Here is a 72,089-nt window from a genome sequence, read left to right as displayed (position 1 = left end):
GAGCTTAATATGAGTCTCCTGAAATAGATTGGCTTGGTAGGGTGGTTCTTGGATTCCCCAAGCCACGGGCGTACATAAACTCTCCTTGGTAGGGTGGTTCTTGGATCCAATTCGAATCACGGCCTTCCCACTGAAAAGCTTTTGGACCACCAAAAGTTGGTTTTCTTTCAAGCATCGACTAAGTGAGGGTACTGTTGTCTCACTTACCCAATCTCAATCCACTTTGCACTGCTCGGCTTCAAACCTTTGAGTCCAATTCTGAGGTACTCAACATCTCCCTTGTGTGTCGTCCTCACCTTCCTGTCCAAGACTGTGTCTTCCTGTAATTCATTAAGATATTTAAGTAGCAGTTCATCAATTGAAGGCAATTGACTTTGCTCTTCAAAATCCTAAATTAGAGAAGGTTCAAACAATCTCAAACAATCTGCATTTATGACTGAGTAGATGTGCATGTAAGCTGGTAGATCAAGGTAAAAAGAATTTTCACCAATCTTCTCAAGTATTTTGAAGGGTCCATACCTGATAGGCTTTAGATTTTTACCTTCACCTTGCATCCTGTCCTTGCTGATATACAGCCAGACCTGGTCACCAACTTGAAAACTATGCTCCATCTGATGCTTGTCATGCCTAGCCTTGTATCTGGCTTGGCTCTTTTCCAGTTTTTCTTGTACTGCCTGGTGGATCTCTTGGATCTGTTCAATGAACCTAGTTGCCTTTTCCACATCACTGTGTCCATCAACTATGGTATCTTTACCAAAGACAAAATCCAAAGGAGACCTTGCTATGAAACCAAAACAGGTTTCAAAAGGAGATCTATGTGTAGAAGAGTATTTTGCTCTATTGTAAGCATGTTGCACATAACACAAATGTTCATCCCAAAGCTTAGGATGTTTGCTGCAATATCCTCTAAGTAACTGGATCATTGTCCTGTTAACTACTTTTGTCTGGCCATCGGTTTGTGGATGAAAAGTTGTGCTTTTCTTCAATTGGGTGTACATCAGCTCCCACAGGCTTGACCAAAACTTCCCCACAAATTGGGTGTCTCGATCAGATACAATAGAAGTGGGTAATCCAAAATGAGCCCATACATGTTCAAAGAATAGTTTTGCAGTTTGTTCAGTTGTAATCTGTTTATTAGAAGGTATCAAAATACACATTTTGTTGAACCTATCCACAACCACATATAGATAATCATGACCTTTTCTAGACTTAGGCATCCCTCCAACAAAATCCATGGAAACACTTTCCCAAGGGTGAGAAGGAACTGGTAAATGAGTGTACAAGCCTAGTTTTCTATTGTTGGGCTTGCTTTTGCACACATAGTACACCCTCTTACATATCTAGAAACTGTCTCATTCATTTTTTTCCAATAACAAAATCTTTGCAGCTGTGCAACTGTTTTACTTACCCTAAAGTGACCTGATACCAGAGAAGTGTGTGCCTCTCTAATGATCTTTACTCTCTCTGTTTGTGGAATGCACAGTTTCCCACAATGATGTAAGAGTCAATCCTTTACATGATAATCCAATTCTTCTACTCTCTTGCCTCGACTCAAAGTTGCATATACATCTTTAAAGTCTATATCTTGAGCATATTGTTCAATGTAGCTTTCATGTAGTACATAATTATGCTTAAGTATAGTAGATGCATTTATAATGGGTCTAGATAACATGTTTGCAACTTTGTTATGTATGCCCTTTTTGTATCTGATGACTAAATGAAACTATTGTAGAAAACCCATCCATCTCTAGTGTCTTTATTGTTGCAACTTAGTCTCGGAGTGTAGATATTGAAGTGGTTGATGATCAATATGTATTACTGTCTTTTTGCCCATTAAGTAATGTTTCCACTTTTTCACACTCTGAACTAATGCATACAATTATTTATCATATGTAGGATAGTTAACTACTACAGGATTAAAAGTCTCAGAATGATAACATATGAGTTTACCGTGCTGTGTCAACACTACTCCCATGGCATAGTCACTAGCATCTGTTTGGATCTCAAACGGTCTTTGTAGATCAGGCAGTGCTAGTACAGGTGTTGTACTAATCTTTTCTTTCAAGGTGTCAAAGGCTTTCTAATGTTTGCCTCCCCGCTGAAACACCTTGTTCAATCCTGTCAAAGCATGTAAGGGAGGTGCAATTGAGGAAAAATTAGAAATGAACTACCTCCAATGTTGTGCTACTCCTAAGAAGCTTCTCACTTCTGTAGCAGACTTGGGTTTAGGCCAGTTTACTATGACTACCACTTTAGAGGGATCTATTTTTAATTCACCACTCCCTACTATATGACCGAAATAATTTAGAGATGTTTCGCCAAATTCACATTTTGAGAGTTTAACATAAAGTTTTTCTTTTTTCAAAACATCTAATGTCTGCTTAACTTGCTTTAAATGTTCTTCCCATGTTTTACTAAAAATCAGAATGTCATCCAGATACACAATAACTAAATCATCAAGAAAAGGCCTGAGTACATCATTCATTAATCTCATGAAAGTAGCAAGGGCATTGGTTAAGCCAAAAGGCATAACCAGCCACTCATACAATCCCTGCTTTGTTTTGAAAGCAGTCTTCCATGCATCTTGCTCTGCAACTCTGACCTGATGGTATCCACTGTGCAAATCTAGCTTGGTGAAATAAAAAACTTCCTTCAATTGATCTAAAAGATCATCTATGCGAGGAAGGGGGTAATGATTCTTTATTGTTATCTTATTCAATGCTCGGTAGTCAATGCACATTCTCCATGAGCCATATTTCTTTCTCACCAAAACGATTGGTGACCCACATGGTGATGTGCTAGGCTTGATGAACCCCTTCTCGAGAAACTCTTGCACATGCTTCTTGATTTCAGCATTCTCTAAAGCAGACAACCTGTACATTCCAATGTTAGGCAATGGAACATCCTGCTGCAAAATAATATCATGTACTATTTCTTTCTTGGGTGGCAGACCTTTAGGTTCCTGAAACAGGACATCATACTCTGAAACAATCTTTTCTATATCAGCTTGCTGCTTAGCATTACAGTGCTCAAATACATTAGTTTTATCAGGTTTCTTTTCCTTTAGAACCATTAGTAAGAATTGTTTGCATGAATTTATCATTCTTTTCATCTGCCCTGAATTTATGAGAATATAATTATTCCTGAGCTTGTGAGCTCTTACAAAGTATTCGATTCCATCTTTAACAAGTAGATACTTGTTCTCAGCTCTATAAAAAATAGCTTTTCTCTCATACAAGTAAGGACTTCTAAAACAATTCCACATATATCCAAAGGAATTATGTCTAACTCAACCTCATCTACAAATGCTGACCCAAAAGAAAACTTGAATTTGCATTGTCTAGTCACTTGTAGTTGTGCTTTATCATTCAACCATCCTAATGGGTATGGTTTGTTGTGAGGTGTAGTTGTTAATCCCAGTTTCTTTACAATTGCTTCAGAAATTAAATTTACTTGTGAGCCACTATCAAACAAAGTATCAATATTTTGATGTTTGGAAATAACTCGAATATGGAAAAGCTCATGTCTTTTTCTCTCATATTCTTCATCAATAACAGATTGAGAAAAATTACTAATATATGTTTCAGAATTCTTACCTTTTATACCTGTGGCTGTAATGATTGTGTCATCTCCTGAGTTTGACCCCAAGTCTTTCTGAATAGCTGTAGCAGTCTTCTTCTTCTTGCCCTCGGACTTCTTAGGTCTCAGCTCTGGATGCAGAATCCAACAGTGCTCATCATCATGCCTCTCCTTTTTACAGTGAGTGCATGAAGATTTGCTTTTCTGTGCAGTGTTAGCCTTCCTTGCTTTCCACTTCTGCTTTCTTTTCTCCTTGCTCTTGCTTGCAATGGATTGGGATGGTCCCCCAACTTCTGGATTTCCATTCTTTCCTCTAGATTCTAAATGAGTATCTTGTATAGATACCTCATCTATACTAGTGGGATTAAACATGAGGATGGTATGCCTCATGTAGTTATGTAGACCACCAATTTACTTCAAAAGAGTCTCTGGTGAGTCTAATGAGATCCCTAGAATCAATGCTCTCTTTCTAGATTCTTGAGTGTACCCTTGCACACTTTGCCCTTTTAACTACCGAAGAGTTTGCCAACTCATCATGGTTTGTTGCATGTAGGCCAATGGATAGAACTGCTTCTTGATTGCAGAAGCAAAGTCACTCTAGATAGAGATAGTCTTACCATGTCTTTTCATGTCAACTTGGGTTCTGCCTTCCCACCAAACCAAGGCAGTGCCTCCTAGGCATAGGCTCGCCAGTGAAATTTTGCTCTTGTCTGAGCAATGTTTTGCACTCCGCAATACACATCAATTTATCTAATCCAATTGTTCAACTTTTCAGCATTTAGCTCTCCATCATATATAGGCAAGTCAAATTTAACATCTAGCTCGATCAGATATGCTTTCTTATTATGTACAGGGCTATTAGGAGGTGTGAGAAATCTTTCCTCTTTCCCTTTTCCTTTTGAGTGGTCATGGGAATGAGACTCATCTTCTTCTTTATCATTTTTAGAACCTGATGAATCTTCATCCTTGTGCTTTCTAAAGTCCCTATATATTTCTTCTACCATAGACTTTATAGCTAGGAAACTCTGTATAAATTGAGGGTCTGGCCCCATAGAACCTTCCTCTGACATTGTCTTCCGAGGATAGACTCTCCCAATTTCAGGATTAGTTTCGACCAACTCTCCTTCTCCTAATTTGAGCTTTGACCTAGTGAGCATTCAACAGCTAAACCAACACAAGCTTGTCTAACCTTACAGTCTAGAGCTCTAATACCACTTGATCTGATAATCACCCTATGAGTGACCTTAGTTAAAGATTTATTAAATGAAGGTATTACAGACACATATGTTGGTGTGTGTGTGTGTGTCTATGTTATTTAAGCAACGAATCGATCAGATTGCAAACACACAGACACTTGAAATGGAAAACAATAGAGAAACACAGTAAGAAAATATAAGAACACAAGAATTTAATAAGGAGTTCACCCTATCCTCCAGGGCTACATCTCCAATCCATCTTTCAATGGTGGCCTTCTTTTATTGTGTCTTGAAGCAGAGAATTACAATGAAGGAGCTCAATATGAGTCTCCTAAAACAAATTTGCTTGGCAGGGTGGTTCTTGGATTCCCCAAGCCACTTGAGTACACAAACTCTCTTCCTTGCCAGCTCGTTGACCTCTCTGATCTGACAAATCCTCTCAGGGATGGCTTGAATCTCTCAAGATCTCTAGTGCTTGACGCTGCCTTTGGTCAGCTCAGACCTCTGTCTTCTTTCTGCTTTTTTCTTCACTGGTTCTTCTCTTTCCTGTCTTCTGTCTTCGATGTTCCATCTTTCTATTCCTGCTCTCTCTGTGTGTCTCTTCTATTCTCTTTTCATGGCTTAAAACCATTCGAACTCATGGCGGTTCATTTCTTCTTCCGCCTTCATCGATTCGCCTGCTTGCAGCTATGCTTGGAGTTCCATGTTCTCAGCATCATCATCAAACTCACGGGGAGTGGCCATTTGTCCTCCTGCGAACTGCACCAGCTTGCCTCGTCGGTTCATTTCTTTAGTTACGTTATGGAATGATTCATTTGCCACCGTGGCGGTCAATTCGGACTTCAAATCCTTCTAAATAGTGGCTTCTTCCCCCGTCAATTCCGTCTTCACCATCGGGCATGATCTCAATCGTTAGATCTGAAGCCCCCACATACAACGTCGTTCGCTCATCCCGCACGGTTGACTAGCTCGACCGTTAGCACATGATGAGCGGCAGTTTCCTCTCTCCTCCACTACCACGCATCAGGCGCTGAGTGGAATCGCTCCTTTTCCTTCAAAACTACTTACTTTCCATGGACGCCCCCGATTAATACTGTCCTTTTTGGAGTGGGTCCCGCCTTTATCTCTTAGCCTTTATCCCACAGTTTTCCTGGCTCTCATGCAACCGAGTGCTCGGGGCTTCTCCATTTTGAGTTTTTTCGCCCAGCGATGCGCTACTCACGCATCAAAAACTACCTCTATTTCCCGATCTGAGTCTCCCAGGGGCTAATTTTGCCTCCCACGCAGTCTCCATGGGCCTCGATCAGTGTGCTTTGACCGAGGTCCTCGTCGTTCCATGCTGGCTGCCCTTACCATTGGTTTAGAGGTGTTCTTGATCGTTATTTTAAATCCTTTGAAGTCTGTCCTGACCTGGTATAGCCATGGCTCTATTAATTTTTCTTTATGGATCCAATTTGGATCACATATCAAGATCATTGGGGAAGTCGACATCACATGGGCCCATGCAAAAAACGGTATATACTCTCCAAAGGAAGGATACCTCTATATCGGTGTCATCCATCGACCACCCACTATTGAACATTGGTGGAAACATCTGTGGAAACTTAAGGCGGCCCTAGAACGATATTGTTTATGTGGACAATTCTCAAAAACAAGGCCCCTACGGGGGAAAACTTGAACAAGAGAGCTCAACATGGTCCATCCTGGTGCTACATTTGCAAGAACAGCATAGAAACTATCGACCATTTCCTCCTTACCTGCCCGGTCACTGTGGACCTATGGAACACCACCCTTCAGGCCATCAATATACACTGTCAATGGCACGGTTCATCTATTTTGGATGCATGGATATCATGCTGGACATCTGCTGCTCCGAATAAGGCCAGGAATCTACCCCTCCTCTGTTGGGTGATCTGTATAGCACGAAACCTATACGTTTCCATAGTACAATACTTTATTGGCCCTCCATCACTGCCCGAATACTAGCCACCTATAACTCCATCCCTGACGAGGATGTTGCTCCTGCCTCTAGGAGCATTGTCCCTGAGGTCATCAACCGAGACTACCCCTAGGCATATTTCGATGGATCTTCACAGGATGCAGGTTGTGGGGAGGTGCTATACTATACCTCTCTAACTCACACTACTTTAGAATCCAAATGGGAGTGGGAAAGGGTACCAATAATTATTCTGAGCTTATTACTCTAAGACATCTCCTTCACTTTGCCATGGAGAAACACTACAGAAATATACAAATCTTTGGGGACTCCAAGAATGTTATCAATTGGACAAACAACACATCAAACTATCATGCATATTCTCTAAGACCTGTTTTGGAAGAGGCACACAGATTCATTGCACATTTTGATCATTTTGTTTGTCGCCATATCTACAGGGAACGCAATCAAACTGCTAATCAACTATCCAAGGAAGCTGCGAACCAGCCTCGTGGTACATGGATGATTCAGGAGTAGAGGGACAGTGAACACTATCAATACTACCACCGCCCATATATGGACTACACAACATAATTGGCTCTAAGGGGCCTGATTTACATGTTTATAGTTTTGCTTAATTTATCAGTAAAAATGTATATTTCGATTTACCAGCTATATATACAAGATAGATAACAGTACTCCCTGCGATGAGTTTTTTGACCTCTTTAAAAAACACAATAGACACATTTCAACCTGGATGGAGAATCAAAGATCTTTTTTGATACATTCTATTTTTGATAGGTGAACAGCCTCACCATATAGCATATGCAACTGCATCTACAATATGTAATTTTCTTATATCAATGAAAATTACGATTTTTCTGAGGGGAAAAAATTAAGCACATAAAAACACCTATTGCATTATTTAATCCAAAAGGCACTACCATGAACTAATAATGTCCATAACTAGTTCGAAAATTTGTCTTACTAATATCTTCTTCCTTAATCTGTAATGGGTGATATCTTGACCTCAAGTCAATCTTGGAAAACACCTTAGCTCCTCGAAGTCGTTCAAAGATATCATCTATCCCCTGAAATGGATATGTATTCTTAATAGCGATTTCGTTTAGTTGTTGGAAATCCACAGATTCCACACACAACCACAATGTTCCATCCTTTTTCTTAACGAACAAAACTAGAGCATCCTCTGGGATACACTTGGTTGTATGTACCCCTTTCTTTAATAACTCTTCAACTACATCTACAATTCTTTGAGCTCTAGAGCACTCATCTGATATGGTGCTTTGGATATTGGAGCAACTCCAAGCATTAAATCAATCAAAAAATTCATATCCCTCATTGGAGGTAATCCTAGAATCTCAATAAATACATCAACATACTCATTCAATACAAGATAATCCTCCAAATTAGTTTGTTGATCCTTACTGGGATCTTCCAAATGGACTACTAGAATCTGACGACCTTTCCTCAAATTATTCCTTAGTTACAGAGTTGATATCACTCTGATAGATATCGGTCTAGGAACTCCTGGACCCACTTTTTCTGACCTGCATTATCAATGCAAGTACAAGACTTGCTATAGCATTCCAAAACCACATGATGCCTCTCTAGCCAATCCATGTTGATCAAACAACCATAAGATCCCAACGGGATTATATTCAAATCAACCTTAGTATTTAGCCCATTTATATCAAATAAACATTCATTGACCAATTCTGTAACTTTCCTTTTTACCTTAGTGACCATTTGAACCAACCACGCCTTATGGTGCTTAAATTTCTCTACCAATTTTGGATTACGATAACTATGACTATCCCCTGAGTCAATTAAAATAGTAATAGGATGATTATTTATCTTACCTTCGACTTCAATCATATGCGCTTAGTGCTTGACCTAATTGTTATCCAATGTAGCATAAATCCTAGGCATGCCTCAGCCCATATCCTCTACTATATTAGTTCCCTATATATTATGCATAATCTTTTGAATTCCATCCTTGTGAGGGCAGTCCTTGTATATGTGGTTTCCCTGACAACCTCAACATTGCAGAGGTTGAAAATAGGATTTCTTGTTCTAGACATTACTTCCTTTGGACTCAGCAAAAAATGGAGTTGATTGTTGCTTTAGTTGGGACCCATTTTTGAAAGGCGGCGGTTTAAACCCCTTCTTCATTTGTTCCATGAAGCTCTTCTTCTTATTGTCCCATGTCTTCTACATTCCTAATTTATTCTTACTTTGCTCATATAATTGTTCAACCTTCCTCGTGGTTGAATCTAGAGTCTTGGGCTCATCAAACATCAGCTTGTCTACATAGAATGAAGGTAATCTACTAATATACCTCTATATTTTGACATTTCTGTCCTTATTGGAGCCCCCCACATAAATCGGAAACTATGTGAACTTCCGACCATATTCCTCCATAGTCATATTGCCCATCTTAAGTTTGAAAAACTCCAACATCTTCCTCTCATAATTGTTGAAGAATGTGTAGCTATGGTCGGTCTTCATAATTATCATTGTATTTGAGAAGAACAAAATTATTATTGTTTCTAGCATGTTCTTCATGCTTTTGATTTGGTCAAAATGTATTTTTGGAAAGAAGAAAATTTTATTTTATTTATATTTCAAATTTGTTCCACAAGTGCCAAGTCAGATCACATGATGGCTAGTTGGCTTGTCTTGAAACTCTATCATTCAGATCACGTGATGACTAGTTTGTTGTTGATTTGGGGTAGCATCGGATGTGCTCTAGCCACAAAATTTGGTGGAGAGGTTGGGGCATATGATATCTCCAATACCCAGAAAGGATTTGGGAAAATTCTGAATAGATCAGGAGATATTAAAATAATTAATATTTTTAATGGAGTCCCTAAGTCTAAACTTAGGGAAAATAAAATATTAATGGGAATTAATATGAAATTGTGTTAGAATGGTCCAAAAGACATGGATCAAGCCAGATCTAATCTTAGTTGTTGATTAGGGACTTAATCTCGGTCGTTGATATGCCAACATGAAAAGTATAAGAGGAGGCTTGAGGGTCACTTGGAGAAGACACCAGAGTGATCAATGATTCTATTCTCTAGAGTGGGGTTTGCTAAGAGAGATAGAATTAGTGATCAGGAGATGCAGCTGAGGGGCATTTGAGTACAGAGAAACAGAGAGGCAGAGGTAGTGCCGGGAGAGCAGCGCAGTGGTTAAGAAGAGTGACGCAGATCCATCCAGGGCTACGTAGAGGCAATCGGGAGCTGCGCAAAGCCTCAGAGAGGCCAGCATTGCTGACATAGAAGGCCAAAGGGCTAATGTAGGGCCTCCCAGGGCTGACACAGAGCCATCAGGGGTGACACAGCGCCAGCGTGAGGCAGAGAGGGGCTGACGCAGGCCAAAGAGAGGCTGATGTTGGGGTTTCTAGGGAAGATTGGTGCTGAGTAGCTGCCGAAAGGATTATCCAGGGTTTCAGCCAATAGATTTGTCAGAAACTAAGGTATTACTGCCAAGGAAATTCTCTGTTGGGTAGGCCAGTTTCAGCACCCAGATTGTACTCTGATATTGCTTAATAAGAAAACCCTTGGATAGCTGCACCGGTTTTCCCACAATGGGTTTCTCTAGTGACATTAGTCCAAAAATAATGGTGTCATATGGTGTGTTTGTTTCTTTTAGTCACTAATCTGTAATATGTTGAGCATGTACTAGTGTTTATTTTCAGTATTTACATTGTAAATAACTTGTTAAGGAAAATAACAAGTAGGTAGGAATAAATCAAATAAAGTGCATGGAGGGTTTCTAACTAAATAAACTTAGAAACTTCAACATGGTATCAGAGCATGATTGCAGATCACAGGAGGACTAAAAGAAATCAGTTGAGCGGAGCAATAGCAGCAGAAAAACAATTGTCCCAAGGTAACAAAAGTTGTTTCTAGCAGAGCAGCAACAAGGAAAGGTGCAACAGTGCCTGCGTCATCAAGCGTGAGTCGAGAAGAGGCAACGCAGAGGCTAAAAAAGGAAAAATAAGCCTCACGCAGAGCCACGCAGTAGCTAGGAGCGCTGACGCAGTTGGCTGAGGAGGCTGGGTTGCTGGTACCAGGATTGCGCAGAGCCTAGGAGCTCTCACCTTTAGGTTGTGTGGGTTTAGAAGGCTGCAGGAATATTGCAAAGTGGAGCAGGTGAGGTACTGTAGTCAGAACAGTACTTGACAGAGCAAGGCCAGAGGAGTTGCTATTGAGGTTTCTAGCCAAGGAACCCGGATCAGTGGTGTGGTTGCACAAGACGATCATAGTAGGGGGCATCTCGACAGCAGCAGAAGGATTTCCAAGAGGGAAATCAGGACTCAGAGGGAGTCCAGAAGAGAACTTCCAAACAGGAAGTAGAGACTCAAAGGAGTCGAATAGAGAACTTCCAGGAGGGAAGTAGAGGAGCATCATGGCACTACAAGGAGTAAGAGACTGGGATAGATTGGACAGAGTATCTCACTTCGCAGTGTGGAAGGCCAGAATCTTATCCATACTTGACAGGAATCGTGTCAAGAACTTCGCCTAGAAGGTAATAGTTATTCCAGTCAACCCCAATGATAATGACAAGTATGAAGAGGTGAAGGCAAGGGCCAAGAGCATTATCCTTGACGGGGTCAAGGATCATGTAGTACCACACATAGCTGAGAAGGAAACGACATTGGGGATGTGGGAGGCTCTCAAGAAGCTGTACCAACATACTTCTGTGCAGAGAATAATGTTGCTTGAGAATCAGTTGAGGTCATATTAGATGAAGAAGGGAGAACCAATTGACACCTTCTCAGAGAACTAAATAAGATCTGAGATCAGTTGACTACTATAGAGGCAACACCGGATCAAGAGCTGATGGTAAGGAAAGCCCTGAATGTTGTCTCAAAAGACTGGGAGGTATTTGTCCAAAGCATATTGGGCGGAGGGACTCTCCCAACTTGGGACAAGATGTGGGCAGCTCTTCGCTAGGAAGAGATCAGACGGTAGTCGAAGACGGGTAGCAGCAGCAAGGGGATCAAAGTCAAGCAGGAGGAGGAAGATGTGACCCTAACATCTAAGGGAAAGTAGGAGAAGTGGAAGAAGAAATATCTCTCCAAGATCAAGTGCTTCCACTGTGGGGAGCTGGCTCATTATGCGACCTAGTTTCCAAGGAAGAGGAGTAAGGGAGAGTCTTCTGAGACTAAGGCAGCACCAGCATGGGCAGAGAAGGAACTTTTGACAGACAATGATTGTGCCATGAGTGTACACGCACCACTTGAGAGGAAGTGGGGAGACATCAAGTTGTAGTCAAGCGGACTACAGGTGATGAGGGGCAGGATCCTTGAGTTACCCAGTCTCTTGGATTAGACCTTGCTACGGGAGCCCCGACGAGGAGTAGCAGTACTGGCTGATGTGGGTAGAGACGAATACGGATGGAGCAGTAGAGAGAGCTACAGTTCAAGATTCCTGAGACAGTGTGAGGCTAGCAGGCTGCAGCAGTGCGAGAGGCATGAGAGTGTTGCACCAGTGCAGGATAGTATAGAGAGGTGTGCAACGGTGTGAGATGCAGGGAGTTGTTGCAGCAGTGCAGAGGTCAGAGAGGGAGCACTTGTCAGCGGCAAAGGGAGCTTCAGCATCAGTGTGTGTCTCTAGCCCAACAAGGAGGTCAAATTGGGAGATTAGTTACTTACTTCTCAGTAACTGAGTTGCAATGCAGCAGTGGCAAGCATGATGCAACATGATGAGAGGAGGTGCAATGTGAATGCAGGGCGGGGAAGCAGCACGGATGCAGAGGGAGCTGTCGTACAGATGCAGCAGTGGCAACAGCAGAACCATGGACAGCAATACAGGATGCAGTAGTGCAAAGGATGTTGGGAAGGAAGGCCTAGCATCAGCATAGGTACCGATGCTGGATGATCAGAGTAATACTCAGTAAGGAGTATTGCTAGAGCACAGTCCTTGCTAAGAGGGAGTGTTGATTTGGGGTAGCATTGGATGTGCTCTAGCCACGAAATTTGGTGGAGACATTGGGGCACATGAGATCTCCAATACCCAGAAAGGGTTTGGAAAGATTCTAAGTAGATCATGAGATATTAAAATAATTAATATTTTTAATCGAGTCCCTAAGTCTAAACTTAGGGAAAATAAAATATTAATGGGTATTAATATGAAACTGTGTTAGAATGGTCCAAAAGACATGGATCAAGCCAAATCTAATCTTAGTCGTTGATTAGGGACTTAATCTCGGTCGTTGATATGTCAACAGAAAAAGTATAAGAGGAGGCTTGAGGGTCACTTGAAGAAGACACCAGAGTGATCAGTCATTCTATTCTCTAGAGTGGGGTTTGCTAAGAGAGATAAAATTAGTGATCGGGAGATGCAGCTGAGGTGAATTTGAGTATAGAGAGACAGAGAAGTAGAGATAGTGTCGAGAGAGTAGCGTAGTAGCCAAGGAGAGTGACGCAGGGCCATCCAGGGCTCACGCAGGGCCACGCAAAGGCAGTGGGAAGTTGCATAGAGCCTCAGAGAGGCCAGCGTTGCCGACGCAAAGGGCCAGAGGGCTGACGCAGGGCCATCCAGGGCTCACGCAGGGCCACGCAAAGGCAGTCGAAAGTTGCACAGAGCCTCAGAGAGGCCAGCGTTGCCGACGCAAAGGGCCAGAGGGCTGACGCAGGGCCTCCCACAGCTAATGCAGACCCATCCAGGGTGATGCAGGGCTAGCGTGAGGCAGAAAGGGGCTGACGCAGTCGAGAGAGAGGCTAGTGCTGGGGTTTTTGGGGCAGATTGGTGCTAAGTAGCTACTGGATGGATTATCCGGGGTTTCAGCTAGTAGATTTGTCAGAAACTGAGAGGCATTACTACCAAGGAAATTCTCTATTGGGTAAGCCAGTTTCGGCACCCAAATTGTACTCTGATATTTCTTAAAAAACTCTCAGATAGCTGCATCGGTTTTCCCACATTGGGTTTTTCAGGGGACATTAATCCAAAAATAATGGTGTCATATGGTGTGTTTGTTTCTTTTAGTTTCTAATCTATAATATGTTGAGCATGCACTAGTGTTTATTTTCAGTATTTACATTGTAAATAACTTGTTAAGGAAAATAACAAGTAGGTAGGAATAAATCAGATATAATGCATGGAGGGTTTCTAACTAAGTAAACTTAGAAACTTCAACATTGGCTTGCCTTTAAACTCTCTCATTCGGATCACATGATGGCTGGTTGACTTGCCTAAAAACTCACTCATTCAGATCATATGATCGCTATATAAATAGGTTAATTCACTCTCCTTTCTATGTTATTGGAACACATATACCTTACTCATCGGCTCTGTTATGTGAAGTGATCTGAGATCTATAGATCTACTCATTACATTTATGATCTGAAATCGGTGATTGGATATTCTCTCATTATACTTATGATCTAAAGTCAGAGGTTCAAAATTTACTCATTATACTTATGATTTGAAATCAGAAGGTTCAAGATCAGCTCATTATACTTATACTTTGAATTTAGAGGTTCGAGATCTACTCATTATACTTATGATTTGAAGTCAGAGGTTCAAAATATGCCCATTATACTTATGATCTAAAGTCAGAGGTTCGAGATCTTCGTATTATCATTGAGATCTGAAGTCTGGTATTCAAGATATGTTTATTATCATTGATATTTGAAAGTCTAGTATTTGAGATCTACTTGTGGTCATTGAGATCTAAAGTCTGGTATTCAAGATCTGTTTATTATCATCGAGATATGAAGTCTAGTATTCAAGATCTACTTATTATCATTGAGATATGGAGTCTAGTATTCGAGATGTGCTTATTATTATTGTGATCTAAAGTTTGGTGTTTGAGATCTGCTTATTATTATAGTGAAATGAAGTTTGGGTCCGAGATCTGAGCCTAGATCTGAGTTCTAATCTTATTGTTTTATGTGATATGATGAGAGGACCAACCTCTCCTTGGTGATCTTTATTGGGTATTCATATGTGGAGACTTAGCACTTGTGGAAGCCTTCTTGGGTCAGTATGATCTTTGTCTCGATGTATTGTTTAAGGATCTCTCTAAGAAAGATTTGGTTGGGTTTTCCCCTGTCTTTGACCTAATTCTGGTGTCTCTTGTTATTGTGCATTGTGATATCTTCTTTCTCCTTACTGTTTATTTAATTTCTAAACTGTAATTACTTGATTAAGTGGATTAAATTGTAAATAAGACCTAATACATTCACAAGTAATTCCTAGTGACTTAGAAATTCTCTTCCACTTGGTTTCTCACAACAATAATAATGCTCAAACAAATATTTTCATTGAAAATATTCCTTAAATTTTCAGCATGTCAACATCTTCTCATCCAAATGCATTACTTCCTTCAGTTGCTCCCACCATAGGTTAGTTTTTCCCTTAAGATGGTAAATATCAGTTCGAGCTTCCGGATTAGATGAATAAATAAATAACTGTAAATACTTCCTCATTTCCAACAACCAAGCCTTGGCTTCTTCACCCTTTTTACATTCTCTGTTGAAACTGGGAGGCTCAATTTTCCATAATTCCCCTTGAAGGTTTTCCCTGTCAAACTTCCTCTTTTTGGACCTTTTTCTAGTGACACTAAGGTTGCTATCTGATTCCAAGGTAGTGTAAGCCCTCTTTTGTGTCCCTCTATCTGCATACAAATATTAATGGTCATCACTCATAGTCTGCCTTGAACTACCAACACCCCTTCCACCAAACCTATTCTTCATATCCTGAATTTGTTTGGATTTTGATTGCTAGTCCAATTCCTGCTAAATTCTATTTATACTTTGCAAAATCTGGGTGTTGAGTTATTGCTACTCTCTCATTGGTGTGTTGTTGTCAACTTTGAAACTAATAACCTCTACCTTAAGGCTTCTCACAGTCTCCTCCAGGTCTCTTTTCTTTGTCTTGCTGACTTTGTGACCATTTAATTTGGTCCTGACATCCCCCACATTGGCATCCATTGCCCTGACTTCTTCTTATGGGTTGTTAAAGCCCGACATATCTTTTGTTTCTTCAATTCTCATTATATCCATTTCCTTTTAGACCCGTACATATTTTTCAGATAAATTCTTCAAAGTTTTTTCCCAATTTGAAATTATGTGGCCACAAGTGTGTTCTACTTGCCAAAAACTTTCCATAGATATTTACTTGCAAAATTCTAACACCTGGGCAAGAAGTTATGTTCTCCAAAAGTTTTAATTGGACTCCAATTCTTCTTCTCCAAATTCATGTATCTTTCTTTTTAATTTCTAGGAATTTTCTACCACCAAATCCAATTTCTAATTTACCCAATGTGTTCTACTCAAAATTCCCTTTCGTTCAACTATTCACATGCCAAATTCTATAGAAAAATACACTTCCCCTAATGTTAAACCACCACGTATAAAAATATATAAATATTTGAAAGCTATATTGTACAAGCAAACATATATGTAGGAATAGGTTGGTGGCAATATACCCAATGCCCCACAACATGATGACAGGATTCCAAGCTAAGACCACCATTTCCTGGCCCTCATGGCCCTTGTCTTCTCATAAGTGGGGTTCACCACTTTTTGTGGCCCATGGTCCACCCTGCACCCTGCCTCACAATGTTGTGGCCCATGACTTGTCATTCTGCCCTGGCACTATCTTGCCATGCTTCGTGGCCTAGTCCTTAGATGGTTCCCGCCTCCTCTATCATGGTTCCATCTGATGGCGATTACCCTGTTTTACAGCGTGGATCCAGCCCATCTCATGGCACTCCACGATGTGGCCACATCCACACTTCTTTGCATGGTAGACCCAATATTTTAACCTCGCCTACGGTCCACCACATGCAGAACTCTTACCCCCTTCACATTTGCATTTGAAGAGGCACACAGAGGTTCCACCCTTGGAACCCTGCCCCATATATAGTTTTTATTATATATATATAAATATATATATATATAGATAATTAAAATAAAATAAAATAAACAAAAATGATAATAAAGCCCAAATGTACCAAAATAATGTACTACACATAGTTTTGGCCCTTTGAGACTAAAATTAACCCATTTTTTTAAATTTTTATTCTACTTGTAATAATTTAACCTTCTGAGTTATGCTCGGTTACCTATGCTCTTTATTGGGTAAATTTTAACCAATTTCAGTACTTCGACTTTTATCAAATAATTAGTGAACAACCTTTGATTTTCGCCTTTTTCCCTCATATGAAACCCAATCAAGCCCAGTGTTGGCTCTAATACCATCTTCTAACGTCCCCACCCTCCATGTTGGGCAATGCTATTACAAAAACACCACTCATAATGCCAAGAGTTAACCGCATAAGCGATACATGTAGCGGAAGACATGAGAATGCAATATGCCAAAAACGCAGAAATGCAACATCAACCTATATAAATCAAAAGGCATTATTGCACAATGGAATAATACTAAAAGTAAATGCAATAACAATGGTAACAAATCACATAACCCAAAAAACTAGGGTTTCCAATATAAATGCATTAATTACCAACAATTAAGCATTTGATTTGAAGTTAGGGTTTCAAACATATATTCACAAAAGCAATGTACAACAACATCATAAATTTATAAGCCATCATCGCAATGATTATGACTACTTATCTGAATAGAAAGAGCAACTATTTGTGGGCTCTCCATGTTCCACCCAAACATAGACCTTGTGGTTCATGTATGTCAACTGCGGGGCACCCCCCGCGTTGGAGCTACAACTCCATAAACAACGACGAGAACCCAAAATAACTATACATCCATGGCTAAGGCACCAACCAAATAATCATGACTCCAACCACTACACTATGCTTCCCCGAACCTGTGCCCAAGTGGCACACACTTATCTGGGCCATGTCACTCCCTCTGCAATGCCCACCTTCAAGAGTGCCTTACGGCCAATCAAGAACTTCTCAGCACAAGGCTCTAAGAGCTCATGCTGCTTCCACGAATTCGAGGCACCCTTCTAGGCCATAACTAGCTTGGTTCTCGGTCAATTTTAAAACCCAACATAGGGCTCATCAATCGGTCACCATAATTGTAACAATCCCCAATCAGTTCCAGAACCCCACCCCCAAGGCTCGCCAACTAGTTCATAACCAAAATTCATTTTTTTGCCTCAGGCCATGGAATGGATGAGGAATCCTAATGATTGTGATGGAATGAGTGATGATGATGGTTAACTTCATGAGTGATGAATAATGATGATGAGCGGTGAACAACAACGAAACAATGGTCCTTTGATGCCTTTTATAAATGCATGGTCCCTCTTAAACATGTGGCACCTTTCTAAAGCGATGTGGGCCCCTCAGGTGACCTTTTTCCCAACATCATACAACAACTTGTTGTCTGTCAGTTTGGAATTGCACTTTCCCTCATACTCCTTTCCGTGGAGCAGACTCTATAGCCAATTTTTATTTTATTAATATAAAAATGTGTACAATATTTACAATCTTGGCCCTTCGACTGCTTTGCGAAAACAACAAATATGTCCTTGGGCAAACTAGCTCCAAAATCCATATACATAGGCATGTAGGCTTGCAAAAATGACTCCAACTCACCAACCTAATATCAATGTACATATATTTACATCGTAAACCAACAGGTGTATTACACAAGAAGTTGTTTTCCCTGTTCCCAACTTGCTAAATTAGCACAAGATTTGAGAATTGTGGAGAAGGTGAATTGATTAGGCTTCACAATGTCATGTACATTTTCCCAATCAATATCAAGGCTTCTTGGATACAACCTTGCTGAGTGTAGCAATTTCACCTCTACTCTTTGTCTTTGGTCCATGTAGTCCCAGTGTTGTGACTTGGGCTCTGATACCACTTGTAACATTCCTCAGTTACCCACCTGGGGCAATGCCACGCATAGCATTGTTAATACCATAATAAAACAACAAAAATATAACATAACTAGAAAACATAACAACATGCATGATAACCATAAAATAACATAAGTAAGTTAAATTACTCGTCTGATAAAATTCACTAATTGGTTGTAGACCCTAGACATGCCACCCAATTGTAGACTGCACTGCTCTAGTTCTCTCAGCAGCCAGTCACCCCCGAGATGGGGCCATGACTCCACTTGGCATTGGCTTCTCGAGCCAGGTACATATCCAATAACAATAATAACAGGGCCAAGATACCAAATCTGACATCCTCCAACCAGTAGACTCACATCTCCCATTAGCCCCACACTCAAGTAATGCACCCCCTTCTCTACACCTGTAGTCCCTCAAGCTATGCTACTACCCCCAAGGTGTCTATCTCGACTAGCCATGGATGTCTAGAGTCATGTGGCTCCAAGAATTCTTATTGCTCTCATGAGTCTTTGGGTACCCTCTAGGCCCCCACCCAAGGATACTTGTCCCTTACTGATAAATTATCAACTGATTAGGGGAACCACCTTTTTATAAGCCTAATGTCTTGTTACTTTTTATTACAATAATATATTAATATTATATCATAATATTATAATATACTTTCATATCAGGATATTTTTCTTGTAGTGGAGTCTTAGACCCCCATACTCTTTTCGCCTGTCAGTCCACAACAAATAATATGTCTGCTAAGCTCACTGGGATTTTACCACACAAGCTCTTTAGCCTAATCACACAAGCACACTGACCTTAAAAATTGTAAGTACTCTAGACCACCAGCCTAACACATTATACATACACAAGCATGTAAATCTCAAAGGAACTTGGCTCACTAAACCTAATAATACAAGTTCTCTAACACAATTACCTAGGCACACCGACCTTAAAGAATATATGTACAAATAGAGGTGCGCAAACCTCGATATAACCCGGCTCACCAGCCTAAGTAACATATGTACATATACATGACCATTCAGGGGGGTCAAGCTGGGGGCATTACAATCATGTTGATCAATGATATGTACTATGTATTATGTAGTAAGCCAGTAGCTTGTAGCATGTTTTGTAGACTCTAGAGGCCACTTAGAACTCATTGATTATGTATTTTGTTTCCAATATGTATTGCACTCAGTGCCATTATGATGTATCCACCCTTACATGGTATATACATGAGTAGTCTTTGTATATTTTGTCTCTAATGGTTTGGAATCTTTAAACTAGCATTTGCACCAGATGTTGCAAAGGAAACGCCGTAAGGCATAAATTTGAGAAGAATCATGAGATAAAGAAAATCACTGAATAAAATTTAGTAAACAAAATTTCATTCAAAGCTTGATGATAAAGAGAAATCACTTACATTATACTTTTATACATTCGAGAAGAATCATGAGATATAGAAAATTACTAAATAAAAATTAATAGACAAAATTTCATTCAAAGTTTGAAGATAAAGAGAAATTACTTACATTATACCAACCCGTAATTAGTTAATAATAACGAAGTGAGACTTTAAATACATTCTTGGGTCAAGAATGTTAAAGTATGTTATGAGGGTTAAAAGAGGTTGAAAAATAAAGAAATTAACAAATGCAAACAAATACTTTTCTTTTAATTGAAATGATATAATTCGATAAAACGTGTTAAATTCAAACAAATTCCTTAAACTTTTGAATTCAAAAGATGTAGATATCAATTTCAATGAATATAATGTAATTTTCCTTTTTAGATTTTCAAAAAATAGCCTAGTATCATAAAATAGAAATGTGTCAAAGCAAAAAAGTCCACCTCAGAAACAATAATTTAAATTTTTTCCTATAAATTTTTTCTACTAAAATGTAATAAATAATGCATAAAGTAATGCTCCTTAATTGTTAATGAATGGAAATTTTCCCACCTTTGTTAGACAGATTCTTATATATCGAGAGGAAGGTTTAAAGAGGATGACAGTTTTGACACGAAACCAGAAAAGGTGGCAGCGTATTCGGTACAAGCTGTGATATTGCACAATAAGCTAGTGAGCTAGTGAATAGATTCGCTCAAATGTTGTACTAGCAAGGCTAAGACATGACAAAAATGGTTGGTTAATGAAGGGCACTCTGCTTTATAGGTTTGATGTAGCTGGTTTTTTTTATAACTATCACAATGAGAATCAACATGGTCAACAATCTTAGTACCTGTAAGTGTTCCATAACTCGATTTTAGCAGAGCATGGAGTTTTGATCGGTTGTATTAATTATATTTTGGATATTTTTAGTGTCGCATGAATATTTATGATATAATCTCTCCTCAGATCAAATTTTATTCCTATCAACAAATCCGAAACTATCTCCTTCCTCGGGAGAGAGCTTCTAGGACAACTTTTCAGAATTTGAGATATCTAATCTGCACAAATATTTTAAAAATTTGGTCATCTATGTATCCGCGGAAATGGGCGGTTTATATAATAGTTTCCAGCATGGAATTATTTTTTTTAAATATATAATATTTCAAAATATTCTAAGAATTTGGAATTCGTAAACGCAATGAGGAATTTATTTTTCTAAATATATAATATTTCAAAATATTCTAAGAATTTGGAATTCGTAAACGCAGTGAGGAATTTATTTTTCTAAATATATAATATTTCAAAATATTCTAAGAATTTGAAATCCAGTTAAATGCTTGGTAAATACAAAATAAAAATTTATTTTTCTAAATATATAATATTTCAAAATATTCTAAGAATTTCGTCACAAAGAAAATAGAAAACAGAGGAGAATGAAATGGGGGAAAAGAAAAATAGAGAGAGAAGGCAGAACAATATGACGAGAAGCAAATAGAAAACAGAGGAGAATGAAATGGGGAACAGAAAAAGAGAGAGAAAAGGCAGAACAATATGACGAGAAGTAAATAGTAAATAGGAGATAACAGTTGTAAAAAGTTCAACTATTTCCCATAAATCTTTCAAAATTCAACTTTTTGAAAAACTTGACAAGTAAAATATACATTTTTTTCTCCAAACAAATTTAAAAATTTTGAACAATAGAGATAAGAATTCTGTACATTCATATTTCAGGGGAGAAATATGTCATTGCTTTAAACAAGGCCAAATATTATTCATAATATCAGTGTACAAAAAGACTGGCAGTCCGAATAATATCTTGGTGACCCAGATTCTCTACCAGAAATACATGTCACCTCTTGTTTGTTATTGACAAGGATTCACTCTGAATATCCAAGTAAAATAAATAGATGAACACTTCGTGGGATAACAACATGATAAACCAAGGCATTTTTGTGTAGATATAATCCCAAAGATGACTAACACAATGATTTGAACAAAACCCTCCAAACTTCCATGCCTTAACTTCGTCCTTGATATCATTAAATTGTTAAAAAAAAAGCCTTTCAACCCATTAAAGTCAAGAGAGCTAGCTCTTTTCTTGGCAAGCTTACCTTCAATTAGGGGCATTAGGTAAGGAGGTTTATCGGTTATTAGGGCATATAGAAGGCATCATTAGGTTAAAAGGAAGTGTCCAGTCATGTAACATAATCTGTAAAAGTACTACTTCTTACATAAAACAAGATAATCATAATAGAGTAGTTATTTCCCTATTCCTTCTGCCTGCCACCAATAATAATCCATCAGTGATGGAAAGAAAAACCATCTAGAACTTCGTTGTGGAGGTTCCAGAAAGATTGCATCAGCATCATTACCTTGTATGCAGTATTTTTCCTTCATATAAAACATTCACAGCCGAGGGCAACCAAATGTTAGAATCCACCAGTGGTCTCTCCCACATAGAAATGAACATGAATCCTCTGAAAGAACACGCAAGAACTTGCCCTATAGTAAATATTGTTGGTTTCCTTAAAGGGTCCATCTACCAAAAATAATATTTCATGTTCAACACTCAAAATGTCTATAAAATAAATTCTCTTTTGGAGAAACCATTGAGAAACCCTTAAGCCATCAAGAAATTGTTTAGCAACAAGAAACTCTAACTATTAATTTTTTCTTAACTATTAACTATTAATCTGACAACCTCTTCTGGTCTTTATACCCTCTTGGATTTCTTCTCTCTTTATGCTATAGGTTTCATTTAAAGTTTAAACTTAACCAGTCCATGTGGTTGCTTCATTGGATCCTTGGTGTTAAGTAGAAATTCTGTGATGTAGGTCAAAGTTAATAGTAGCAATGCAGCTCCTCTCTACAAGTTCTTGAAGTTAGGCAAAGGTGGGCTTTTTGGTAATGGAATAAAGTGGAACTTCACTAAGTTTCTGGTGGACAAAGATGGGAATGTTGTAGAACGATATGCACCCACTACGTCTCCATTGAGTATCAAAATCTTGGAAAAAATCTCTTTGTTAATTCCATGTATCATATATGAAGATCCTTGTTACCACTAGCTCACTATATAATTACTTTGGTGAAAACTTGTTTTTGTGTGCACCAATGACACCAAACTTGAACTAAGGACACCCACAAGGAGATATGTTGTGAAGAACATCACTCCTTGGAAAAAGCAAAGAGATTGTATGCAAATTGGCACACAGAATAAGCCATGACGTTGTCGAGAACAACATGCTGTTAAAAATTAAGTACCTTGTTCTTCAAATCGATGTCTTATTTACATTGATGATGCAATAAACCATGATCTCCAGGGTGATATAAGGCCTAATACCTATGTTGCATCATATGCAAATGCAGAATAGAATCAGATTTTAATTTGTATTGACCTTGCCAGTCATAAGGCCTATGTTTCAAATAGCTTATATAGATTATAATTGTATTCCACTGAACAAACAATTGTACAACTTGAGTTATGTTTGCCTCACAGCAAGAGCAGCAGGGCTTGTTTTCTTGGCCTTTTATCTTCTGGTATTTCTCAGCACTCGTGGAAATACTAAGATGGCATGTATCTAGCAGTGAATAATTTAGTATAATTACTCAAATCCATATTAATGCATGATCTATGATGTGGTTAACGCTATCAAATTCCTTGATGCAACAATTTCAATGTTAAGATGGATGTGTTCTAGCATTCTTCTGAATAACTTCATGACTGCCAGGTTGGATAACTAATAGGCAAGGTATATTTTTAAATAGTAGATATATAAGCCCTATTTGATAAACCTGACCTGAAGTGTAGATGAATCCCCATTGCAAAATAAATTTATTGAAATGAATATCCAATTTTGCAATGACACTGAATTTCTCCCTTACGGTGTTTGTTGATTTTGTTGATTTTTTAGATTGATATTGGGGTTTAAGGAGACCATTTTTTCTCCTTTGAATGGATGGGAATGAAAGCGATGCTTATTTTTGTCAGGGCAGCCCAGGCTATATTCCCAGCATTTGTTAATGGATGGTATTACGAAATGCCTAACAATACCTTGGTATGTATCTCTCTATCTTCATCATCGTTGTCACACTCTCTCAAACTCACACACGTCTCTCTTACAATTTCTTTCACTTGTAGTTTGTGCTGGAGAAGGCCAGGGAAACTGTTGCTGGCCAAAATTTGGGTTCTGTTGGACTAGAAGCTGCCAGTGCAGAAATCTCAGAATTGGCTTCAAAAGTGTCCAGTGAATGCCTCAACAATGCTTTTTCTAGTTTCCCTGAAATGCCATCATTATACAAGTAGCATCAACATATGGTACATGCTATGCATAGCCTTAATCAGCAATTTCAAGTCACATAGTTTTCAATGGAGAGTTGTTTGACATCAACTGAGAGTTCTGAAAAGAATTTAGTTCCGATTATGCAGAATGCTGGCAAGATAAGATTGAGAACATTACAGAATATAAATGTACCTTTTTGGCAGACTGACACTTCAACATCACTGATTGTTTTTAGTGAAGATAAGTACTTGTCTGCTCCTAGTGCAGTCTCTGAAAGAATGGCCTGTTGTAATATCTTGTCCCTCAAAAGCATATATGTTATCTCCCTCCTGATTTACTGTGCAACCATCTTGACTCTCCTTAGATGAGCCATGCATATAATCTGATTTTGTTTTGGGAATTTGCTAAATTTGGGTCCATGGGAGTACAGGTAATTCCGATTTGGGGTTCTGTTAAATTTGGGTCCAATGGAGTATTCGAAATGTTTGAGAGTACACAAGTTTAAAGAATGTATTGTTTTTGTCGTCTACGCATCAACCACGAGTGTGTGGAGGCACTGCTGGGTTGCAGGCAATGACTATAGACTTGTTTGATGAGCTAGGAGTTGCACCATGTTTCGAATCAACAGTGAACGATGTGTCGATATTATCTAATATTTGTTCATCTATTACACCTGTTAATGCGGGTGCCTACTATAATCAGACATTTTTAGAAGATATAAACAAGGGGCAATCTATTTTCATATTTACTATACTCGATTTTTCAGGGGAAAGTACCAACCTGGAAGCAAAATTGATTTTCATGAACTCATTTAAAACCAACTGGCAAATTTTGCAAGTATTGTGAGCCACGAACCTGTTCTTTTCAACTGCTCAGTAGTAGACAATATTCTATATGGACTGAAAGGCAGAGCCAGCACTGTTGACATTGAAAATGCTGTCGTACATTTCAAAAACCTTTAGACATGTTTTAAATCTCGTTTGATTTGAACTAGAAACATGCGACTTGTATTGTCAAATTGAGAGTACAATTAGTTGCTTTATTTGACTATTTCAATGAATATGGAATTCTCCTAAATTTGAAACATTGTCCACTTCTGACTCAACAAATACAGAGAATGGCCATTGCCCATGAGTTTGTATCAAATTTTCTGGAAGGGTACAATACACTTGTTGGACAGCATGGTGTGAAGTTGTCAGGGGGTCAAAAACAGCGGATTGGAATAGCAAGGGCATTACTGAGGAATCCTCGTGTACTTCTTTTGGATGAAGCTACGAGTGCTTTGGATGCAAAGAGTGAATACCTGGTTCAGGTGATACCATGACCCAAACCATGATAGCCTCTTTGTTCTTCTATTACTCTTGATTTTTCGTGTGATCTTATTTTCTTCCTTAGCAATGCCCTTGCTTGTATTTAATCAGGATGCCATGGACCAATTGATAAAAGGACAGACGGTTTTAGTTATAGCACATAGACTTTCAGCAGTGTAAAGTGCAACTACCGTGGCAGTTGTGTCAGGCGGTCAGATAGTTGAAAGTGGTACTCATGAGGAATTGTTGAAAAAGAATGGTATCTATGCATCTCTAATTCGAAGGCAACTGCAAGGATCCAAAACTAAAAATTAAGTTTTCTTAGCCCGAACGAACATGGAGCAAACTACCCGAGTTGCGTTTCATAAATCCATACTACATTGATCGCTAATTACATCTAGTCTGAATCTCTGATACCAGAGTCACTAACACAGAAATTTGACGATTAACAATTGTTAGATGATCCTTGCTTATAATTTTATGGAAGGAAATCTTGTTGAGTATTTGCCCGGTGCACAGTACAAATGATAAGCAGAGTATGGAAAATGAGCTGTATCATTTCTGTAGACTTTGCTACCATTGGAATTCATGTGATAAGGTGGACAGACAGCAAGGTTATCAGGTCTACACCAGCTCGTCACCTCAGGATTTATGATCATCTCACTGTATCTAGTAACATCTGTTTCAACCTCACCATCACATGGCTGTCCATCATTCTTCCAGCAGCTACCGATATCAATCAAGTAAAACTGGCTATTTGAACCACCTCCGCATATAACATTGAGTGTCAATCTTACCTTGAAATTTGGTGACTCTGGCAACTAAACGAAAAATATTGAAGTGAGCATATGAAGTATGCTGAATGCATTTTCCTAAATACTAAACAGTAAGACAAATAAGGACTCAGGAAAGACCTTCAACATCATCCCACGAGTGTCGTAATGATATCCCCCAGAAAATCCTTCGGTGGCATCAGCACGCAAATACAGCATCAACCAAGGATATTTCTTGGACGTTTTCAATTTATGGGAAAATATCCATCTGCCTGTGCTAGCTTGCTTCTCCTAAACAACAGAAAAATAAGAAATATTATCAATGTCAGCTCCTAGACTTGCATTCAGATCATAAGTGCCATAGAAGCTTCCCCTTAAACTGGGTGATTGTGAATCACAGGAATAAATTGCATTTTCTTGAGGCTTTGTCCAGTTGTGGTACACAAGAGGCTGATTCATGCAGCCTTTCCCAAAACACGGAAAGGTCCTACTTGTAATGATCGGACTGACTTTTCTACCATTCTCTGGACGCAATTCAGATTTAGTATCAAAGTTCCCATTCTTCAACATGATCATCCAAAACTGCCATGGATTTGATGAGTCACTTACTTCACAGAGGGAACCAAGATATAGCTCTTTCTCCGCAGCATATTTGTCTGGATTACTCTGAGACTCAAAAGAGATATTTGGAAATTGATCCCCACTCCTTAGTTTATTGTCTACCTCAGTGACTTTCTGATTTACTGTGCAACCATTTTGTTTTCCATAGAGGCAACCGCCCACAGGATCTGACATGAAATAAAATAAGAGGTTATTAAGCAGATTGTAGAGAAAGCTAAAAATTACATAAAAATATCAAACATACTGTTCCTCAAATAAAAGGCCCTCTGTTTTGGCCTGTAAGGGTAGAAAGATAGGTAAGAGTTCACCTTGCTGTCACATTATCGAGACATCAGCTTCCCTGACCAAAGGGGCTGCAGTCTGGGTCCAAGCACGCTATCACCACTTACTGCTGAACTCAACTCATTGTCTTCAGAACAAAAAAGCCCATGATTGTGAATAGTTAAAAATAATTAGTCCTCTGAGAGATCAGATGTAGTCATGGCTGATGAGACAGTTCCAACAGATGTGGAAATTATGGAAATTGTGGGTGTCAAGGAAACCATAATACTAACTGGGTTTTGTGGAAAAATCAGAGAAAAACTGGTGTTGCAACTGTCTGAATACGTATTGACGCTAAGAATGCAGGTACTAGGAAGTAGACAATGTGACAACAGCTGGAACTAATTCTTGCACCAGAAATGGATTCTCCTCTGCTGGGTCTGAAATTAACTGGGCTTTATCATTATGGTCATCATTCTGATTATTTTTTCAATTGCCCAGTTGATTTCTTCCATTGAATTCATCTTTTCCTGCTTTCATTTTGGGAATGGTGCATGAGGAAGTTGCAGCTTAAGCTTCTACATTAGCATTACAAGGACCTTCCTTTTGTTGGAAAGCTCACCATCACTTCCAAGATTCTGCAAGATGGTCACATGTATTATGCTTCTTGCTGGTTTCCAATCCAATCTCAATTTCTGAAGCTGGAGAAGATTTTAAGAGCATTCTTATAGGCTAAGTATGGAAGATAATGGGGTCTCTCTTCGCATCTCTGAATCATGCCAAAGCTAGAAGGTTGACAAGGGCTTATTGATATCGAATATTCTGGCAACAATGTGGGTAGTAAGGAGTCTTGTTGGAGAGCCCCATTTGGAAAGCTTAACTCATCCACAGAGACTATGTAATGCAGTCATATCAGCAAAATTTAGGGTCACTTTTCACTATGTGGAATCATTTGTGCTCCTCAATACTTCAGAATATAGGAATTTCTTGTCCTCAAGAGTGTTTGAACTTTGGGAAGCCTGGAAGCCCATGACTAAGTGTATTTACTGGGACTTTATTGGCAATAGGAGGGGATCAGATCTCACCTTCCATCCTATTTAGATTTTGGAGAATGCAATAACAATGCATTAGAACTCACAAGATTTTAGCCAAGGGAACTCAACAAGAAGGGTGTTTTTCTGTGGCATGGTTTTTGGGATACTGATCAAAGGACATGGACAGAGTAGAGAACCCTTGCCTATTCTAAGAGTTTGTTTTCTTCCAATAGAATGATTATCAGAGAATTACATGCTACTATTGATGTCGAGGATCTGTCCAAAATGATCTTTCTAGAAGGGCAATTGGAGAGATTACGGATGATCTCTCTTTTTTTTAAATTTGAAAAATACTTCTTATATTTACAAAAATAGATATGTCAAGAGAAAACAAAAAATAGAAAGGTACATAAAATGGTATTTACATTACAGAATATAAATGTACCTTTTTGGCAGACTCACACTTCAACATCACTGATTGTTTTTAGTGAAGATAAGTACTTGTCTGCTCCTAGTGCAGTCTCTGAAAGAATGGCCTGTTGTAATATCTTGTCCCTCAAAAGCATATCTGTTATCTCCCTCCTGATTTACTGTGCAACCATCTTGACTCTCCTTGGATGAGCCATGCATATAATCTGATTTTGTTTTGGGAATTTGCTAAATTTGGGTCCATGGGAGTACAGGTAATTCCAATTTGGGGTTCTGTTAAATTTGGGTCCAATGGAGTATTTGAAATGTTTGAGAGTACACAAGTTTAAAGAATATATTGTTTTTGTCGTCTACGCATCAACCACGAGTGTGTGGAGGCACTGCTGGGTTGCAGGCAATGACTATAGACTTGTTTGATGAGCTAGGAGTTGCACCATGTTTCGAATCAACAGTGAACGATGTGTCGATATTATCTAATATTTGTTCATCTATTACACCTGTTAATGTGGGTGCCTACTATAATCAGACATTTTTAGAAGATATAAACAAGAGGCAATCTATTTTCATGTTTACTATACTCGATTTTTCAGGGAAAAGTACCAACCTGGAAGCAAAATTGATTTTCATGCACTCATTTAAAACCAACTGGCAAAATTTGCAAGTAAGTATTGTGAGCCACAAACCTGTTCTTTTCAACTGCTCAGTAGTAGACAATATTCTATATGGACTGAAAGGCAGAGCCAGCACTGTTGACATTGAAAATGCTGCCGTTAAATCTCGTTTGATTTGAACTAGAAACATGCGACTTGTATTGTCAAATTGAGAGTACAATTAGTTGCTTCATTTGACTATTTCAATGAATATGGAATTCTCCTAAATTTGAAACATTGTCCACTTCTGACTCAACAAATACAGAGAATGGCCAATGCCCATGAGTTTGTATCAAATTTTCTGGAAGGGTACAATACACTTGTTGGACAGCATGGTGTGAAGTTGTCAGGGGGTCAAAAACAGCGGATTGGAATAGCAAGGGAATTACTGAGGAATCCTCGTGTACTTCTTTTGGATGAAGCTACGAGTGCTTTGGATGCAAAGAGTGAATACCTGGTTCAGGTGATACCATGACCCAAACCATGATATCCTCTTTGTTCTTCTATTACTCTTGATTTTTCGTGTGATCTTATTTTCTTCCTTAACAATGCCCTTGCTTGTATTTAATCAGGATGCCATGGACCAATTGATAAAAGGACAGACGGTTTTAGTTATAGCACATAGACTTTCAGCAGTCTAAAGTGCAACTACCGTGGCAGTTGTGTCAGGCGGTCAGATAGTTGAAAGTGGTACTCATGAGAAATTGTTGAAAAAGAATGGTATCTATGCATCTCTAATTCGAAGGCAACTGCAAGGATCCAAAACTAAAATTTAAGTTTTCTTAGCCCGAACGAACATGGAGCAAACTACCCGAGTTGCGTTTCATAAATCCATACTACATTGATGGCTAATTACATCTAGTCTGAATCTCTGATACCAGAGTCACTCACACAGAAATTTGACGATTAACAATTGTTAGATGATCCTTGCTTATAATTATGGAAGGAAATCTTGTTGAGTATTTCATGTGTTTGTGGTTGTCTCCTGGACTTATTGCAAATCCTGCTTAGTATTTATTTTATACTTCTTAAAGAAGATAATGCTCTTAAAAATCATGGGAAACATAAATTGATCTTCTTATGCATGGACTAGTAAGAGATGTAATATATGGTTAATTCAGACTCTCAACTTCTCCATATTCTTTAACCCATCACACTGCATTCCAAAATATCTGAGGAAAAAGTTACCAAAACTTGTTTACAGTGCCACCCAGTGAAAGGCTGATGGAATCAAGGGTAAGAGAAAGTATCACGAGAGAATAACTATCTTGGCTGAAGAGCATGTTGCTAATTGCTTTTAAATTGTTGAATTCATTACAATGTAGTCACTGAAACTAACAGTAAAGTAGTCTGAAATCCTCTAAAAGCGTGTTATTGACAAGGATTCACTCTGAATATCCAAGTAAAATAAATGGATGAACACTTCGTGGAATAACAACATGATAAACCAAGGCATTTTTGTGTAGCTATAATCCCAAAGATGACTAACACAATGATTCGAACAAAACCCTCCAAACTTCCATGCCTTAACTTCTTGATATCATTAAATTGTTTAATAGTCCAGTCATGTAACATACTCTGTAAAAGTACTACTTTTTACATAAAACAAGATAATCATAATAGAGTAGTTATTCCCCTATTCCTTCTGCCTGCCACCAATAATAATCCATCAGTGATGGAAAGAAAAACCATCTGGAACTTCATTGTGGAGGTTCCAGAAAGATTGCATAAGCATCATTACCTTGTATGCAGTATTTTGCCTTCCTTCCGTTCTATGGTATAAAGATCAAAGAACTTGTCCTCCACTTATCACCAGGCGTTCTATTGCACACACAAGGCAAGATTAAAAAATAATAATTGCGCATATTGCAAAAAAACCATCAATATCATTTCCCACAACTTTGGTGAAAATTTGATTATCTCTTACAATATGCCAAAGAAATATGTTACATGCACAACCTTGAAATGAAACTGAGGTTACCCCAATGGAAGTCCTTATGCCCACCTTGCGATGCAAACTGCATGCATGACGCACTCTAAAACCATTAGCCCCGACGAACCAATAAACAAATCCATAACATTTTTTACTTGGTAGCAAAAGCCCAAATTGATTGACTTCCTCCACTTACAAATCTGATCTCGTAAGCTTGCTCATCAACATTATGAACTATTGAACACTCGAAGACAGTTTTTCCTACTCCCAGTGCTGATAATATCTGGCCTTGAAGAGTTTAATCAGAATGATGTCCATTTATACCTCAGGAATCAACACCCTGCCAAAATGCATGCCAATTTCTCCCATAAATGTCTATGTTGGTAATATCAACAAAATAACCCGCCAGCACCTAGTTCACCTTGTCGCAGCTCCTTTCTCCGCTACTCTTCTAAAGGATCTGGACTCTAAATAATCCGCCGCATTCGCCTAAAACCAAAAGCATATCTGATTATCCATGTAGCTACACAGTATGTTCATGATCTGCATATTGATCCAATAGCAATTTCCTTAATAATGCTAACAAATGACACAGCCATTAACAATTAAAGCATCGTACCTATCATGATCATGTCGAGCTAGATATGTTGGCATATACTCTTTTGATTTTGGCAATGGAGCCTCACTAAACCATTAATGCCTAAGGGCTTCTTCTGATGTTATTCGCTGCACTTCATTGAACCACAATCAGCTTCAAAACAACATAATACCAAGCACTATTTAGTATTTATAACTAGGATCCCCAGAAGCAGTTAAGTAAATCAAAATAGAACAGAAAAAAACATGTAAAACAAAATTATATGGGTTTCCAGAACGAGTCTATTGGAGGAATGCCACCATTGAAATCAAACTCCCAATAATTTTGAAAGGTATGTTTCAGAGATTTTCGAGAAAGCAATTAAATATTAACTAAATTTTTTGAGCTTGATGAAGTTTAGGGAAAATCCATATCAAGATAACTATGTCAGGGTCCAGAGGAAGAGGTGAACCTGTAAAGACTAAGCACTATGTTAAAGCCTCACGTAGTTGGAATACGTAGTTGGAATACTTAAGGATCACTAAGACTGTGTCTCGTGGTTAGCCATGTGCAAAAAATGTCGTAGAACACGAAATCAGAAGACAGGGTAGCAAATGCTCTGCCATGGAGATGCAAAGGGTTTTCAAATTTCATGCCATGGGTAGCAAACCCTCCACCATGGAAGAAAGAGACAATGGGCAATGACTCTGCAGTCTCGACAGGAATGAAGAGAGGAACCTGCACTCCCGTTGGGGCATGGAGGAGAAATATAACACTACTCGACGCATATCCAATACCAATGGTAGAGGGTACAGAGCTCTGTTGTTGGTAAGAAAAACAACTTAGGGTTAACTGAAAACTCTTACAGAGCATTTATATGGCAGTGAATGGCCCCATTTGTCTGCAGAAAATGTCGTAGAACACGAAATCGGAAGACAGGGTAGAAAATGCTCTGCCATGGAGACGCAAAAGGTTTTCTGATTTCGTGCCATGGGCAGCAAACCCTCCACCATGGAAGAAGGATATGATGGGCAATGACTCTGCAGCCTCGACATGAATGAAGAGAGGAACAATACCAATCATAGAGGGTACAGGGCTCTGCCTTTCCGCTCCGCTCCTGTGGTCAAGCACCTGGAAGTAGAGGTGAACAAGAGCGATCCAGATAATGCCGAGAAGGGCAAGGGTCAAATTAATCGAATGGCTCACATTATTTTAATCGTCTAACACTAAAATCAAAGGCCCACAAATGTACACGTATATTGAGAGGAGAGTTGATTTCATAGAGGAACGCCTTACGGCGTAAATATATCTTTTCATTAAAATAAATATGTTATATTATTTTTTAGCCCCTCAAGAGAGGATACCAACAGGATCACATCATCGTAAACTAGAAGCGAGGAGATCAAGGATGGTGGAGAAGACACATATCCTCCCTAAGAAAGGACTCTAGCTTGTCAATATAAATCCCACAAAAAGTCAACAAGAGAAAGCATGCATGTCTGACCCCTATAGTACTCCTAATGAAGTGTTAAAGGTTGCAAGTGGTGCAAAGATAACCAAGGACTGGCTTGTAAAGTCACATGAGGCAACCAAGAGGGTCTCTAATATAAAAATGTCACAAAACCTCTAAAATGAGGCATCTCTTGAGATCAACTGGAAAACCTTCCAAAAGTCCACAAAACAACCTAATACTTCTAGAGAGTTGTGATGGACATTCTCAATAGTGGCCCAAATCATGAATATGTGATCAATGGTTTGTTGCTCCAAATCGAAACCTACCTATCATATGGCCTAGAGGTGCCCCTTCTCAAGCTTGTCCAATACCCATATGTGAAGGAACCATTGTAGCATAAAGGTTGGGAAAGGTGTGTCCAATTATGATGGTCATATGGTTGTTAGGATTTGAACTAGCCCTTGATTTGAAAATGTGGTGGATGAGATGGTGAGACCAAGATGGAGGAAGATTGAACTAACAACATGATTAAAGAAATCGCCAATATGGAAATTGAGAATGTGATAGCATGCTTAAGAAACTTGTCCTTAAGTCCTTTCTTGTGTTCAACTTTACTAGGGATCATGGTGCTAACAAATTTCCCAATGTCAACATAAGAGAAATATAGTAAGAGAAAAGGGAAGAGGTTATGTGGACTTGAGGTTTCCCAAGGACATCCTAAAGGTAGGTAGTATGGGAGAATAAATAGTGATGACCATATCAAGAGGAAGAGTAACTTGTTTATGGAAAAGGGTTCACCAAAAGGCGTTGAGTGAATGGTAGAGGGTTGCATGAAGCTCGCATCCCCTTATGGAAAGAAATTAACACTTTTTATGGTAGAGGAGACACTAATAATTTTTTTGAAGGAAAGAAAGGGAGGGGTGTTGATTTTATTGTAGCTTCGGTTGGTATTCAAGTCGGCCCAAAAGAGGGAAATTAAACTTGGTTCTAAATTACTCAAGTCAAATCCTAAGGAAAAAGAAATTTGAATTTTGAATTTTGCCTCCAAAAGGAAAGTCGACCCGGTTTAACGTCACCCCTCTTAAGGTACTCTAAATGACTATAAAAGGAGCACTCGACCGACTCCATTCGACCAACAATTCATATCATCTCTTGCTCTCTTCGCACATGCGAAAAAAGAGGATTTCTGGGCTTATTCACACAAAAGAAGAAGAGTTAATGTATGTTGACACATGCATCAAGACCTTGTTTGGAAGAAGCCCTATATTGTTGTCACAGGAAGCCTTAAGACCAGAAGCATGAAGTTAAGAGAGGGTCGCAGACAGAGAAGAAGGATCGAGACCTTGGAGAGAATGTTGATCGTTAGAGAAGGGCTAGTCAAGCCCAAGAAATTTATTTATGGAAGAAGGGTTGGTTAAACCCTTGGAATTTCCAGGTTATCTTATAAATCTCAAAATGTACTTTTGATGAATTGATCAATTTCTCCTAAGAAAAGATTACAGGGTTTTTCCCTAGTTAGGGTTTTCCCAAGATAAAATTTTGTCTCTTATGCTTGCCTGTCTCTTTATGATTTTACTGTTATTATTGCATTTCTATTAAGATTTTCTATGTATAATTGCTTAATGATGAATGTGACATAAGATGGATTAATTAAGAAAGCATTGGAAAGTAATTATTAGTATCGAAGATCATGAAAAATCAACATGGTATCTGGGCGAACAGTTTTGTTTCTATCTTTTTCTTGATACGAAGGTTGCAGAGTCTGGATAAGACGTAATTTTGGTCACAATATAAGATCCGATGGAATGCCACTGAGAGCGATAAACTAGTTCCATTGATAACCTTTTATAGTTTCAATCATGTTTTCGATGTATTGGTTTTGATATTGGAGCGAAGTTAGAATTAGACAGTGAAAGCCCAACACTTCAATGTTCCTTGGCATAAAATAATTGGTCCAGATTGGAAGTGGATCAAAATCACAATGTTGGAGCCGAGTGTCGTGAATGGTTTCAAAATGTATTCTGTCAATTGTGTTTCTCAACTTAGAATTCTGATCCTAGGTTTGACGGTTTGTTAATACTCATGATTCGTTGTCATGATTCAAGTTTGGTGAAGGTTCATTTGTTTGATTTCTTCGTCTTTGAACAAGGGCCATGATCTATGCTGGAGCATTGAAGTTCGATCCAGTGTCTAGATTCGGTAGGACAATCAACGTCGATTGAAATGTCTCTGTTGATTTGCTATGGCACAATGCTTTGTTTTCTCATAAGCACCCTGTGTGCTATGGTTTCAAAGTCATTGTTGTATGGTTTAGTATGATCTGGTCCAGAATCAATGTCTGAAACGCAATTTTCTGGGTTGCATTGATTGTTTCTCATTACAGAAGTAATGGAGTGTGGTCGTGGAAGCTCAATCAAGGTATATGACACCATCAATTTCCTGCTTTTCACCTTTTGCAATTCAATCTTTTCCTTACTCAAATTGATGATGAGCTGGCCCAACCTTCCAACAATCCCCTCGCTGAAAAGACAATGCAAGAAACTAATGTTAACATATTCCCATAACTTTCTCTAATGTCTCTGAATGCATCACATTCCAAAATGAAATGTTTTTATGATTCCATTGCCTCAGACATGCAAAATGTACACTCCCATTCTTCCCAAGCTTCTTTAAGCCTTTTCCACCATCCTGTTTAACACTGAAGCTGATGCGAGTTGGTTCTTAATTAAGCAATAAGAACCTTTTCCTGCCACAGAATGCTAACTCCAATGACCTCTTTTTGTTGTAGATCACACGTAGGGTTCAATTCCTCAATGTAATACTTCTTTCTACCCAACTCTTTTCCACATACCCATTTACGAAACTTCTCTGTAACAAATGGCAATAACTTGTTCAAGGTCATTTTAGTGAGAGTGTTTTGTGAAAGTTGAAGTCGAGCTTTGACTGAATGTCCACCCTTTTGGCTAGCTCTATTGCGCATGTGGAGTCGATAGTTGGCAAACGAAGATTGGTTGATATATGAGCGTCCACTATTGGCTATTGACTAGTCAATGATGAGTGGTTAATAGAGACGCATAAATTGTATTGTTCACATCAGGTTTCGTTTATATATGGCCAACGTATTATACCGCATATTGACTAGTCATGGGATCACAACTTGTCACCTTTGCTTTGTAACCATATCAGCCATAACATATTCAATTCGGCTAAAGGTTATTAAAAGTCATTGTATAGTGGAGTTGGGAGCGTAAGTATATTGTGCGGACGAGGTTGTTAGTTTGATCCGTATTGGGTCGGTGGCAAGCTTTTTGTCACATAAGCACTGGAGAACTTTAACAATATAGGCTGAGCGAGTTAGGTATGATATCAGCACTCGAGAACTTTAACAATATATGTTGAGCGAGGTAGGTATGATATCATGATTGTACATAGGCATATGTAATATTGCTCCAAATGGGACAATTGGACAATGCTAGTCAATAAAGAAGTCGAGTTCAAGCTCTACAAGGGTCGATGAGAACTTTAACAATATTGGTTAAACGAGTTCAAGCTTTACAAGGGTCAACGAGAACTTTAACAATATAGGCTGAGCGGGGTAGGTATGATAGGTATGATATCATGATTGTACATAGGCATTCGTAATATTGCTCCAAATGGGACAATTGGACAAGGCTAGTCAATAAAGAAGTTGATTGCAAGCTTTACAAGGGTCAACAAGAACTTTAACAATATAGGCTGAGCGGGGTAGGTATGATATCAGCACTAGAGAACTTTAATAATATAGGCTCAGCGGGTTAGGTATGATATCATGATTGTACATAGGCATTTGTAATATTGCTCCAAATGGGACAATTGGACAATGCTAGTCAATAAAGAAGCCGAGTTCAAGCTTTACAAGGGTCAATCACATTGTTGATGGGACAATTGGACAATGCTAGTTAATAAAGAAGTCGAGTTCAAGTCTTACAAGGTCAATCACATTGTTAACAAATTCAACACATATGTGGAGTTGCATATGGATTTGAGAAATTTTCCCACTTATATATCAAGAAAATTGGCACATGAAAAAGTTTGTTGGACTTACAACTTAACTAGTAGGTATGATATCATAATTGTACATAGGCACTTGTAATACTGCTCCAATTGGGACAGTTTGCTGGTAGGTATGATATCATGATTGTACATATGCACTTGTAATACTACTCCAATTGGGACAATGCTAGTCAATAAAGAAGTCAAGTTCAAGCCTTACAAGGGTCAATCACATTGTTGACAAATTCAACACATATGTAGAGTTGCATATGGATTTGAGAAATTGTCCCACTTATACAGCAAAAAAATTTGCACATGAAAAAGTTTGTTGGACTTACACCTTAACTTACAAAAGGTGTAGATGAATACTTTACCAATATAGGCCGAGCAGTTATCTCAATATAATTGATGGCAAATTTCCTCCAAGCAGGGAGGAAATAGTAGGACTTGGTAGGTATGATATCATGATTGTACATAGGGACTTGTAATACTACTCCAAATGGGACAATGCTAGTCAATAAAGAAGTCGAGTTCAAGCCTTACAAGGGTCAATCACATTGTTGACAAATTCAACACATATGTGGAGTTGCATATGGATTTGAGAAATTGTCCCACTTATACCGCAAGAAAATTTGCACATGAGAAAGTTTGTTGGGCTTACGCCTTAAATTACAAAAGGTGTAGAGGAAATTTGGAAATCTAAGGGTTTGCCTCCCCTAATGTCACTAGAATGACAACTACCATGTCTACTAGCAGAAGTCTAATGATAACATATGACAATAGGGAGCTCGTGCTAGGTCACGTGGGCCTCAATGAGAAAAAGGTCTCAAGACCCAAGCATATCATAAAACATGCTTGAACAAAACCATATTTAGTTGTTGAAGATCCAATAAGCAATGTAGCTAAAGCATACCCAACACCCCCTGATGAAGGCATCATTTGGATGGTCCAAGACGAGGCCAACTAGGTTTGGAGGTGTCCCAAATCAATGGCCCAAGTTAGAAATAACTGTGCATTTCCCTTGCTTCCTAGCTGCCATAACCTATTCTCTAGCTCACTTGAAGTGGTCTAACTAAGATATCATAAGGTCAATATCTAGAAAAATCATGTGATAGGGAGTAAAGGTACTTCTTAGCTTGGAGGGCATGAAGGCAATCTTCCAGGGACTAAAAACAAAGGAAAAACATCAAGTCCACTCCAACCCAAGCTCGCTCAAGGATAAGGTCCTTCAAGTCAAGAATATCATTAAGGAAGGTAAGGCCCACAAGAAAACGATTCAAAGAGAAGGAAGAAGGGAGTCTTTCCACTTTTCAATTCAATACCTTGGCCAACCTAAGTCATTCCCCTACAGTTTTGGCTTGAACTACCTCTTTGAGCTCAGCAAGTAGAGAAGCCTTCTTCTTCCTGTGAAAATTCCTACACTCAAGGAACCCCTACTGCAACAAATCTGAATCTACTTCACCTAATTGATTTTGAAATTACATTCATCAAGTTATTCTTCTGATTATTGAAACAAATTACTTCTACAGCCTACACTAATTAAATATTTGATCTCATGAAACAGAAAACAAAGCAAAGAACAATATACATAGGACACACTTATGTTTGTACATAATAGTCCCCGGAAAAACTCAATGCGAGAAAACCAGAGCCACAGTTCTAAGGTTTTATTATTATGCATGAGAAATATCTGAATACAAATCTTGGATGCTCGTCTAGCAATCCTTTACAGAGAAAATACTGGCAGAAAATCTGAGTGAGTTTTACCTCACTTCACCCGGCAAAATTCTAGCTGATCCAGCACAACACTGGCTAGCCCCGGTTATTTCTGCATTAGCCCTGCGTCAGCCTTTCAGGCTCTGTGTCAACCCTGCGTCACCTTCCCTGCCCTCTACGTTAGCTCTCTCGGCAGTTCCTAGCAGTTCCCGACAGTTCTGGCAGTTCTCGGCAGTTTCGGTTGTTCCGGCAGTTCTAGAATTTGCGTGACGGGTAGCTTTTCTGCATCAGCTCTCCCGACTACAGCGTTGCCTCTCTGCATGCTCTCTCCGCCTCTCTGTTCTATATTTTCTGGAAAGTCCTTCTCCCGGAATCTCTCTGCTCCTCAACTACAAGATCTCCCAATCGATTTTCCTCCTAAGAACTTCTCATCTCAGAAAATCGATTTCCTCAATCTCTCTGTGTGCGTTTGCAAATGAACCCCAAGCCTCCATTTTATACTTTTCCTGTTGAGTCTTCAACAACCGAGATTAAGTCTCTAATCAATGGCTGAAGATTAAAACATGACTTGATCCGTCTTCTAGATCATTCTCACCCATATTTTGATTAATACCCATTAATATTTTAATTTCCCTCAGTTTAGACTTAGGAACTCCATTAAGAATATTAATTATTTTAATAAAATACAATCCAGGTGGAATTTCACCAAACGGTTTCTGGGTTCTTTAGAACTCATGTGCCTTAGCCTCTCCACCAATTTCAAGGCTACCGCACTTTTGATGCTACCAGAAACTAACACTCCCTCTTAGCAAGGAATGTGCTCTAGCAACAATGTCCACTTGCATGTTGCTCTATTTCTGAAGCACCTCCTTTCTGCACTGCTACTACCACCAACAATGTGTTGCTGCTGCTACTGTATTGTTGCCCATGACACTGCCATTGCTGCATCTATACTACATCTCCCTCTCAAACGTTGCCTTTGTTATGCTGCTAGCACTGCCACTGCTAACACTGCATCCGTACTGCAACTCAGTTGCTAAGAGAAGTCGCGGAAAAACATCCAAATTAGCTTAACTTAACTGTGTTCAGCATAATACAATGAATGTTGGTATTTGACTGCAGCTGAATCTGACCCTCTAAATCTTCTGTGTTGTTGCTAACTCCTACATTGTGCCAATTGCACCATTGCCAACCTTGCTTTGCGCTGATCAGTCTTTGGTCCCCAGCTACTGCATTTGTCCTTCCAAACACTCCACCGCATCATCTGACACTAAGTTCATCTTGCTACTGCTAACTCTTGGGCTCTCGTAGCAAAGAATTGATCCAAAAGGTGGAATCCTCAAGGATCCTGCCCACATGTAGTCATCCCGACTACAGCTCCATATCGCCCCATCTCCCTCCTAGAGAAACGTGGGCACTCATGGCAAACTCATCCTCGTCAATCTTTGCTGAAGCAGTCTTAGGATCATGTTTCTCATCCTTGTCCTGTTTCTTCAAAGGACATTGGGATGCATAGTGGCCCATCTCGCCACAACTAAAACATTTCACCTTTGAAATGTCCTTTCGCTTCTGCGTTTGTTGTCCCTTCGATGCTAGAGCTGCATTTTCCTCCTCCTTCGTCTTTGTGCCACTCCCACTACTGCCATTGAGGTTGACCTTCACTAGGTCCCTCCTTAACTCCTTCTGTTTAAGAGCCGCCCACATCTCCTCCAATGAAGGTAGTTTTTCTTGCTTTGGACGAAAACTTGCCATTCGTCTAAGACTCCATGCAGGGCTATCCTCACCATCGTGGTTGGCTGAGGAGTGGACCCCACTGCAGCGAGTTGGTCTCTAGTGTCCTGAAGACGCTGAAGATAGAGGTTCACCCCTTCTCCTTTCTGCATCAAAGTTCGCTACAACTTCTACTCCAAATACATCTTTCATTGTTCAGAAGAGCCTTCATACAGAGAAGACAAGGCTTCCCACATCTCTCGGGTTGTATCCTTGCCCTGCAAGTGTGAGACCACATGATCTCAAACTCCATCGAGAATGAGCCTCTTTGCCTTCCCCTACTCGGCCTTGTACTTCTTCTTTTGATCGTTGTCAACAGGAACAGCTACAACACTATTAACATAGGCCTCGAGATCATATTCCTCCAAAACAGCTAAGATTTTGGTCTTCCCTATGACATAGTTGGAGGCTCCGTCCAACCTGTCCTGATCTATGAGCCCTTGGGATGCCATCTCACCCAACTGTCGAATTGACTCCTCTAGTCATTGCTTAGCTACTCAGCAAGTGAGAAATTAGAACTTTCTGGCAGAAAGTTCTATGAGGAGAAAATTCCCCTTCTACGTGTCTTCGTTCTTTTCCAGCGGATTTCTGCCCCAGCAGACTGTGCCCTTCAAGCACTGGGCTGAGGCTCTGTGTCACTCCCTCTGCCTCTGCAAATTTACGAACTGGAAATCGTACCTCTGTCGTCTCAGTCAGAGAGAGATTTCCTTAGATCTGCTTCCCGACAAGAACTGCGCAATCCCTTCAAGGGGATTCAAATTGCTACGAAGTGCAGTTTTTGGCCTCAATGCTCGGTACTAGATCTGCTCTTCCTGTTTCAAAATCAACGCTCTGATACCATGTGAAAATTCCTACACTCAAGGAACCCCTACTGCAACAAACCTGAATCTACTTCACCTACTTGATTTTTAAATTACATTCATCAAGTTATCTTCTAAATACTGAAGCAAATTACTTATGCAACCTACACTAATTAAATATTTGATCTCATGAAACAGAAAACAGAGCAAAGAACAAGATAAATAGAACACACTTATTTTTGGACACAATAGTCCCCGGATAAACCCAATGCGGGAAAACCGGTGTAGCAGTTCTAAGGGTTTATTATTATGCATGAGAAATATCTTAATACAAATCTAGGATGCTCATCTAGCAATCCTTTACACAAAAAACACTAGCAAAAAATCTGAGTGAGTTTTACCTCACTTCACATGGCAAAATTCTAGATAATCTAGCACAACACTGGCTAGCCTCAGCTATTTCTACGCTGGCCTTGCATCACCTCCTCTGCCCTCAACATCAGCTCTCCTGACAATCCTGGCAGTTCCCAGTAGTTTCGATTGTTCCAACAGTGCTAGAATCTACGTGACAGGCAACTTTTTTGCATCAGCTCTCCTGACTACAGCGTTGCCTCTCTGCAAGCTCTATCTGCCTCTCTAATCTGTATTTTTCGGAAGCTCCTTCTCCCAGATTTTCTCTGCTCCTCAGCTACAAGATCTACCCAATCGATTTTCCTCTTGAGAGCTTCTCACCTCAGAAAATCGATTTCCTCAATCTCTCTGTGTACATTTCCAAATGAACCCCAAGTCTCCATTTTATACTTTTCCTGTTGAGTCTTCAACGGCCGAGATTAAGTCTCTAATCAACAGCTAAAATTAAAACATGACTTGATCCACCTTCTAGATCATTCTCACCCATATTTTGATTAATACCCATTAATATTTTAATTTCCTTAAGTTTAGACTTAGGAACTCCATTTAAAATATTAATTATTTTAATAAAATACAATTCGGATGGAATTTCACCAAACGGTTTCTGGGTTCTTTAGAACTCATGTGCCTTAGCCTCTCCACCAATTTTCAAGGCTAGAGCACTTCTGATGCTACCAAAAACTAGCACTCCCTCTTAGTGAGGAAAGTACTCTAACAGCAATGCCCACCTGCATGTTGTTATGTTTTTTGAAGCACCTCCTTTCTGCACTACTGTTGCCACCAACACTGTGTTGTTGTTGCTACTGTACTGCTACCCATGACATTGCCATTGTTGCATCTGTACCACATCTCCCTCTCAAACGTTTCATCTGCGATGTTGCTAGCACTACCATTGCTAACACTGCATCCATACTACAACTCAGTTGCTGAGAGAAGCAACTAAAAAACATCCAAAATTAGCTTAACTTAATTGTGTTTAGCATAATACAATGAATGTTGGTATCTGACTGCTGCTGATTCTGACCCTCTGAATCTTCTGCGTTGCTGCTGACTCCTGCATTATGCCAACTGCACTACTGCCAACCTTGCTATGCGTTGATTAGTCTCTGGTCCCTAGCTACTGCATATGTCCTCCAAACACTCCACTGCATCATCTGACACTAAGTTCATCTCGCTACTGCTAAATCTTGGGCTCTCATAGCAAAGAATTGATCCAAGAGGTGGACTCCTCAAGGATCCTGCCCAAATGTAGTCCTCTCGATTACAGCTCGATATCGCCCCATCTCCCTCTTGGAGATGTGTGGGCACTCATGGCAAACTCATCCTCGTCAAACTTTGTTGAAGCAGCCTTAGGATCGTGTTTCTCATCCTTATCCTTTTTCTTCAAAGGACATTGGGATGCATAGTGGCCCATCTCGCCACAACTGAAACATTTCACCTTCAAAATGTCCTTTCGCTTCGGCTTTTGTTGTCCCTTCGATGCTAGAGCTGTGTTTTCCTCCTCCTTCATCTTTGTGCCACTCCCACTGTTGCCATTGAGGTTGACCTTTTCTAGGTCCCTCCTTAACTCCTCCTGTTGAAGAGCCGCCCACATCTCCTCCCATGAAAGTAGTTTTTCTCTACCCAATATGCTTTGGACGAAAACTTGCCATTCATTCAAGACTCCATTCAAGGCTATCCTCGCCATCGTGGTTGGCTGAGGAGTGGACCCCACTGCAGCAATCTGGTCTGTAGTGTCCTGAAGACGTTGAAGATAGAGGTTCACCCCTTCTCCTTTCTGCATCAAAGTCTGCTACAACTTTTGCTTCAAATACATCTTTCATTGTTCAGAAGAGCCTTCATACAGAGAAGACAAGGCTTCCCACATCTCTCGGGTTGTATCCTTGCCCTGCAAGTGTGAGACCACATGATCTCAAACTCCATTGAGAATGAGCCTCTTTGCTTCCTCTGCTCAGCCTTGTACTTCTTCTTTTGATCTTGTCAACAGGAATAGCTACAACACTATTGATGTAGGCCTCGAGATCATATTCCTCCATAACAGCAAGATTTTGGTCTTCCATATGACATAGTTGGAAGCTCCGTCCAACCTGTCTTGATCTCTGAGCCCATGCGATGCCATCTCACCCAACTATTGAACTAACTCCTCTAGTCACTGCTCAGCTACTCAGCAAGTGAGAAATTCTAACTTTCTAGCGGAAAGTTCTATGAGGAGAAAATTCCCCTTCTACGTGTCTTCCTTCTTTTCCAGTGGGTTTCCACCCCAGCAGACATTGTGCCCTTCAAGCAATGCATTGAGGCTCTGTGTCACTCCCTCTGCCTCTGCAAACTTACGAACTAGAAATCGTACCTCTCTATCGTCTCACTCAGAGAGAGATTTCCTCAGATCTGCTTCCCAACAAGGACTGCGCAATCCCTTCAAGAGGATTCAAATTGTTGCCAACTGCAGTTTTTGGCCTCACTACTCAGCACTGGATCTACTCTTCTTGTTTCAAAATCAATGCTCTGATACCATGTGAAAATTCCTACACTCAAGGAACCCCTACTGCAGCAAATCTGAATCTACTTCACCTACTTGATTTTTAAATTACATTCATCAAGTTATTCTTCTGATTACTAAAGAAAATTACTTTGCAGCCTACACTAATTAAATATTTGATCTCATGAAACAAAAAACAGAGCAAAAAACAAGATAAATAGGACACACTTATTTTTGGACACAATAGTCCCCGGAAAAACCCAATGCAGGAAAACTGGTGCAACAATTCTGAGGGTTTATTATTATGCACGAGATATATCTAAATACAAATCTAGGATGCTCGTCTAGCAATCCATTACAGAGAAAATACTGGCAGAAAATCTGAGTGAGTTTTACCTCACTTCACCTGGCAGAATTCTCGCTGATCCGGCACAAGACTGGCTATCCTCGGCTATTTTTGCGCTAGCCTTGCGTCAGCCCTGCGTCACCTTCTCTGCCCTCTGCGTCAACTCTCCCGACAATTGCCGGCAATTCCGACAGTTCTCAGCAGTTCCAATAGTTTTGGCAGTTCCCAATAGTTTCGGCTGTTCCGACAATTCTGGAATCTGCGTGACAAGCAACTTTTTTGTGTCAACTCTCCTAACTACAGCGTTGCCTCTCCGCAAACTCTCTCTACCTCTCTGTTCTGTATTTTCCGTAATTCCTTCTCTCGGAGTCTCTCTACTCCTCAATTGCAAGATCTCCCCAATCGATTTTCCTCCTAAGAACTTCTCACCTCTAAAAATCGATTTCCTCAATCTCTCTATGTGTGTTTCCAAATAAACCCTGAGCGTCCATTTTATACTTTTCCTGTTGAGTCTTCAACGGCCGAGATTAAATCTCTAATCAACGGCTAAGATTAAAACATGACTTGCTCTGCTTTCTAGATCATTATAACCCATATTTTGATTAATACCCATTAATATTTTAATTTCCTTAAATTTAGACTTAGGAACTCCATTAAAAATATTAATTATTTTAATAAAATGTAGTCCGGTTGGTATTTCACCAAACGGTTTATGGGTTCTTTAAAACTCATGTGCCTTAGCCTCTCCACCAATTTTCAAGGCTAGAGCACTTTTGATGCTACCAAAAACTAACACTTCCCTTCAACCCTATACCCAAGAATTCAAGGGTTGTTGCTAAATTTTTGTTCCTTGTCTTGTTGGTTTTTAATCTCTTCTTACATATTTTTAAAATAAGATTTTCAATTGCATGGAGGTGGTGTCACGAAGAGGAAGTTGGATACATGGGTTTACCTATTTTTTCATTTCCACAACCAGTTGTTTGAAGTCGAGATCTTTGAATTCTATCTCGATTATAAAGGCTAGATTTCAGAGCTACACTGCCAGATTGAGCTCTTGCACGTTAACAGTCAACCCCCGAAGCTTCCAGATTGAGCTCTTGCACATTAGCAGTCAAACTCCTACACCACTAGCAAAGAGTCCCCTCTGCAGATTGAGCTCTTGCACATTAACAGTCAACCCCCTAAACTGCCAGATTGAGCTCTTGCACATTAGTAGTCAAACTCCTACACCACTAGCAAAGAGTCCCCTCTGCATCTTTGAGCGGATAATGACTGTGAACCCCTTAGAGCACCAAAGAAGTCATCAAGAGTTTCAAATAGACAATCAGCTACCATGAGAACTGGAGTGAAGAAGAATGTTAGAGGTTGGCCTAGCTCCCTTGGTTGGGCAGGAAATCCCAAACAGCAAGGGGGTGGGAAAGAATGTTGTCAAAGCATTAGTGATCAGTGGCAAGATAGGGTACAAAGAAGCCCAGAGTGGAAAATATCAGATCTCATGAATTTTTTAAATGAATAGTTGTCTTAATCAAATTTTCTGCCTGCCCATTTAGGGTTATCGCTTTTCATTGTGACACTAAAAAAAAATGGGAGCCCAGAGTTCAAAATTCAAAGATGGCATGTTCCTGACACTATACGAGAAGATGGCATAACTGACACTATATCATAATGGTATAACCAAAGCCCTTCTTTGCTTTCACAGTGAGAAGGTCAAACTTTGCATTATGACACTATATATGTTTATGATTTTTCTAATTAATAGAACTATCACTTTCAGGGAAAAGGGGCCTTGAGACTAAGGAGAATCATAAACCTTCGAGGCTTCAAAATAGTTGACCACGAAGGCTGTAAGATCTTCTAACATAGTAGAAACAGAATTCACCTTAGAATTACCAGTTTATTTCCTAGAAACAGAGCTAACTTTAGACTCGGTAATTTACCTCCTGATTCATAGCAAGAATGAAATTGAACTTGAAGAATCGATTCATGAAAGTATCCCTGATAATTTCTCTTATTAAAATCCCAGGATCTCCACTCAAAATATTATCCAACTGACGTGTATACCGAAAACTCCATTGACAGACATAACTAGAATGAACAGCTCAGTCAGGAGTTTATGATAATGTAGCTAAGCCTCACTGGTATAATACTTGAGATTGGCATCCAAACATTGACATTTGATAATTTACAGGGGACTAAATTCCAAAAACATCCTCTCACAATTATAACCTACCAAAGGCAGCCACAATCTGTAAAGAGAGCCCGTACAGTCCAAAATATTCAAATTCACAAGTTCACTCAACTTTGGATCTATCTATGAAAAAAACTTGGCAGAGTTTTTGCTAAAAATGCATTTCCAGATGAGAAGATAACAAATCCATGGTCTCTGAATTGGTTTTGCACCACATTAATTCTTGGGCATTATAAAGCTATACAATGTAGTTAGTCTTCTTCAAAATAAAAGAAACGTTTCCAAGTCCTACAATCAATTTGAATAGAATGAATGCTCCCCTAATCTAATAAATAGCAATAAAATGGATCATCATAAATTTAAATATAATTACAAATAAGTGCCGCTTGTAACTCTTCATAACATGGTTCAGTACAAAACAGTGGTGTCCATGTTTTTATGATGCAGCTACAGTTTAAGAAAATGGTATCCTAGTTACTAGTAAAGTTAGGAGAGATATGTGCTGCATGTGCCAAGAACTGCACGTCTTTCACTTTGATGTGTTGATCAATCTCCAAAGCACTTAAGCATATAGAAGGAACTGAGCAATGATTTGAACATGTTGACATAGAAGACTATCCTGTCTGAATCAAGCGTAGGTATTTAATGGAATTCTTATCCTGACCAGAACATGATTAAGTTCCTAGCTGCTATGTGAAAAAGATAAATTCAAAGCTACGTACTTGTGATCTCCTCATCTTTTGGTAAGAGGCACAAGAAGAAGAGCCAAAGACATAAATAGGCATGGAGTTTCTGACAATTTGGACCTTTCTGGTTTTACAAAAGCATTTCTGAATGAGGATATTATCTGGGAAAGTATTCCATTGGGAAATCTCAGTTTACATAAGGTTTACACCTCAAAACTTTGAAGGCATTTTCTCTTGTCAAAATTATCTGCCATAATCACAACCTCAACATTCCTTGAAGCAGAATGATACATATGTGAACCCAGCCTGCCCACAAAAGATCACTGATTACTTTGCTACTCATTCAACATACTGTCACCAATAATCCCTACAGGACATAAATAAGTTCCTAGTATGTGTGGAGGTCTAGAATGCTATGTGAAAAAGATAAATTCCAAGCTATGTACTTCTCATCTCCTCATCTTTTGGTAAGAGCAATTGCAATCACATGCACAAGAAGAAGAGCCCAAGACATAAATAGGCATGGAGTTGCTGACAATTTGGACTTATCTGGTTTTACAAAAAAAAAATCCGAATGAGGATATTATCTGGGAAAGTATTCCATTGGAAAATCCCAGTTCACATAAGATTTACGCCTCAAAACTTTGAAGGTGTTTTCTCTTGTCATAATTATCTGCCATAATCACATCCTCAACATTCCTTGAAGCAGAATGATACATATGTGAACCCAGCCTGCCCACAAAATATCACTGATTACTTTGCTACTCATTCAACATACTGTCACCAATAATCCCTACAGGAACAAACTCCATCCTTGAAATGATGGAAACGATTTGTATCCCTTACCACAATTTCTCTCTTAACAACCTTGGATATGAATTTGATGGCATTGTGGCAATCACCACACATTCGAAGATTCTTCATGATCCTTATAGTTGTCTCCATTGGTGTACTGATAAGCCCAAAGGCAACTGCCAGCTTCTCACTATGAAAGGAAAGAAGGGCTCCCTTCTGTTCCTCTTGCACATCATGAAGCACAAATTTTGTGTCAGGCACATATCCTGCTGCCTCCATCTGCTCATTCAATGTCTTTAATTTTGCGTAGATTTCTTTTGCTTGAGGGTGTAAGTTGTCATCTGAAACAAAGGTATGCACCTTGTTTTTAACTCCAATCCAGCTAAGTCCTGTCTCTTTTTTCACCCCACGTTCTCTCATCATCTTCCTTACTTTTGCAGCATCTTCCCACCTTCCAGCTGCAGCATATATGTTAGACAACAACACATGAGTACCCGAGTTGTGCGGATCCAACTCAAAAAGTTTCTCTGCAGCAAGTTTACCCAACTCCATATTGCCATGCATTCTGCAGGCTCCAAGCAAAGCACCCCACAAGGACGCAATTGGTTCACATGGCATTTGTTTGATGAACTCATCAGCTTCTTTCAACCGTCCAGAGCGACCAAGAATATCAACCATGCAGGCATAGTGCTCCCCTCTTGGTGTAATGCCATAGTCTCGACTCATAGAATTGAAGTATTGCTGGCCTTCATCAACTAGCCCTGCATGGCTGCACGCAAAGAGGACACAAAGGAATGTGACATCATTCGGTTTCATTCCTGTCATTTCAATTTCTGAAAAGAGCTCAAGGGCCTCCTTTGTTAGCCCATGTTGTGCACATCCTATAATCATCGCATTCCATGCAGCCAAATTTCTTTGAGGCAATTTGTCAAACAGTCGACCTGCCTCTTTTATACACCCACATTTCGCATACATGCCAACAAGAGAACTACCCACAAAAGTATATGAATCAAATCCAGATTTTAAGCTGAGGCAGTGAACCTGCCTGCCCTGATCAAGCGCCGTTATATTCGCGCAAACCGAAAGAACAGTCGAGAAAGTAAAATCATTCGGCCTCAACCCCATCATCAACGCTTGCCAAAACACCTTGAGAGCCTCTTCATCTTTCCCATTCAGAGCATACCCTGCAATCATCCCACTCCATGAAACGACATTCCTTTCAGGCATACGGTCAAACACTTGCCGCGCTTCCTCGACAACACGGCATTTGGAATACATATCAACAAGCGCACTGCCGACAAAGATATCCGAATCAAATCCTGTCTTGAGAATAGAAGCATGAACCTGTCTACCCTCTCCCAGAGCCGCAATTTCGGCGCCTGCCTTGACCACGCTGGCAAATGTGAATTCATTCAATCTAATTCGTGCTCTGTGCATCCGCCCAAAGAGTTTTAAGGCTTCCTCTGCGGGTCCATTCTGAGCATACCCAGTGACTATGGTGGTCCATGTGATTGCCTCCCTTTGAGGCATTCTGTCAAACACTTTGCGTGCATCCTCAATTCTTTCACACTTGGCATACATGTTGACGACATTATTTCCTATGAAAAGAATTGATGAAAAACCAGATATAATGGTGTGGGCATGTACCTGTCTTCCCTCTACAAGTGCCCTCGAGCTCACGCACCATTTCAGAAGAATGCCATAGACATTGTAGTCCACTGTAATAGCTTCACGTAGAATGTCTTTCCTTGGCACCGGGATTTGACTTTTATTTTTATTATACCGAACGGAGTTATTAATGGCTTCTGTCTCTTTCTGTGTTGGATTTTCTCGTGGCCATTCTTCTGGTAGAGCATTGGCAAGGGCGGAAGTACTAATCGCGATGGTTCCTTTGGGTTTGACGCGACGACCCACATTGACAAGCATTCAATTAGATATTATTTGATGGGAAAAAGAATATTCAATCAAGTTATATTTGGGGCGTTTTTCAAGTTATCACTGGACTTTTCCTCTGTGAACACCCTCTACCAGACAATTTGGCTTCTCCGTGCTATTTTGATATGATATGGTGTGCTGAATGAATGATTATAAACTCAAAATATTTTGCAAATTGTTGCAGGTGCAAGGCTTGTGAGAAAACGCGCTGGTTTGAAGATCATCATGGACTTTGAATGCGAGGAGGACAAAGATCTTCGGCCAGAGAGTAAAGAAGGTCAGGCATCATCTATCCATCTATCTGTGCCAAAGCCATTTCGGCAGCCCATCTTCAGCGTGACGGACAGACAATATTTAATCTCCTATAATGGTAAGTGTGATGGATTGACAATATTTACTCTACTATAATGGTAATAATAGTCTAATTTTTAAAAAATTGAGAATATTAGATCTATGTGAGGGGGAAATTTGAAGTGAGGGTGTAATTAATGTAACTATTGTAATATTTATATGTTTGTATGATTAATGTAATGTTTATATATTTGTGAATTATATATATATAAAACATCGTTCAAACATATTTTATTAATTCTTCAAAATTTTACAACAGATTTGCTTGAATTCCACTTTACTGTTACTACAGTTGTTGTCCAAGAGAAGGATACAAAAACTTATAGCAAAATTCCAAAATTTACATCGAACCCAGAAACAAAATGCAAAAAGCACCCAAAATACAAGGAGAACACAAATGCAACCCACCACCATCACAGATTTTGAGGAGGTACTGGTGCCTAGCCAACATTAGGAAGGTTTGGGGGTCAAGGATCCCCGTGAATGTGGACTACTTTCAGTTTTTGTTTGATTGTTCATGGATCTCTTAGGTCGTAGATGTGAACCAGACATGGACTTGTATTAAGAGCTTATAGGCTCAGTACCCTTATAGGCTACTTTGTTACTTTTACTATGACTTTAGATATGTCATATAAGTGAAGGATCTTGCTAATTCCATTATTTTCTATAATTTTTGAATGTAGTAACATGGGAAATTAATCGATAACTAGGGACTCGCTTTGAGTGATGAAATACCTCTGAAACTATTATCTGATTGAAACCTCTTCTCCATAGTCCAAATAATAATTAAAGAGGTTAATCATAAAATTGCTTTTCTATGCAATTGACCCACATTTGCCAAGTTCTTTTGAGGGACACAAGTATCTACTGTATCATTGAAACTTGATGTTTCTGACCCAGCTTGTCTTACACAGGGAAACCTTGCAGCCTTGCTAATCTAGCTTGGCAATGCATAGTCCTGCAATTGAATGAACATATTGATTACAACATTGGATTTCTGTTATATCAATGTTTAGTTAGGGCATAGAAGAGATTTGAATTTCATAACTTTTTCTTCTTATACTTTGATCCCATCTGACAACTCTTTTGTGGACAATGCAGAAGCATAAGTGCATCCCATTAGAAGACCTTGCTGCAGAATTCAAACTCCGCACTCAGGTTCTTATTTATATATTTATAACTTTGTGTATTATACATCCATATGTACACGCACATGAATGGACAGAGGCACTTGTTCCAGTTAGTGATGTGTTTTGTATGTCTTGCTTTCATGAGATGACTATGCTTCCTACCTAAATGCTATTAGCTTAGGATATTTTTACCCGTACTGACTTTGGATATGTCCTATAAGTGAAGTATATCTTATAATATTTAATAGAATTATTTTTTTAAATAATTGGAGACATGTATTCCATTTTAATTTATAGTGGCATACTGCATAACAAGCATTTGGCTTTACTGTCAGACTCTCCGAATACAGCAACTGCATTTTGAGAAGCATGATATTCAATAGAGATGTGAATTTTATGATGGGAATGACTTATTCTGTTTGAGTTATGATTGTGGATAATGCTGTATGATTCATGAAATAGGAAACTATAGATTTGCCTATAGGGTTAGGGTCTGCGCATAGACAATGCCTAATGAGTACGGCATCCATTTATAGTTTTGTTCATGGCAGTCGAAGTGACCTGGGTCCTTGGGCACTCTTCAAATTGCCTCCGCTCAATGGATCCAACAGTGCTGTTCACAAGAGGAGGGGGCCAAACAGATCAAGCCTGTTGAGAGCTTCAAACATAGCTCCTTACAAGCATAAGTGCATCCCATTAGAAGACCTTGCTGCAGAATTCAAACTCCGCACTCAGGTTCTTATTTATATATTTATAACTTTGTGTATTATACATCCATATGTACACGCACATGAATGGACAGAGGCACTTGTTCCAGTTAGTGATGTGTTTTGTATGTCTTGCTTTCATGAGATGACTATGCTTCCTACCTAAATGCTATTAGCTTAGGATACTTTTACCCGTACTGACTTTGGATATGTCCTATAAGTGAAGTATATCTTATAATATTTAATAGAATTATTTTTTTAAATAATTGGAGACATGTATTCCATTTTAATTTATAGTGGCATACTGCATAACAAGCATTTGGCTTTACTGTCATACTCTCCGAATACAGCAACTGCATTTTGAGAAGCATGATATTCAATAGAGATGTGAATTTTATGATGGGAATGACTTATTCTGTTTGAGTTATGATTGTGGATAATGCTGTATGATTCATGAAATAGGAAACTATAGATTTGCCTATAGGGTTAGGGTCTGCCCATAGACAATGCCTAATGAGTACGGCATCCATTTATAATTTTGTTCATGGCAGTCGAAGTGACCTGGGTCCTTGGGCACTCTTCAAATTGCCTCCGCTCAATGGATCCAACAGTGCTGTTCACAAGAGGAGGGGGCCAAACAGATCAAGCCTGTTGAGAGCTTCAAACATAGCTCCTTACAAGGATATCTTTAATGGAGCCTTCCATGTCCAAATCAAACCTGATTCAAAATCATTGCATTGGTGTCTTTAGAGGATTTTGTGCCCTGCAACTATTGTGGCAAAATAGCTTTAATTCTACCAATGTGCTGTTTTTGGTCATGCTTTAAGTTGCAAACTTAACATAGATTCAGGGACTTATCCATATACAAATTACAAAGCCTAGTGAATGTTGCATCCACTTTGGCTCTTCCTGCCCTCCGTCAACATACACACTTGACATGATTCAACCTTTGAATCATTGTTAATGGAATATGACACCACCTATTTTTGTTACAAGAAATGGGAGATTTATGTCGAATTAGCAAAAATACACGTAGAAGGATGCTACATGCGTACAAAATTTATATCCTGTCCATAAAAGAGGCCATACCCAGGTTAGGCTCCAAACCTGGGCTCCAAATTCTCATCTAGCTTATTAGGAACAAGTAAACTGAAGAAAATTACGGCGGCTCTGGTAATATAAAGCCTGAGAAAAATTCCTAGCACCAGATGCAGTGACATCAGTAGCAATCAGCACATTAAAACACCCCTCACGAAAGCCAGCAAGAGTCCTCTCCTGCTGATTCTGTGAGATATCACCATGAAGAGGTTCGCATGTAAGTACCCGACCCAGTGCCACCAGCAAACTATCCGCAGCTGACTTTCTTTGAGTGAAAAAAATACATTTTCCTCCTTTGGCATATTCAGTTAGTACCACTGCAACATGGAGATCAAGCTTGTCTACACATGTCAGCATATAGGTCAGAATGAACAAGGGATAATATGGCTACTCTTTAGTGACCAGAGGACAAATATGGCTATGGCTACAGATAAGCTCTATTATAGAGAAGCAAATTTTGTAAGTGGGCTTATTGTTTTTTTTAAATAACCTCAAATCTCCAACAACTTATGTGTGCCTCTCAAAGAATTGAATCTTGGTGGCTGGCCAACACACCAACGATCTCACTGCTGAACCATGATCCCATTGGTATCATCCTTTATTTTACTTTCTCCTTGGGAAGAAACTGTGTAAAGTGCATGTCAAACTCCCTTCCGGACACAAAGTTATCCAATATTGGTTTGCTAAACTGTGTAAAGTGCATGTCAAACTCCCTTCCGGACACAAGTTATCCAATATTGGTTTGCTATAGGGAGTAACCTTCACTGAATCTATTTTAGCAGAGGGCTTCTTTTATGTCATATGGTTTTATACATATTTGTGTGCAGGCCAACTAATACATGAAATAATCCTGCAACTAGGTTATGCAGAATTAGGGTACATGTTCAATGATTCCTCGGATTTATTATCAATGATTAATCACCATCATTTAATTACACATCAGAACCCAGAATTAGGGTACATGTTCAATGACTCCTCGGATTCATTATCAATGATTAATGACCATCATTTAATTACACATCAGAACCCGGAATTAGGGTACATGTTCAATGACTCCTCGGATTTATTATCAATGATTAATGACCATCATTTAAATACACATCAGAACCCCAATAGATAATTAGAAAATATATTGATGGGCGCTGGTATAGATCACAAGATATCACTGTTTATTTTCTGTGAATGATATTTACTTCACATCATTATCACCGATAACAATGCAATCCCAAATATGATCATCCAGGTTTTGACAACAGAAACAGGTGTTGGGGAGGTTTATGTCCAGAATTTCCTACTGTATTTGAAGTCTTCTGTTTGGTTCTTCAATGTTGAACTGTCAAAGAAAGGATTGCGATTTTTTGGACTACTTTCAGTTTTTGTTTGATTGTTCATGGATCTCTTAGGTCGTAGATGTGAAACTGACATGGACTTGTATTAAGAGCTTATAGGCTCAGTACCCTTATAGGCTACTTTGTTACTTTTACTATGACTTTAGATATGTCTTATAAGTGAAGGATCTTGCTAATTCCATTATTTTCTATAATTTTTGAATGTAGTAACATGGGAAATTAATCGATAACTAGGGACTCGCTTTGAGTGATGAAATACCTCTGAAACTATTATCTGATTGAAACCTCTTCTCCATAGTCCAAATAATAATTAAAGAGGTTAATCATAAAATTGCTTTTCTATGCAATTGACCCACATTTGCCAAGTTCTTTTGAGGGACACAAGTATCTACTGTATCATTGAAACTTGATGTTTCTGACCCAGCTTGTCTTACACAGGGAAACCTTGCAGCCTTGCTAATCTAGCTTGGCAATGCATAGTCCTGCAATTGAATGATCATATTGATTACAACATCGGATTTCTGTTATATCAATGTTTAGTTAGGGCATAGAAGAGATTTGAATTTCATAACTTTTTCTTCTTATACTTTGATCCCATCTGACAACTCTTTTGTGGACAATGCAGAAGCATAAGTGCATCCCATTAGAAGACCTTGCTGCAGAATTCAAACTCCGCACTCAGGTTCTTATTTATATATTTATAACTTTGTGTATTATACATCCATATGTACACGCACATGAATGGACAGAGGCACTTGTTCCAGTTAGTGATGTGTTTTGTATGTCTTGCTTTCATGAGATGACTATGCTTCCTACCTAAATGCTATTAGCTTAGGATACTTTTACCCGTACTGACTTTGGATATGTCCTATAAGTGAAGTATATCTTATAATATTTAATAGAATTATTTTTTTAAATAATTGGAGACATGTATTCCATTTTAATTTATAGTGGCATACTGCATAACAAGCATTTGGCTTTACTGTCAGACCCTCCGAATACAGCAACTGCATTTTGAGAAGCATGATATTCAATAGAGATGTGAATTTTATGATGGGAATGACTTATTCTGTTTGAGTTATGATTGTGGATAATGCTGTATGATTCATGAAATAGGAAACTATAGATTTGCCTATAGGGTTAGGGTCTGCCCATAGACAATGCCTAATGAGTACGGCATCCATTTATAATTTTGTTCATGGCAGTTGAAGTGACCTGGGTCCTTGGGCACTCTTCAAATTGCCTCCGCTCAATGGATCCAACAGTGCTGTTCACAAGAGGAGGGGGCCAAACAGATCAAGCCTGTTGAGAGCTTCAAACATAGCTCCTTACAAGGATATCTTTAATGGAGCCTTCCATGTCCAAATCAAACCTGATTCAAATCATCGCATTGGTGTCTTTAGAGGCTTTTGTGCCCTGCAACTATTGTGGCAAAATAGCTTTAATTCTACCAATGTGCTGCTTTTGGTCATGCTTTAAGTTGCAAACTTAACATAGATTCAGGGACTTATCCATATAAAAATTACAAAGCCTAGTGAATGTTGCATCCACTTTGGCTCTTCCTGCCCTCCGTCAACATACACACTTGACATGATTCAACCTTTGAATCATTGTTAATGGAATATAACACCACCTATTTTTGTTACAAGAAATGGGAGATTTATGTCGAATTAGCAAAAATACACGTAGAAGGATGCTACATGCGTACAAAATTTATATCCTGTCCATAAAAGAGGCCATACCCAGGTTAGGCTCCAAATTCTCATCTAGCTTATTAGGAACAAGTAAACTGAAGAAAATTACGACGGCTCTGGTAATATAAAGCCTGAGAAAAATTCCTAGCACCAGATGCAGTGACATCAGTAGCAATCAGCACATTAAAACACCCCTCACGAAAGCCAGCAAGAGTCCTCTCCTGCTGATTCTGTGAGATATCACCATGAAGAGGTTCGCATGTAAGTACCCGACCCAGTGCCACCAGCAAACTATCCGCATCTGACTTTCTTTGAGTGAAAAAAATACATTTTCCTCCTTTGGCATATTCAGTTAGTACCACTGCAACATGGAGATCAAGCTTGTCTACACATGTCAGCATATAGGTCAGAATGAACAAGGGATAATATGGCTACTCTTTAGTGACCAGAGGACAAATATGGCTATGGCTACAGATAAGCTCTATTATAGAGAAGCAAATTTTGTAACCAAGTGCGATGTTAGGTTTTGGTGGATTACTTTTTTTTTCTTTTTTTTTGTATAGATGATATTGCAGCCGAGAAATATTATGTTTAGTATGAGAATAGCTCAGCAGAGAACTGGCAGATTCTGCAATTCTTGGTCTCAGAAATTTATGAGAAAATTTGGGGTAGATAAAAAGCTCATCATTGTAAGTTGTATCTGATCTGAACAAAATCCCTATTAAAATGACACATGCACTGAATTTGTCTGTAAAAACATTTGCTAAGATTATGCCAGATAAATCTTTAATATGATTTTTCCTGTTCATAGTTTTTATTTTTTCACCAAAGAACTCCAGGTAAACGCTCCACTATTGGCAATTTTAATAAGGGGTCATTTTGGCTATATAATCTTCATGATTTCTCTTGCGGTATTTCAATATGATTGGTAATTTAAAAAAAAATTGAGGCTTGCTGTTCAGACCATTTAGGACTAACTCTTTGCCATGCTCAAGTAAGACCTGGTAAGGTCTTTTTGGGACCAATTCATACAGCCAAGCACATTTTAGGAGACAAAAAGAACATTATATTATCCGTTCAATATAAGTAATAGTTACAAGCATCTCAAAAGAAATAACAAATAGACAACCCATTTTCCTTCCTACATAATTGCCAAACCATAATAATCAACCCAAAACATACATATTGTAGAAATATAGTTGCCTCTTAGTTGTATGTAGTTAATCCAAAATCAATATCCTCAACCATACTTTTACAACTTGCCAACTGGCATGCTAGGTCTCCAAGAACTGAAATATCCATCCAAGATTATTGAGACTCGAGAGAATGAAATTCCAGACAATGTCAATAGTGGTCTTTTTTGTTTGTTCATTCCAGCCTGTCCACCTGATTCACCTCACACAAATCTGAATCATGATCTTACCAGCTCCCTGGATTAATGCCAACACTTTCCATTTTGTTGGCAGTTCTCACATATAGCCAAGCTGCTGTTAACAGTTCTTATGTAATGACATGTTGCTCTATCTTGTGTATTTGCCTCTGTTTAGGAGAGTGGACTCTAAAGTTGTTACAACGCGATATTTTCTGGCATTCATGTAATACGCAGATAGTTGTGTATTGTTTGCAGGGCTTCAGATTTAACGATCTCTGCTTCTTTGTGATCTTCTTGTAATCATGTGTTGTTCTATCCATAAACAAAAAATTTCGTTCATTGCTCCTCAAAGTAAATTGCCAAAAGTTTTGTGTAATCACTTTAAATTATGAATGTAACATCAAAAGACATTGACAAATTTCTCTAAATTTCAGCATCTAACACGTTCAGAGTTTTTTCATTTACATTTAATCATATGGTAACCAAGGCACTATTGACATGTCATATGAGGTATGCCTCTAATAACTAGATATTTTCCTGGAAGGAGATATATTAGTCTTCAGATTTTGTTATCATTTGTCTTCCCCTTATTCTTGTTTTGGTAATATTTACATGTTTCTAAGATTCAAGTCTCTGCACTTTGCAGAAGGAAAAATGTATTATGCTGTACTATGCACGTTATTGTTAAGAATTATTGGTGAAAATAAATTTTCATGGCATTAGTGGAGTAATCACTCGCCCTCTTAGGGGATTGAAGAGCTTTCTCCCTTGTGGAACAAGTATAAGCATGAAGATATCTTTGTGTGGACCTCCTAAGGTACGGTTAGAATATGGCTTGCCTAATGAGCATGGTATTGCATATGAGGCTTGAGCCATGAGCTTTACTAGCTCAAAATCAAAATCAAAATTCCTTTCAAATGGAAACAAATTTTGTTCCTTAGTAGTGTGTGTTCTAAGTCCTCAGGGGAGCAAGGGCAGCAAACGAACTTCTTTCTAAAGAACTAACAGCAGATGTGTCTAAGCAAGTTGAGTTCTGCTATGTGATGAACTAGGATTTGGTGCCTATTGTATTGATGAAATTTTTGTGTTGAGGGTTTCTTTTATTTCAGATCTTCTTTTCCCAGGTTTTTTATTAGGCAAAATGTTTGTTCTTTTAAAGTAGAAATATCATTATACAGGCTTTGCTTTTATCTTTAATGAGTCAATATTTTCTTGGGCAGAATTTGGCAAAAGAAATTGTAAGATCGAGGCAAGCTATTAAGTGCCTTTATGAGAACAGGGCACAGCTGAATTCGATATCTACGCACCTTGGAGAAAGTGGTGGTAATTTTTTCTTTACTACTTGTTCTCGGATCATCCTGCATGTAGTTTAATCTCTGTTCTGTTATTGAATTTGCAGTTGTTTCTCCCTACCTTTATCTGACAATATCCATTTTTTACTATGTGTCAAGCAGTTGCAAGCTAAATATGATATTAACTAATTTGTAGTTGCTGTTCAACTTTCAGCGTTGAAGGACATTTCTGGACGTTCTCTGTATTGCTTCATCTCTGGTAACAACCTTAATCTCCTTTCCGAGTTTTTGCTTCATTTCTATTTCATCCATGGACCATGATAGAAAAGCATCTTCCATCAATTGTACATTAGCCGCTGAGCAACTATAGAGTCTTACTTGAAAGCAGAAAGTGTTTTTCATGTATTTAACATTATGTATATTATAGAAGTAAAAGACGAATCTTTTGTCATATTGTTCAAGTTCCTTTGGAGACAATGCTTAATAGTAAGTGGGTATTATGGTATACATTTTTATTTGCTGGGGCACCCACATTTGCCTAGGATTTTATAACATAAGAAAACCTTTAAATTCCTGCAAAACCTTCCTCTTGAGGATTAGATTGTGTGGATTATGTTGGGTTTTCTTCCCACAAAGACTATTAATTTGCATAGCACTGTGCAGCTTATGTTGGTTACTCACACAGCAATGTTAAATACAGATACTTTGCCTTGGCCTACTCTGTTTTGTCACTGGGCAATTCAACTTTCAGCATTGAGGGACATTTCTAGGTGTTTTCTGTATTGCTTCATCTCCGGTAACAACCTTCATCTCCTTTCCGAGTTTTTGCTTCATTTCTATTTCATCCATGGACCATGATACAAAATCCTCTTCCATCAATTGTACATTAGCCACTGAGCAACTATAGAGTCTTATAAATTTCATTCAAAATTATTTCCCAATTGAAATGATTCAGTTATATATATGCTTTCTTGATAATTTAAACTTTATTCCTTTGTGTGGATTATGTTGGGTTTTCTTCCCGCAAAGACTATTAATTTGCATAGCACTATGCAGCTTATGTTGGTTACTCACACAGTAATGTTAAATACAGATACTTTGCCTTTGCCTACCATATTTTCTCACTGGGCCATTCAACTTTCAGCATTGAAGGATATTTTCTGGACATTTCTTGTGTTTCTTCGTCTCCGGTAACAACCTTAATCTCCTTTCTGAATTTTTGCTTCATTTCTATTTCATCCATGGACCATGATAGAAAATCCTTTTCCATCAATTGTACATTGGCCACTGAGCAGCTACAGAGTCTTATAGATTTGGTTCAAAATTATTTCCTAGTTGATATGATTTAGTTATATATATGCTTTCTTGATAATTTAAACTTTATTCCTTTCTGTTAAACTAATGCAAAGTGGTGCCATCGTGCCTGTCTTGTTTCTAGTGAACAAACTCTAGAAAATCTTAGATACAAACTTCAATAGCTTTGCTTATGTCTGTCAGAATTCTTGAATAGTCATATCCCTGTATTGATATTATATTCCACTTGGCATTTTTTTTGTCATCCACACATTAAGAAAGCAGAAAACAAATACATGCATGTACATTTACATTTAGAATGCATGCGGAGATTGATTTAGGACTTTGCGTGTGCTCTCTGCTCTATGTTCAAACAGTTTCGCTTCTCTTTCCTTAGTAGCTAGGATTTTCACTGCAAAAAAGAAAGTAAACGATTGTTTATCATCTTAGATTGCATATTTAGGAATTGTTTATGTACATCACGCGATCAACCTTAAAGGCAAACTTCTTAAGAAAGATCAACTGTAAAATACATTTCAATAAACATAAAAACGCTTTGGAACCTAACGCACACCATTTAGAAGTCTAGGCTAGAGACGTGTTCCGGCGTCGTAAAGCCTGGTAACTATCACTTTCATCGTAGGTTGGGTGATTCCTCCTCTTTGAAATGACAAGTGCCAGTACGGACTTGTGCTCCCACGTGTCGTCGAGTATATATTGGGAGACCACAGTAGGCTATATCCTTTATCCTTAGGAAGCCGTGTATGCCGCCCTATCGATCGCAATGCACTGAACACAGCATTCGGGAAGATTGACTGTCGTACCATAAAAAGTATTCTGCAGTTTTGCGATTGGTTTGGTAATCCCCCTGTCTAGATATCCAGAGTAGTCACTTTCGTTCCTTTTCGGACTCCTTAAAAGAAAAGGACCATCTAAGCACTTGTCACTTCAAGCTCGTTAAAAATCGAAGGCGACTAGAGTCATCTTTAGCTTTTTCTCGACTCTTAAAAAATGAAAAAGCAAATTGTGTCCAAGTGTCATAAAATTTATTTAAATCGGAATAACCTGGACCATCTGAGCACTTGTCACTTCAGGCTCGTTAAAAATCGAAGGCGACTAGAGTCATCTTTAGCTTTTTCTCGACTCTTAAAAAATGAAAAAGCAAATTGTGTCAAAGTGTCATAAAATTTATTTAAATCGGAATAACCTCACTGTTCCCTCGTTGGTCTTAGGGTAGGAAAATGGAGTCCACCAATCAAGGATTTCCCCATGGAGGAATCCTGCTCCCTTTTCCTCTAGGGGAGATGTTGGTGCACCTCATATGGCTACATTGACCCTTCCAGGGCTTGCAATTGCCCTGCCAATATGCTTTTTCTCGACCTCTACCGTTCAAAACACCGTGATTCTTGAGCAAGCCCAAATTGAAGGCGACTAGAATCGTCCTTAGCTTTTTCTCGTCTCTTAAAAATTGAATAAGCAAGTTGTGTCAAAGTGTCATACAATTTATTCAAATCGGAATAACATCACTGCTCCCTCGTTGGTCTCAATTTGACAAAATGGAGTCCACCAATCAAGGATTTCCCCTTGGGGGAATCCTGCTCCCTTTTCCTCTAGGGGAGATGTTGGTGTACCTCATATGGCTACATTGTCCCTTCCAGGGCTTACACTTCGCCTGCTGGTATGGCTTTTCTCGACCTCTGTCGTTCAAAACACCATGATTTTTGGGCAATCAAATCAGCAACCAGATGATACTAGAGTTACCCCCAAACCTTCTATTTCATTTGTTTCTCCCTCTCCTTCCTCTGCGCTTCGTGGAAGTATGCTTAAAAAAAAAATGAACGTATAAAAGTTGTTGTTATAAATATTTTTCTTCATTATGTTTACAAGCTTAGATGCCCACTCATTTAGAAAAAAACTGAACATGCTTCTTTCAACATTTTTGTGTTTTGTTTTGTACCAGAAAATGACATCAAACCTCACTGAAAATGCAATTTCCTCAATGTTATCTGGATCAACTCATATTCAACCATACCTACAAATTGTTGAACTTGAGCCAATACAATCAATGCCAAATTCAACTCCACGATATCGTACTGCAATTTCAGACGGAACACATAAGAAACACATCATGCTTCCAAAAGATTTCAATGATCTCGTAGCAATAGGCTTGCTACAAAAGGGTTCTATTATAAATGTTAAAAGTTGGACTACCTCAGCTATTGGTCCTTCAACGTAAGTTTGTTATAAATTTCTTATTTCAAATTTAACATTTTTTTACTTATAACACAACCGCTTCTAACAGTTATTCCTTTGACTCTCATTTGTCGTGTAGATCTATAAAGCTAGTAGACTTTGAAATATCTGCTTCATATGCACCCTTAATTGGCAATCCAAAAACTATGAGTGTCCCCATCACATCTGATGAAAACTCTCCATCCTCATCGGATCCACATCCTCCATCAAAAAGGCACTGCCCTCTTCCAACTACTCCAACCCAGTCTGTTCAACCGGTTCAAATTCCCATCAAATCGTTAAACCCTTACCACTCAAACTGGTGCATAAAAGGATACGTCCAAAGGAAAACAGCTCTTCGACAGTTTCAGAATCAATACGGACCCGGTAAAGTGTTTGGTTTTGACCTGTTCGATACCGAGGGTGGAGAAATACATATTGCATGTTTCAACAATGTCGCAGATTTTTTTTTCGACAAAATCCAAAATGGAAATGTCTACATTGTTTCTAAAGGGAATGTGAAAATGGCTAATAAGCAATACAACCACTTGAACAATGACTGGGAAATTTTGTTGAATGCAACATCTACCATAGAACATGTTGTCAGTGAAAAAAAACATAATCCAACAGTGCGATTCAGTATAAAATCAATTGATGATATCATAACAACAAACGTCAACTCCATTGTTGATATTCTTGGTGTTGTCACAGACATTTCCAGTGTATGCACTATACGTAGAAAAGATGGCTCTGAAGTCAATAAACAAACAGTATAGCTTCGAGACATGTCAGGGTATAGCATAGATGCAATCTTTTGGGGAGATAATTTTCATGCCGTTTCACAGGAAATCTCCTCCCTATGTGCTACAGGAAATAACCCCATCATTGCAATCAAATCTGCACGTGTTGGGGAATTTAATGGAAAAAATATCGGCACTACAACGAGATCCATTGTTCTTGTAGATCCTGACATTGAAGAGGCCCATGCGCTAAAGTCGTGGTTTAAAAAAGAAGGCTCGACTGCTGCTTCTACATCTTTGACAACAAGCTCTCCTTTTTGCCACCAACAACAAAAAATAACAATTGCTGACATTTACAGTATGGATTCCTTAGAGAAACCAACATTTTTCCAATTAAAGGGCACAATAACAAAAATTGGTATGGATAGTTTTTACTACATTTCTTGCCCGTCGATTGTTGGTGGGAAAAAATGCATGAAAAAACTTATTCCACAAAATACCGGGGTGTGGTTCTGTCCAAAATGCAACGCTGAAGTAAGCGACTGTGATTACAAATACCTATTGAAAATCGACATACAAGATCACACTGGTGAATTGGCTTCAACTGTTGCTTTCGAAGACGCGGGCTCTACAATTCTTGGAAATAATGCCAAAGACTTCTATCTATTATCTTCAGATCCAGAACTAATCAAGGAAATTGTCTCTAGAGCTCTATGGACAGATCATATCTTCACACTATCAGTGAAGACAGAAACTTTTAAAGAAGTCCCACGATTGAAATGCGTTATCATAAAAGAAGAAAAACTGCATTTCACGACAGAATGCAAAAACATCCTTCGAGAAATTCAGAGCATCTCGACATTGTAGATAAATATTGCAGAATGTGTTCCTTGCTTTTTGGCAATTCCTATTGTCCAATTTTATAAATACAACTTTACAAGATATATTGTTGCATGTCTTCTTATGAAATTTTCTTATATACCATTGAAATAAATATTTGTTCTCCATTGTATCTAGCATTATGTTAGTAGACAAAATCACATTTTTTTCCTTTTATCAGCTTTACACATAAAACTACCTACATGTATGCAGAAAAAATACTAATACGTTCTTTCAAAAACATTTCTCAAATAAAAAAATTCACATGGCACTGTTCAGAACTTAGATTTTTTTCCCCTTCTTTCGCTTTCGCTTGCATTTTTTACCGTTCTTTCGCTTTCATACAATAACATGGTTGTTGTCTCCAAATAACATTCTTCTTTTACCCTCCCTTGCTTATAGGTACCATAAATTTTGCGAATGGCTTCTTCTTCTAATAATGAACGTGCTCGAAGATACTATGCAACAAATAAAGAACGAATAAATGCACGGCGCCGTGAGCTTTACCAAGCAAAAAAAAACATCATAGAATGTCAAAAACACAAAAAACAAAAGGGTGACCAACCTTCCTCGTCTGAAACGGCCCACCCTGAAAACAATCCTCCCTTGCAATTATCAGACTCTTTATCTTCTCAGCAAACCTCTCAAACAAATACATCCATCCCTCATTGCCCTAACCCCTCCTTTGCACATGCTTTCAGCAATGTTTATACTGATCAAGCACATCGAGATTTCCGTTCAAAGCTTGATAAACTTCCACCTAAATGCCCATGCTCCATTTGTCTTGAATCATATCCTGGAATACATATCCGCAATTCCAACCACATGTATTGCTGCTCCAGATGCGCCTCTGAAACAAAGGGTCATCGCTTCTCATTATCAAACAACATGGACCCTGGCCCTCAACCAGCTGCCCTTACGTCTCTTTCACAAATAGAAGAAATGCTCATTGCTAGGGTTAATCCTATACTGCAAGTAACACATGCACGTGGTGGCCAGTATAAATACAGTGGCCACACAATTTGTTTTCCTCAAGACATAACAAAAATCGCAAACATGTTGCCACGACGTGTTGAGCACTTGGACATCCTAATTGTCACGCGTCATAGTAATGACCATAAGGCTTATGATTTCATTGTCAGTAGACATCGCGTTCTTGCTGCATTGGAATACAAATTGGCTAATGACCCATACTATAAGAATGTTCGTATTGATTCCAATGCACTGGCGTCCTTACCAGAAATCCCCACCGATGTCTCCTCCTCCCTTCACCATTCCAATACTACAGAAACCATTGTTCGCCTTCCACTTGAACCACCCCATGAGCTCACCGAAGATTTCACAGACCCATCCGCTGGCCAAACATCATCGTTCGTACCCATCATACCCAATACAAATACAGAAATCCAAGAAATCCGCCATTATTTGCATGCTTACAACCACCAATCTGATACTACAATTGAGTGGCCAACAATTGGTTTGTCGCTAGTCAATGAATACAACACAGAAGGTCTACTCTCTATGGCTTTCCCTGCCCTTTTCCCGACAGGCGCTGCAATGCCAAATCAGCCAAGAATGAAAGCTGTGCAGTTACATGAATATGCACTTCATCTCATACGTTACTACGATAATAGATTTGGAAGCCACCCACGCTTTCGTTATTACATATATAATCTCATGATGCGGCATCACAGTCAAGCAACAGCGTCGATTTTTGTGAAAAAAAAATATCACGGATAACTTTCCAATATCTATTCAAGATCTGAACATTCGATTAGAACAATTTCCAGATGAGCAATTGGCAGAGCAAGTCATGCGATTCGGTAGCTCTTTGCGTGGAACAAGGTCATTTTGGCACAAAGCTAAAAATGAACTAATGGACATGATATCTCAACTCGGTTGCCCGACGTTCTTCTTCACATTGAGTGCAGCTGATACAAAATGGCCTGATCTTCATGCAGTCATGCCCGGATGTCTTCCTACTGATATTGGAAAACAACAAAAGTGGAGAAATGATAACATTATCTCTAACCCACATTTGACATCACTATATATGCACCATAGATTCACAGCGTTTCGTGAGATTATCTTGGAGAAACACTTGAATACAAAAGATTACTGGTACAGGTACGCATTCTACCGCATTTTTTTTCCTCCAAGAACTCTAAACAACATTCCTTACCTATTGCAAAATTATCTTACAAAAACGCATACTTGTTAGGTATGAATGGCAACATAGGGGATCTGCGCACATCCATGGTTTCCTTTGGCTAGAAAATGCACCTGATATGGAGAATCTCAACTGGGAAGACACAGAAGCAGTCGATATTGCAAGGCAGTTCTTCGACAAATATATTTCCGCTTGGAACCCTCGTGCTCCTTCGAATTCAAACCAACCAAATGCTTGGACAAATCCCGAAGACCCTTGCCTATTGTCCACACCGCAAATCTTCAGAACCAATCCTTTCAGTGATTATGAACAGCTCGTCAATTGTGTTGAACGTCACACAAAATGCTCAGAAAGCACGTGCCTAAGAAAAACTGGATCCTCACTCCAATGTCGTTATAAAGCACCGTGGGAATTACATCCAAAATCGGCCTTATTCATTGATTCCAATGGCCAAAAAACATACACCCCTACTCGGAACGATGATCGACTCAATAGCCATAACCCTACCATCCTATCTATTTGGCGTGCAAATGTTGACTGCCAACCAGTACTCTCCATACACGCTGTACAAAAATATATTGCCAAATATGCATCCAAAGCAGAAAAAAAATCTGAAAGCTTCCACGACATGCTACGTAGAATTGTCCTGGCTTCACCCATTGCTGACCCAGCAACATCCGCATTTCGAAAATTTCTTGCAGAAACCCTTGTTGATCGTGACATTGGAGCACAAGAAACCTGCCATATGCTGCAAAAATTACCGTTAACATTATGTAGTCGGCCATTCATTTCTTTAAATGTAAACCAAAAAATTCTTATGCGCCTTCCACAAACGGACACCACCTCCACTACATCCCCGCACTTCATAGATACATATATCCAGCGCCCTTCTACCCTAGAGTCCACATCACTAATAGAGTTGGCAAGATCCTGGTCATATGATCCTCGTCGCAGAACAAACAAATGGAAACAAAGGCCTACAAAAGCAATTGTTCGGGTCATACCACGTTACTCCTCCATACCATCCACAACAGAACCTTGCTATGCTGACTTTTGCAGGGTTGAACTTATGCTATACAAACCTTTTCGCCGTATCGTACAAGATATAGGAGATTCTGCTGCAGAATTCATCGCAAATTGGCAAGCATTTCGCCCATTCTACAATCCTTGGCATCAACGCCGCACACTATCTGATATTGAATCTGTCACAAATGATACCTCAACTATGAATGAAGCCAATCCAACAGACACCATGGAAATAAATGAATGGGAATTACTTTCCCAATTACACCCTACAAATGAGCTTCTCATAAACGACCTTGACATGCTTGGTCTTCGTGGCTTTGATGACACCCATAACTGGAATCATACCACTATCCCATTGGATCTACAAAATAATGCAATACAATTCATTGAGAATAGCCGCTCCATCCACCGCATTCTTCAAACACATCAACATACCCTGCCGACCCTTACTACATTATCTCCAATGCAAAGAAAAGCTCTAAATATTATTCTTAATCATTTTGCTAGGAAGGATTATTTACCCGCTCTCAGAATGATAATACAAGGCACTGCTGGTACGGGAAAATCCCTCCTTATTAATTGCATCAAAGATATGCTCATAGGCCTTGCAAGCCTGGGACCTTCACCGATCATGCTCCTCGCCCCTACAGGGGTTGCTGCCTTCAACATACAAGCATCGACAATCCATTCTGCTTTGCACCTTCCTATAAAGGATCTTATGCCGTTAGAAGGTAGTGCTCTTGCAAAATTCCAAGAAGAACTCAGGCATATAAGATACATACTAATCGATGAAATGTGCTTCATTGGGCCAAAGCTTCTCAGCCATATTGATGAACGTCTTCGCGAGGCATTTCCCCACCAAAGAAACACTCCTTTCGGTGGTTGTTCCATAATATTGGTTGGTGATCTCGGTCAACTACCACCCGTCAAAGACATACCTCTATATGCAGGGACGAGCCACGAAAGCGCACTGTGGAACACCTTCAACACAGTCATCACATTAGACACAATATTTCGTCAACAAGGCGACGACATCGCCCAGGTTACTTTCAGGAACATTCTGCAGAACATTAGAGATGCAAATCCAACAATCGACGACTACAACGTACTCATGTCGCGCACAGATTCCTATTTATCAGAAGAAGAAATATGTTCATTCCATGATTCCATGCATCTATTTCCAACAAATGCTCAAACAACGGTCCATAATAAGCAAATGATGAAATCTCTAAACACTCCTATTGCACGATCCATTGCTGAAGATGACAACACATATTCCAGTCTTTCCTCTGAAGTTGAGCAACTTGAGCGAATTGTATTGCTATGCAATGGCGAAAAAGTTATGTTGACTTCCAACCTTTGGGTTTCAGCCGGTCTTGTTAATGGTTCCCTTGGAAAAATTGTAACCATCTTTTACAAAGAATCAACTGCACCACCACAAATTCCAACATTTGTTGTCGTAGATTTCCCCAAGTACATTGGGCCTCCTTGGGATGAAAGAAACCCCACTCACTTGCCTATTCCAGCAGTAAAAAGAAATGGTCGTGCACAAATTCCACTGAAGATGGCTTGGGCTTTAACCATACATAAATCTCAAGGTATGACCCTTCCAAAAGCAACAATTGACATTGGAAAAACAGAACGTCAAGGTCTCACATTCATAGCTATTTCAAGAGTGCCTTCTCTACAAGATCTCCGGATTAACCCCGCATTCAGTTTCGATCGTTACAGTAAAATGAAGGACAACAAAAACACTCGCAGAAAACACGCAGAAGAAATTCTCCGTTCAATGCCACCTCCGGATAATCTGCTCCAACCCGTACTTTGACATCACCAAAAGGTTTCCTCCATTTATTTAACTCATTCTCTTTCATAACATACTTTTCATATCTTTCAACAACAACAAACTTTAATCAATATTAGTAAAAAAGCAAATACTAGAATGTCTTTATATTGTCTGTACATCTCATTCTAACCTTTTCTTTCTTTTGCAGCAGGCCACATGGGCTCAGAAATAACATACCTGCACAACTACATGTAGATTGGCAAGCAAAAAAACTGCATCTCCAGCTGTGCATTGACCTCCAATGGTGTTCAATATGCCGTTATTCACCATGCATCTTCCACTAACAATATATGGATCCCCATAGCAAAGGTAACTTCATTACCATTCATTCCAGATTCATTTTAACACAATTCACCTGCAGAGTGTTACTAATAAATTTCTGCAACTGATTTACATATTACTAATTCTAACAGAATATAAATTTTGCAGGTCCATTGCTGCTTCGCTGCCTCCGCCATGTTTTCGTATGACTTCAAATATGGAATGACAAGCACAATGTTCTTTAGACTATTATATTCCTTCTCGAACCTCTTTTGTTACAATTCGTTGTTTGTATTCTCCATGTCAAACTTGAAAAAGGATGTTGCAAGATCAAATACCGTTTTCATTGTTTGTTTCCTCACAACTTTTTGTGTTTTCCATTTCAATCTTTAAAAAGGATGTTACAACACACTTTGTATTTTCCATTTCAAACTTTAAAAAGGATGTTACAATACACTATTTGTATTTTCCATTTCACGCTTAAAAAAGGATGTTTCAACATCAAATACCATTTTGATAGTTCATGTCCTCACAACTATTTGTGTTTCCCGTTTCAAACTTAAAAAGGGATGTTTTGAGATCAATGCCATTTTGATAGTTTATGTCCTCACAACCATTTCATTGTCAATGGGTTTTAACATATTTTGTTTACAAAATCAATTGACTTTAGTGATTATAATTCATGTTTTCAATATATCTTCATATTAATTTGATTTTCAATTTGAATAATGGTTTCTTAAATAGCCCTTTCCAAATCAATGTGGTTGCCCGGTTGTTGTTCGCATATTAATTTAATTTCCCATTTGAATAATGATTTCTTAAATAGCCCTTTCCAAATCAATATGGATGCCCAGTTGTCGTTCGCATGGATTCATTCATTTATCTTCACCTTTAACTCCACAATTTTTTCCAACAACAAACAAAGGTCTCTAAACAGGTTCAATACATATTTATGGCTGCTTGCATTCCATTTCAGCGGTTTTAGGCATCGCTCCCTCAAATTAAAGCTCGAATTCATCGACCCTTGCTTCCAAAAAAGCCCGCAAAAGCCTATTCACGTTTCAATATTCTTCCACACACTATGCCTTACGGCGTTTCCTTTGCAACACTAGGTGCAAATGCTAGTTAATCTCCTATAATGGTAAGTGTGATGGATTGACAATATTTACTCTACCATAATGGTAATAATAGTCTAATTTTTAAAAAATTGAGAATATTAGATCTATGTGAAGGGGAAATTTGAAGTGAGGGTGTAATTAATGTAACTATTGTAATATTTATATGTTTGTATGATTAATGTAATGTTTATATATTTGTGAATTATATATATATAAAACATCGTTCAAACATATTTTATTAATTCTTCAAAATTTTACAACAGATTTGCTTGAATTCCACTTTACTGTTACTACAGTTGTTGTCCAAGAGAAGGATACAAAAACTTATAGCAAAATTCCAAAATTTACATCGAACCCAGAAACAAAATGCAAAAAGCACCCAAAATACAAGGAGAACACAAATGCAACCCACCACCATCACAGATTTTGAGGAGGTACTGGTGCCTAGCCAACATTAGGAAGGTTTGGGGGTCAAGGATCCTCGTGAATGTGGAACTCCATGTGATCAATCTCGCCCTCAAACTGATCTAGTCATTTATTAGTTCGTCTTTGGCTTCATCTAAGCAAGGCCAGCCTATCAAGGATTTCCCATTGATTTTGTTGCAAATCATTAAGGAATGATATTACTTTGTTCCGATCTTCGTGCCTTTGTTGCCCCATTTCCATGAGGATTGCATTCACACTTTGAATTTGCATATCCAAAGATTCTAGGGAAGGTCGTGCGACCACTTGACCAGGTGACAGAACACGATCATGAGCCAACTTTCCCTCGAACCTAGTTTCATCACCTCCATTACCCTCCATTTCCCCCTCTTGGCCTCCACGTTCCGCCAAATGTCCATGGGGTCCCCTCGCCATGCAAATCACACCCTCGTTGCCTTAGCATTTTTCCAAGTGAGGCAAACTGCCAATACCAACTATGAACACCAACCCAAGAGTTGTGAACCAACAATAGAGTCGCACTTCGAAGCTCAACAATATCAAAGCCACCGAGCACCATGCAAACCTCCGCTGTTGAAAATGGCAACAAGAAATGCTAAAAATAGAAGTGTTAAAAATAGCACTGCTAAAAATAGTAGTTTGGGTACCAGTGTTGGATTGGGAAATAGGGAATGAAAAATGGAAGTGCTA

The 72,089-nt window shown here is 38.9% G+C and overlaps 2 protein-coding genes and 2 pseudogenes across 3 annotated transcripts; 2 read left to right on the top strand and 2 right to left on the bottom strand.

The window, feature by feature from the left end:
• Window positions 1-25,629: 25,629 nt before the first annotated feature.
• On the bottom strand, window positions 25,630-31,974 carry LOC149242245 (uncharacterized; annotated as a pseudogene). The gene is made up of 3 exons (XR_016246626.1): window positions 31,835-31,974; window positions 26,429-31,704; window positions 25,630-26,335 (listed from the first exon to the last, which is right to left on the bottom strand). The product of XR_016246626.1 is annotated as an uncharacterized LOC149242245 (transcript).
• Window positions 27,389-29,923, top strand: LOC149242246 (ABC transporter B family member 25 pseudogene; annotated as a pseudogene).
• A 15,508-nt stretch (window positions 31,975-47,482) lies between the features above and the next one.
• LOC149242244 (putative pentatricopeptide repeat-containing protein At5g52630) lies at window positions 47,483-50,770 on the bottom strand. Its single transcript, XM_089374192.1, has one exon. It carries the CDS (start codon window positions 50,389-50,391, stop codon window positions 48,451-48,453), a length of 1,941 nt encoding a protein of 646 aa, XP_089230318.1. The 5' UTR covers window positions 50,392-50,770; the 3' UTR covers window positions 47,483-48,450.
• Window positions 50,771-55,568: 4,798 nt separating this feature from the next.
• Window positions 55,569-70,306, top strand: LOC149242243 (uncharacterized). The gene is made up of 7 exons (XM_089367660.1): window positions 55,569-55,717; window positions 59,322-59,424; window positions 59,608-59,652; window positions 60,094-60,189; window positions 60,487-60,583; window positions 69,728-69,888; window positions 70,009-70,306. The coding sequence occupies exons 1-6, from the start codon at window positions 55,655-55,657 to the stop codon at window positions 69,861-69,863; spliced, it is 540 nt and encodes a 179-aa protein (XP_089223786.1). The 5' UTR covers window positions 55,569-55,654; the 3' UTR covers window positions 69,864-69,888; window positions 70,009-70,306.
• The last annotated feature ends 1,783 nt before the right edge of the window (window positions 70,307-72,089 follow it).

This window comes from Pinus tabuliformis, chromosome 8, assembly GCF_031772625.1.
Source record: "Pinus tabuliformis cultivar Carrire ecotype Pingquan chromosome 8, CPIR1, whole genome shotgun sequence".
Taxonomy (NCBI): Eukaryota; Viridiplantae; Streptophyta; class Pinopsida; order Pinales; family Pinaceae; genus Pinus; species Pinus tabuliformis.
The sequence above is the reverse complement of the archived record's forward strand: the minus strand, read 5'-3'. Positions and strand labels throughout refer to the sequence as shown.

Coding starts and splice junctions, on each gene's coding strand:
- LOC149242244 (XM_089374192.1), bottom strand. CDS start 50,391: ATGCTTGTCAATGTGGGTCGTCGCGTCAAACCCAAAGGAACCATCGCG.
- LOC149242243 (XM_089367660.1), top strand. CDS start 55,655: ATGCAGAAGCATAAGTGCATCCCATTAGAAGACCTTGCTGCAGAATTC. Junction 55,718..59,321: donor AATTCAAACTCCGCACTCAG/GTTCTTATTTAT, acceptor TTTCTTGGGCAG/AATTTGGCAAAAGAAATTGT. Junction 59,653..60,093: donor TCTGTATTGCTTCATCTCTG/GTAACAACCTTA, acceptor TGTTAAATACAG/ATACTTTGCCTTGGCCTACT.